This window comes from Chamaea fasciata, unplaced genomic scaffold (genome assembly GCF_029207755.1).
Source record: "Chamaea fasciata isolate MVZ Bird 193981 ecotype frontalis unplaced genomic scaffold, bChaFas1.0.hap1 SCAF_15, whole genome shotgun sequence".
Taxonomy (NCBI): Eukaryota; Metazoa; Chordata; class Aves; order Passeriformes; family Sylviidae; genus Chamaea; species Chamaea fasciata.
The window spans coordinates 13,713,784-13,784,565 of record NW_027094100.1 but is presented as its reverse complement, the minus strand read 5'-3'; the positions used below and the strand labels follow the sequence as shown (position 1 = coordinate 13,784,565).

The 70,782-nt window shown below is 44.7% G+C and overlaps 2 protein-coding genes across 3 annotated transcripts; both read left to right on the top strand.

Annotated features, from left to right (window-relative positions):
- Window positions 1-28,575: 28,575 nt before the first annotated feature.
- Window positions 28,576-29,343, top strand: LOC136297510 (proapoptotic nucleolar protein 1-like). The gene has a single exon (XM_066197453.1). The coding sequence runs from the start codon at window positions 28,576-28,578 to the stop codon at window positions 29,341-29,343; it is 768 nt and encodes a 255-aa protein (XP_066053550.1).
- Window positions 28,852-64,411, top strand: CPEB4 (cytoplasmic polyadenylation element binding protein 4). 2 transcript variants are annotated; one of them, XM_066196974.1, is made up of 9 exons: window positions 28,852-31,650; window positions 39,508-39,589; window positions 54,123-54,146; window positions 55,995-56,168; window positions 57,201-57,290; window positions 57,755-57,873; window positions 58,696-58,810; window positions 58,987-59,168; window positions 61,807-64,411. In XM_066196974.1, exons 1-9 carry the CDS (start codon window positions 30,529-30,531, stop codon window positions 62,032-62,034), a joined length of 2,136 nt encoding a protein of 711 aa, XP_066053071.1. In that variant the 5' UTR covers window positions 28,852-30,528; the 3' UTR covers window positions 62,035-64,411. The 2 variants fall into 2 exon arrangements, with proteins under 2 accessions (XP_066053071.1, XP_066053072.1); XM_066196975.1 differs by lacking the exon at window positions 54,123-54,146.
- The last annotated feature ends 6,371 nt before the right edge of the window (window positions 64,412-70,782 follow it).

Here is a 70,782-nt window from a genome sequence, read left to right as displayed (position 1 = left end):
TCAGGCCAGGTGTTCATCCAGCCCAGTTTCTTCTCCTCAGCAGTTCTTCAAAAGTGGATGTAACATGCAGAGAAAAGTACATGAGCAGGCTGGACATGCAGTGAGACCTCCCTGGTATCTTCCTGTAGCCTCAAGCAAACTGTGGCCTAAGTATAAATCCCCTGCAGTTGGTTTTGGTCTATAAAATTGAGAAAACCAGAGTAAAGCGGAAAGACATCTATCCTTGGAATAGGAGGCTGTTAAATCTTTTATTTATCCTGCAGCATGTGCGGCTTACAACACATGGAACTCAGCAGGAAAGAAGTCAGGGACCCTATCTGGCAAACAAAATACCTTTGGAATAAGGTGGATAACTTGTGGGCTGGATCTGAGACACTGAAGTGATGATTTTTTAGGACTCAGTCTTGCAGTAGGTGGCAGGGAAGGTAATTATTGGGATTGACAAGTAATACCAGAGGAGGTTTCACCTGTTAATTGCAGGATGATGAACTGGGACTGCAGAGCAGAACCCAGGGAGGGTTATCTATTTATTAGCTGTCCATCCATCTATCCATCCATCCATCCATCCATCCATCCATCCATCCATCTCCTGTCCCAGAGAGCCAGGGAAGGAAGGTTTGGCCACACAAGGACAGTCTTGCTCAGGGGTGGGTAAAGGAAAGCACTCACCGAGATGTAGGGAGCTGGCCTGAAGAAATTGACAGTGATAAGGGAACAAGGAGAATGGGGCAGGAGAGGCAGAGACGTTTTCCCTCAGAGTTTTGTGCACAGGGCTCTTCCACCTGCAGCCCTCTCAGTGAGCTGTGAGTGGGAGAAGGGTGGAACTGGAGATGGAGAAAACCCTGCAGCTGTTGGAGCTGGGGTCAAAGGGAGACGTTTTCTGCAGATTCTTGAGATGTGATTTTCTCACTCCAATCCCAAAGCAGAAGCTGATTATTTCCTTGTCTGGATGTGGTCGAAACCTCACAACAACAGCCACTCCTGCAAGATCTGACACATGATTTTGTGGGACTTACAGGAGTGACTGGTGAGATTTCCATCGTTTTTTTGGAAGGATCTGTCAGATCAACTCTTTTGATAATAACAGCACCGAAGATGAACTTGAATTTGAGGCTAGATTTGGTTCCAGATCTTTCAGTCATTCTAAAATTAACTCCCCCCTTTCAGCTCACACATATGCACAGGGAGGAAAGCGGGGGAACAAAAAAAAAAACCTCCTGAAATGTTTGTTAATCAGGGAACGAAGCACCTGTGATCTCCCATGTATTATTTCTATTTTCAAAGGCGAATGCAAAGTCCACTGGGTGGAATTTAAACCGCTGTCACTGAGCTAACTGCAGGAACACGGCGTTACTATGGAAAATTCCTGATTAAAGTCTGCAAAGAATTTCCTATGCAGAGGCTGTTTATTAATAGGTACCTCAGCCTCGCATCTGACATTGACAATTCTGCCCTTTAAACGCATCATTTTGCAAGCAGGGTGATAAAATGCTGCACTCCTTTTTTATTTTTCATTTTTTTAATAGGAAGAGGGAGCCTGTCCCAGCCCTCCCCCTCAGGCCTCTGAGCTACAGTTTGCTTTGCTAAGCACAGGAACAAAAACTGCAACCATGAAATTATTTTAACAAGACCATAAAAAAAGAGGAAAAGAAAAAAAAAAAAAAAAAGAAAAGAAAAGAAAAAAGGACAGCGACGACAACAACAACAATTTGCCCAAGTGATGCTTGGAAAAAAAAATAAATTCCTCTCTCTAAACTAATTAAACTGTACTATGTGTCCTTGTGCAGTTCCTGGCGTTTTTCTGGTTCACTCAGTTTCAATAGATGCACAAGGACCGGAGCCAGAGCTCCTGAGTGACTAGTTCAGAACAAAAGCAGCTCTCCTGAGTATTCCTGAGCAGCCAGCAAATTGAGGGAAAGTTATTTTGGGTTAATCAATGTACTTCAGTTGCAATCACATTTAGCTTCTAACAGAGGAGCCTCCAAACAAGGAATTACTGTTCTGGGCTCAGCTATGGATGGCACTGGAAAGTGTTACTGGCTAGACTGTGCTCTTCTCAATGCCCCCCTTTTTTTTTCTTTCCCTTCCTCCTTTTTTTCTTTTGCGTCCTGAATTTGGTTTGGCAGTTTTACGTGTCCTCTCCATTTGCATTCCTCTCCCCCCCCCCCCCCTTTATTTATTTATTTCCTTATTACTGGCACCGGGAGCCTGGGAAATTATTGGCAGTTGCTTAAAAGGAGAATTCTTGCTTGCAGGGGAGAATTCTTGCCATGTTCTAGGCAGGCCTGCTGTGTGGAGCTGGAGCAGTTGTGCTCAGCTTCCCAGCAGTGAATTCTGCAGGTGGATGGATGGCACTGGGAATCCCTGAGGGCTGGGGAGGCACTGGGAAGGTGCCTCCAGCATCCCCAGGGACAAGCAGGATGGATGAGGTTCCCAGCTGAGCCTAACAGCCCAAGCGGAGGTGTGGGATTATGAGATGGCTTCAAACTGACAGGGAGCAGGTTTAGATGGGATATTGGGAAGGAATTGTTCCTTGTCAGGGTGGGGAGGATCTGGCACAGGGTGCCCAGAGAAGCTGTGGTTGCCCCTGGATCCCTGGAAGTGCCCAAGTTCAGGCTGGACAGGGCTTGGAGCCACCTGGCACAGTGGAAGGTGTCCCTGCCATGGCAGAGAGTGGAATGGGATGAGCTTAAAGGTCCCTTCCAACCCAAACCATGAAAATGATTTTTTTTGACAATCACTTCTCCTCTGGAGTATCCTGAATATTGGAAAATGCATTTCCCTTCCCCCAGGGCCTTTTGCTGATCTGACCATTGGGTGTGAGATGTAAAGAGCTCACGGGGGTGACCTGGGTGAGGGTCCCCACTGTGGCTCTGGGGTGCTCAGTCTCATGTGCCTCCTGCGGCCCTTTTGGGGCAGCAGAGCTGCTGCAGGGGCTGGCCCAGCCCAACTGAAGCTTTCTGGCCCTATGACCAGCAGTTTTTGCAGGTATTTACAGCCCTGAAAGCCATCGTCTGTTAAATGGACTCCTGAATTATTGCTCCTGCTGCAGTGTTTCATTCATGCAGCCACTCCTTGTCACTCAGGGATGTGCTGTTCCACACAAAAATGCCAGCTGTCCGGGCACTCAGGCTGTGCTGGAAGAACCAGTTCAATAGATCTGTATCTACCAGTTCCTGCTCTCCTTGCAATCCCCAAATCCAGCTCCTCCATCCTTCAGGAATCCAGACCTTCCTCCCCCCAAAGAGGGTCCTCTGCCTGTTCACACCCCAGCACTGATGTTTCATCCACCTGTTCAGAACTTGGTTGGTTATTACAAGGTTGAGATGCTCAGAGCTGACTGAATTCATACAGGATTTTGGGGGTTTCCAAACCACAGGTCTGCATGTTTCCTAATCTCCTGCAATTAAATTTTATGGAAAGATAAAAATCCAGGCAGCTTCCCAGAGAAGTTTGGATGTTTCACATCCCATCTGTCCTCCTGGTGAGATACATAACACGGGTTTATATCCCCTGAAAGTTTTCATTTCATGAGGTTGCTCTCCAGGTCAACAGAATCTTGTTGATGGGGAGCACTTTTGAATGAAAAAAAACATGTTTTCTTTCTGCTTTGCACAAGAGCCCCAGAGCACCATTATTGTGCAATAGTGTCCAGAGCCTGGCTGTGCCCCTCTCCCAGCCTGTGCCTCCCCAAACTGGGCTGCACAGCAATGGTCCACCTCTCTCTGAATGGAAGATTTAAATGGTTTAAAGTGTGACTCAATGGTTTAAAGTGTGATTTCAGCCCCAGATACCAATGAATATGGGATGTAAAGCCCTGCTTTGCAGCTTTGCGTGCCAGGATGACTGAAGCTCAGCTGGCAGAGCCCTGGGCAGGGCAGGGCAGGGTTGCTGGTCCTACAGAACACCTTCACCCCGACCCTCAGGCAGGTTGAAGTGACACTCTGTGGCACAGGCACAGGCCTGCCAGCACTCAGCCCAGGTGGCTGAAGCCCCACGTTGGTGTGCTGAGGCTCTCAGCCTCACACAGGTGAGAGAACACGAGCACATCCAGATCCACAAACGCTGCTTTTGTTGTCGCTCGTACTCCAAGGAAGGGTGGAAACTTCAGTGGGTGAGACCTTCTGTTTCAGAGACTTACAGTCCATCTGCTCTGGAATTACATGTGAACATTTTCTAGTTCAGCTCCTTCTGTTAATTCTTGTTTCGAGGGGCTGTTTAAAAATGTCTTTATCTGGGTTTGCTTGTGCCATGCTTGTAGCATTCTTGGGTGGAAGCCACGTCTTGGAATCCCATAACTTTCTCAGGCATGTTTTTCACTGCTTCCCGTGCTCTGCTGCCATTATTTTCTTGGCTTTGAAATAAGCATTTTTATCCTTTTTTTTCCATCCTTGTCCTTTAGCATCAAAAAGCAGCTTTCCTATAGCTCCCTTGATGAAATGTACAGTTGAACATCCTCCTTTTCTGGAGGTTGCAATTGAACCAGGAGTGCGGACCTGAGCGCTGAGCATCAGGCTGAGACAAAACTCTTGCTCTGCCTTTGGCACTCACATTTTCTGAGCCTGTTTTGTTGAGACCACATCAAAATGCGAAACAGAGATCTGGACCCGTAAGTGTGAAAACTTGCTTACTTAATTGCAGGTGGTTTTGAAGGGCTGTTTATAAACACTTGAAAACTGAGTGTTGCAAGAGTCGCCGTGCCAAGGAACAGCTAAAACTTTGAAAAGTCTCAGTGATTGAGAGGAACTAAAGGTTTTGGCATGGAGACCAAGCTTTAGAACCTCTGAGCAATTGTGTAAGACCAAATCAGTTTGGCCTCGAGTTCACCCTCTTGGTTTTGGGGTTTTAGACACTGAAAGACTTGGTCTGCCAGGGCCCTGTCAAGGCTTAAACACTCCAAGCCCTTCCCAGGGTGTTAACCACACCTTTAAGGCAGCAGGAAATGTGCACAACCAACCCCAAATCCTCTACACACAGAGCTGAAAGGAGGAAAACTTGAGTTTAATTTGCACTGGGAGAGGAGAGGATTTGACTTCTGAGTGCTTGTGCTCCCACGCTGCCTCTGAAAGCCAGCACATGTCGGCTGCAGCAAAGAGGTGCCAGGTCAGGAGGGTTCTGCTCCAAGGGTTCCCTCAGTGACCCAAATCACCTCTTTGGGCTGCAGCTTTTCCATCCAAACCATGCTGGCCTGAGCCTCAATCAATGCCAGCAAAGCTCTCCATGGAAAACGCTTCCCGAGCCTGGGGTGTTCCTGCTGCTGTGCACGGCCCCAAAGGCAGGAATGGCAAACAGAGGTGTCTGTCCTGTGACAGAGGTGTCTGTCCTGCCTCTGACCCTGCAGCTTCTCACTTCTGGCTCAGATCCCTCTTTCCCTCTCCCTCACGTCACCCTCACACAGCTGCCTGCGAGTCTCACTACAACCAGCATCCATTTGACTCCAATGAGCAGCTCTAATTAAATTAAGCTGCTTCTATGACCAGCAGGTCAAATTTCTCAACTACAATTGACATTTCCATTCTTATTGTGTCTTCCTTATTGGATTAAGGCTTGATCAAGGAAGATCATTTACTGGGGCAGCATCCAAAGGGACAGAACCATGTCCTGGAGCCTGGTCCCTGCTCGTGTGGTGTGAGAGGCTTCTCAGGCTGGGGGGTCAGACTGTTTTCCACAGCCCTTTGCTGGCCAGTGGTCAACTACAATTTTTCTTGACTGAAAGCTGTTAGCATTCAGGTAGGTTTATTTATAGGCTTGTTTGTGCTGGCTGTGTCATGGATCTTTATGATTTTAGCTCCTCTGCTCTCTCCAAGAATGTCCCATTCCACTGGCAGTGTTCACAAAGGCCAAGGGGAGACCATGTCTCGACAATAAATTCTCTGTCAGAAACCCTTGCAAGGTCAGACCTGAAATATCTGTTATGTAGATTGCATTATGTTTATTTCTGTGTGTGACACAGATATTCTGAATGTTGAAACACCAACACTCAGCTCTGCAGCCCCCAGCTTCTCTTGCAAAAATGAAAACCTTCTGGTTAAAAAATGTCATGAGCTTTAGCTTCTTTTTTTTTTTTTTTTCTTTAATAGGGATGTTTGGGCTGAGTTTTAAAAAGGAAATTATTTAACTTCTGATTTATGAGGCTTAAGGGTCATGTTTTTAAGCTTTTCTTTGCAGCCATGATATCTAGGAAAAAACGAAAGCTAAGACTTTTAGTTAATGAGAAGACTCCAGCAGTTTAGACTTCATGAAAAGTACCAAATTCCACACGGCTTGCAGGAAAATTGCTGGGGCTGTGAACCCCAGCCATCCCCTTGGGAGGGCTCTGAGGAAACACTGGCTGGGCTTCTAGTCCTATGAAGTGAGGATCTTCTAGGGGAACAAAGAGAAAGGGTTTGAACCTCCACGGGGCAGTGGTGCACCCCAAACCTTGGTGTAAAGGAAGCTGAATTATTGATGGAGCCCATCCTAGGGACAGCACAGACTCCCAGCTGCATCACAGGCTGGCAAATCCCCAGGCAAACCTTCAAGGCCAGGCTGGACGGGGCTTGGAGCAGCCTGGGATAGTGGGAGGTGTCCCTGCCCATGCCAGGGGTGGCACTGGATGAACTTTAAGGTCCCTCCCAACACAAACCATTCCATGATCCCAATTCATCGCATCACTTCCCCTCCTCCACCTGCAGCAGATGATTCTGTGATACCAAGGGAGGAATGTAAAGCTCCCAGCCCCACACTGCTCAGGTGTTCAGCTGCTGGATTCCAGCCTCTTCCATCCCCACCTTCCTGAGGGAAAGCTGCTCCAAACCCCGTTTCCTGCACGGCATCCAAGCCAGCGCATCTGCTCCCTCCGCAAAGTTCCCAGGCCGTTATCAGAGTTCAGTCCCAGCTCTCCCAGGTGTCCCAGGAAGCTGCAGGGAGCAGCTGAACCCCTGCACACCCAAAGGCAGCCCAGAGCCCCCGTGGCAGGGATGCTGCTGTGACAAACGAGGTCTGTGCAGGCAGCTCCTCATTTCTATGGTAACGCTCTTCCTCCTCCGGCTCGTGTTCCTCCCTGTGCACGCACCAGGCTGGGCTCTTTATCCCCATCCACACTGACACCATTTCCAGCCCTTCACCAGCTGGGCCAGGATTTAGAAAGGTTCCTTCTCCTAAATTCCTGTAACAAAGAAGAAACAGGAAGGCTCAGGGTATGGGATTTCTCTGAATTATTAATTAACAAAGGTTTTCTGGCCAGGAGTAAGGCAAGCAGAGCGTGGCTTCTCCTTGGGATTTTGCTGGAGGAAAGAGGGTGATGGCTCTGCTACAAATGGACTGGTTTAGCCAGCTTTTGATTGTTTTGGATACACTCAGGGATGCTGCAATGACTCAGACAAAATTGCTGCTTTGTCTGAGAGACACGTTTACGTCTCAGCGTAACGAGTTGATCTCCTCTCTGATTAGTTTTCTCTGCAGTGCTCCTTTACCAGCGGGTGTTGGCAGCCACTGGAGTGGTGGAAGGTTTAACTCAGAGGAGAGAGCAGAGAGGAACCTGCTCTGCAAAGAGATATTAAAAAAAAAAAAAAGAAATAAAAAAGAGTATTAATTGCAGCCTAAGCTGATCATCCATAACAGCCACGTCTTCCTACCTTGGCTCAGCTTCTTCAGCTTGAAGCAGCCTGATCTCTGTCAGCCCCGGAGATCAGCAGGAAGCAGAGGTGATTTACAGCCCTACCAACACTTCCTTCAGCTGGCAGCCTCATGGATCCTAGCAGGGCACTCAGAGGGTGCAGAGAGGCTCATCCCTGTGAAGGTGGGCTGGGGGCTGCCCTGAGCAGGGAAGGAGCTCAGGAACAGGTCAAACTGAAGCACCTCCAGCCCTAAGGAGCTCATCCCAAGCTCCAGCTGCTGGGGAATGTCACTGCTGCGTGTTCATCTTAAATATTATGATTCATTACAGAGCACGGGAGAACTTTGTTTCAGGCAAACATGACATAAGAGTACAGCTGGCTGAATAATAGCGGTGACATTTTCTACAGCAATTAATTAGAGCTGAAATTCCAGTCGGATCTGCCCCTCTTCAAAGGCCTTCTCCAGGCATTCCCACACAGCTATGTAGTCCTTGCATGGGTGGAAATACTGAGCTCACGTAGGCAAAGGGCTTGCAGAGGAACAAACTTTATTTGGGGAGTTTTTCACGAAGGGAAAAACTCCCCAGCAGTTTTATTTCTCACATTACACAGCAGGAACGACTTCCAGCCGATACCTGAATATCAAATAATAATAGTTAGAGGGTGAAAAGTAAACAGCTTGTGAAATGGTTTTGAATAATAGACAAAAGCAAGGGTTGTTTCAAATGGAGGGAGGAAAGGGCTTCTCTTGCCCAGGTCTCTCACAGCCCATGTGTGACAGGCCAGCAGGGTGCTTGGTACTTTCAAGGCTTCCCTCTCCCTTTCCACATTCTTCCTCAAAATCCTCCTCAGCCCAGCAGTGCTCTGAGAACCTCAGCAGTGGTTTGGCAGCTGCCATGTCATCTAGATAGCAAGGCTTGTTTCCATGTGATCTTTGCAGGGAGTGGGATAAGATGCTTTGCCTCCAGCCCAGTTGTTCCTTCTTGCAAGAAAACAAAATTTGGAAGGACAAGATTTTCCAAAACACCATTTTGACTTAACTTTGAAAAAGGCACAGAAATGTCCAGACTATTTCATTTGACATTTCAAACACATCTTTAGGGTTGTTTTTTTTTTTTTTTGTCTGTTTTTTAATCCTTATTTTGATTCAGGCTGACTCTTCACTTAAAAATGTTCTGGAGTTTGGTTACTACGAAGTCCAGCGGGAAACATTTTTTTGCCCAGTGCCAAGCCGCCTCTTTATAACTTCTAAAAACTCAAACAAAATTACTCACTGGTGTTTACAGAATTGTCAGCATCTGAGAACTCCCATGCTGCCCTGCCTGATCTGTCTGTACCCACTCGCTCCTCTCATCCATCCCTGCCACATTTTGGTTGGGAAGTGCTGATGCTCAACGGAGCCCCCTTCATTCCCAAGGCACATTGGGCTCTGTTTGTTACAATAATAATATTCAGGGATTTGATCCACTTCCCTGGGAAGTCAGGAGATGTCCATCATTGTGTCTCTTCCCATTTCAAGCCACACCAATAAAAGTCTGAGGAATTCTCATTTTCCCGCAGCTTTTCCGCACGTGTGCTGCCCTAGAGCTGAGTCCTGGCTGGGCAGAGGCCGAGTGCTGTCCTGTCAGATGGAAATGGTTTCCAATAATTCTCCAGAGGGTTTTTCGGGGAGCAGGCAGTAGTGGTGTGCTCATTTCAGTTTCATTTCTCTCTCTGGTACATTACAGTCCCAAATCCTATTACTGGCTCCTCTGCACCAGCAGAAATTGCCTCTTCAGCATTTCAGAATACACCTGGTGAGTTCTAGCTCTGAAAAAGAAAACAAGAAGTTTGATCGGGGATTTTTTTTGTTGGTTTTCTTTTTGTTTGTTTGTTTGTTTTTTTATTTATCAGAGATGATCCAGTCCTCTCACAAAATGCATCCAAGTCAGGATGTTTCTCCAAACTCATCCTGCTGGGGCTGGCTGTGTGAGCCCAGGATGGGAGAACTGTGCCTTCAGCTCAGGGAATGTTCCTGGTGGTAGGAAAAATGTTTTCCTCCCTCTCCCCCTCTCTCTGCACGTTCTCCCTGTGCCCTGACAAACCAAACACCAGCGAGCTGTGTGTGAGCACAGGGGATGTGTTTGTTCTCCTGCAGGGGAACAAATCAGAAATTAATCAGGCTTCTGCTCCTTTCATTGCCCAAGGAAACCTGCAAACCTTAAATAGCATTTGTGGTCTTGTTCTTTACATTCTGGAGGGGATTTTTACAAATTGCTGAGCGCTCTGCTTTGGTGGGCAGGTTAGTTCATGTTGCAGCATTACTGGCTAGTGCTGGTAGGGCAAAGGATCAATAGCATTTTCCACTGGGAATGTGCCTCCCCTCCTTCTTCTCCAGCCCCCTCCAGCCTTTCTGACTTTGTGGGTTCTGGCTGCAAGGCAAGCAGTTCCCTTTGCTTTGGGAAGCAGCATCTTCTCCCACATAAAAGAAATCAGTTTAGCTTGGGATTTTCAGTGCAGCCTAAGATGTGTAGGAGCCGAAACCCCCAAATTAGATTAATCTAAATCCCAAAGCAGCTCTGGAACCTCTCCGTTGAGGTCCCTTGTATCACTAAGGGACTTAAAAGCAGAATAAGTTGATGATGACTTTGAGTGCCTGGTTTCATGCCTAGAATATGTTAGTTCCTTGGTTTTTTATGGATTTTGGTGGAATGGATGGATGCCTCAGTAGCAAGTGGGTTCAGCCCTTGGTCTGCTAAGACCAGAGCTCAGACCTACTCTGGTGTTGGGGCAACAGTGTGAGAATTTGGGGGCACTGAAGTTGATGTGAAAAAGCAACAAAGCTGGTGTGGAGCAGGCCAAGGGGACCTGCTTCTGTTTGGCACTGCCACGTCCACAGATCACAGAGAGGTGTCAGAAGTGGACACAGAGGTGTCAGAAGTGGACACAGACCCTGGTGGGTCAGACCTTGCCAGGCTGGGGCACAGCAGGGCAGGATGCAGAGGTGCAAAGCAGCAGGAGAGGTTTCAGGCATGGAGGCCACGTGGGCAGGGCCAGAGGCAGGTGGGGGAGAGTGCTGCTTTCCCTGGCAGAAGTGTTTTGACAGCTGTGGGAGCTGGGAACTGGCAGAGCAGGTAGAGCTCAGGGCTGTGCAGGAGCTCGGGGCAGGAGTGGTGCTACCTTGGCAGGGCTGAGCCAGCCCCTGCTGCCAGCAGATCTGTGTTTCACTGCCCAAAGCTTCCTCTGCAACCCCCTCTCCTCACTCTGCATCTTCCACCTGCTTTTCCATCAGCACTGCATGCAAAATGCATGGATGTGAGGGCGTCAGCTGTGGGAGGCTGTGGAGCAACAGCAGGAACGGTGGGGGTGGCTTTGAACAGGTAATTCTGGTGGTGTTGGGGCAGCAAGGAGGGGATTGCTACAGGCAAGGCACGAGGCAGTTTGTGTTTGGGTTGCTCCTGGCAGTGTGGGAATGGAGGAAAGGCTGAAATTGAACATATGGCAGGAGAAATGACGCGGATCCAGCGACAAGGAGGAAGCCGAGGCTCAGGATGGTAGAGAAGGGACATTAGTGCCTTCTGCAAAATAAAAACACACAGGGAGAGAAGGTTTGGGGGGAAGGATTGAGCACACCACCCTTGGACTCTTGGTCTCTGAGGACAGCTGTGACTGTTACCCAGTGAAGGGAGCCCTGGCCTGTCTCAGGGTAGGAGTTACCTGTTTTGAGGTGGGTAAAACCCACCCCTGTCCTAATAAAAGACTGAGAGACAAACCCAGAACCTCCCCACTGAGCACCTCCTAACGCAGTCACTCACAAAACACTGTGTGAACAGCTCAGAAAGTTATTCCCAGAGGCAATATTCCTCAGGGGACTGTCACAACACACTCACTCATGAATTCACTACACGTAACACCAGGTGAGGAACGCACAGAATAAAGCTTTTTCCAAAGACAGCTGAGAAAAGCTGAGTTGTTTCAACGGGGATTTGCAGCTTTTTCTCTCGAATCAGCAAAGCCAAGGACAGGGCCTGAATCAGGACCATCCTGTTTGGAAAGCTGGGCCCTGGGAACAGGAACAGGTACATAACCAAAGTGGAAATCATTACGCTACAGGCTTGCATGTGCATGGTTTAAAGAAGGCATTCAGGTCAGTCTCCACCCAGCAGGGATCCAAGCACACTCTGTACTGGGAAGGGAAAAGTCTGAGCCAACTATGTAATCATTCTCCACCTTATCATTGCCCCAACATGACTAATGAGCCAGGGACAGACTGCAGGGAATGAGGAACATGGAAGCAGCAGCAAAAACAAAGTAGGTGTTTGCAACCCTTCTTGCTCTGAACAAGTGCATTGAAATGGTTGCCATGCAGCAATCCTTCCTGCAAAGCAGGGGAAACGACCTTAAATCGGGTGTTTGGGTGATTTTTTAAACTCGTCCCCCAAATTAGCAGTTGGGTTTTTTCCCATTGTGAGCAGTGTGAGGTGAGAATGGAGGAGCTGTTATTCTATACTTCCACTTTTATCTGAGCATCCTGTCTGGAGCCTTCATTTCAAACCCTTGCAGCAGACCCCAGAAGTGGAAATGAGATCAGTTTGACAACAGGAGCTGCTGGTTCTGTGCATCAGGTGCTCCCCACATCCACGTGGCCCTGCTGCTCGCTGCTTTGAAGCCAGGTCTGAGGCAGGCAGGGCTGTGAGACCCTGCAGGGCAGGGCTGTGCTGTGCCTGCCAGGGCTGCTCATCTTTCTTTTCAAGTGCTGGATCCCACAGGTCAGGGGGGGAGATCCTCATCTCCAGTTATTTACAAAGTGTCTTTTGACAAGAGCTGTGAGTGAGGGAGGACTTGGCTGTACTGTCAGTGACCAGAGGTATAAAAAAAGCCCTGGCTTTCAGGAACACTAAATTAACTGCGAAATAAATAAATAAAATGAAGAGCTCGCTCTCGTTATTGTGCTGCAGGCATCATTTATTAGATGCTGCTGTGCTGTGGAGTCCTTATCTCTCCCTCCAGATAGTGTAAATCAGAACTCCTGTTGCTGACACCCCGAGAGCATTCTCATCTGTCAGAGATTTAGCTGCCCTTTTCTCGTGTGTTTTCCTGGAGAGTGATTTTTTATTTTTACTTTAACCCTCGGTGCTCTCATCATTCATGGCTTACACTCTCAGCAAATAAAGGGCTGGGGAGGGATGCTCCAAGGTCTTTTGTTGCTGTTGATGAACGTTTCTCTCTGTCCTCAGTGAGAGCATCTCTGTCACAGGCAGATGCTTCAGCCACACTAAAAATGTTCTGCTTTATGCAGGGGAACCCACAGGTTTCTCCCTCTCTCCCCAGCCCAGCTGCAGCCATCGAGTTTCCCTCCTCGCTGCACTGTGCCTTTCAATATCATTCCTTTAATAGGCTTAATGATTTTTCCACTCCTGAAACATGGATCAAATATACAAATTACTCTTGAAGGTACTCGGGAAAAGCCGTGGTTTCATTGAACTCTCAGTGAGAATCAGCGGCACCTCAGCCAGAGGCAGGAGGAGCAGATCCCATGTGAGGAGTGATCCATCTCACCCAGGCAGCAGATTTGGTGATTCATCACTGTTTACCACGTTTAAACACATTTTCCATTCATCCTGATGATTTACTGTGCCAATGGGGCTAAAAAAAATCTGCTTTAAATGAGTGGCCCTCAGACTAGCTGGACTCTAGGATAAAGATGTCAACCTCTAAGGGACTTTGTGCAAAGTTAGAGAGCATGGGCTCTATGAGATGACTCTGCTTTGGGTGATATTATTTAAATTCTTGTGTGTGTGCATATTTTAATGGTCTTTCTCGTGTCTCTTGCCTGTGGGTGTCTTGGCTTTATTAAAATTTCTGCCTTTCTCCAAAGTCAATTTCATCTTCCCTCCTTTTGCCACCATGCTCATAACATTCATAACTTAACTGTAAAAGCTGTCAATAAGGAAACAATTGAGTTTAAAGGGAAAAAAGGGCAGGGCCTTCTTTCCCATTAGACTGTATAGAAACTATTTGGGTAAAAGCTCCCACATTTGGACTGCAGCAAAGAAAAGTTTCCTTTCAGCAAAGGTCCTGTGCAAACCAGTTTGCTGGATCTATTTTCACCCATTTTTAACTTGTGTGTGAAACAGAGATGTCCTCAGGTTCTACTGTCCAGCCAGAAGGACAGAAAGGGACTTTCTGAGGAACTCAAATGAGAAATTAGGGTAATGTGATGACAAACAATCTGAGTTGTGATGGAGACATTCAAAAGTGTAAATTTTGTGTGTTTTTGGTGAGCAGGGATTACGGAGGATTAGGTTGTGCCTGGCTCTCTCAGGAGTGTTCTGACAGCTAAACCACACACCTGAATGTAAAACCAGGTTTGTTTGTCTACTCTGTAAACACATTTATATACACCCGTGGCTTTAATGATGATAGAAGTGTACTCTGTGTGTGTGTGCTCCATGCGTTCTGGACTGAGATACTCTGCTCCACTCTCAGTGCAAATGAATAGTGCCAAACCCCTTGGTTTTCATGCTTGAATCTTTCAGAGACAGATTCAAATAGTTGTTTTGTGCCCAGAAAATACTACTCTCAGGAAATGGAGGGTCACCAAATCCAATTCCCTTTCATGGTGATTTTGATCCAGCTATATTTAGCTCCCAAAATTGCTCAAAAATCCAAACAAAGCACCCATGGTTGGAGGAGAACTTAAGAAAGCAGCCCTGAAGCCTCCCAGCAACAACTGCTCCGTGCTCTGCAGGTTGGTGTTCCTGTTTTCAGCACGGGTAACACAATCCACCACCAATCCCAACACCCAGGGCTGCAATTCCCAGCACAGTTGCTGGGGCTCGGCAGGGTTTGACTGTTGCAACACATTTTGCACAAAGAGCAAGAGTTTGGCTCGAAGATCTCCAGAGCCTTGGATGAATTTCAGCCCACAGCCTAGAGCAGTAGGACAGGCCTCAGGAAAGCTGCCAGAATTCAGGCAAGGTTGCACAAGAAGCGGGTTTTTGCTGGCCCAGCAGGTCAAGTGTAACACCTCTACTGTCCTGAAGAACCATTCATTAGGATCCCAAACCCTCAGTTTGTTACTTTGGGTGTCGGCAGATGACCTGGGGATACTTGAATTACTTTGCTCCAGATTGACTGGGTGAACTGTGTCCAAGTCAATTGGGTCAAGGTAGTAAAAGATGTTTAGAGGCTTGAATACAATTGATACCAAGACAGATTAAATTCCCAGTTCCTGTTTAGGTGCTCACCTAATCTCCCTTCACTCCAGCCTGTCAGATGTGTCCTGCTTCATTTCCTTGCTCGTTTGTCATTGGGTGCCAGGGATAAAAGCCCGAGAGGCACCTGCTGCAGGGATAAACAGCCATTGAGAAGATGTGTGTACAAAAGTAGGTCTGAGAGGTTGAAATTGATACAGCAGGAGATGATAAAACCCCAGGGCAAATTGGGCTGGCCTGTAACAGATTGGGATGTGGCTACTTTTCCTTACTAGTGTTGTAACGTAAAATATGCTTGGGTTGTTTTTTTTTTTAAATTTCTTTTAGGCTGATGCTTTTAATGCTGTGATTAAAAGATTATTGTCAGAATGAAAATTAATTACATGCAGTGCACTTGGCCCAGGTATGGTGAGAACTTGGAAAACATCTCAGAGACATGCCTTTGGAATAGAGAGCGCCCAAAAAGCACCAGGACACCAACCCCAAGGATGATGCAAGTGCCCTTCAAGAGAGGACCTGCCTCCAAAATATAAAATTGTGTTGACACTGAAGCTTAGAAAAGGTATTTGCAAACCTGTCAGCATGGTCTGGCTCATAGGATTAACTGCCAGTCAGGGTTTCCTGCTGCCACCTTGTTAAATTTACTGATAATTGTTGATTTCCATCTGTCTTGAAATTAGCTGTATTCTGGAAAGGTGGATAAAAGTGAGGAATGAATCAGATGCAAGAAGACAGCAGAGTCAGCTTTGGTAACATAACCTGGAAACACAATACAGCTCAGAAATGGCCCCAAGGATATAGATAGCAGCTTTTATCTCGCTCAGATATAGGCCAGAGCAGCAAAGTTCAGATCTAGTTTTGGATCACTGAACTAGTTCAATGACATCCAGCAGGAACCTGACCCCAGCAAATTCTGTGTCTGTGCTGGGAGCTTTTTGGATCTGCTTCCCTTGCACCTCCGTCAGACCACGTTTCACCCATAGCAAGTGTAAAACTGGGTCCAGGCCTCCCATCCACAGAACAGGAAAACCACAGAGAACATCTTCTGCCTTTTCAGGAGGTGCAGTTTAGTCTGCAGCAAGGGGAAACTCACTTCTGCTGCTGAGACATTTAATTATTGCATTTCTGCTTATTGCTAGAGGCTTTGGGGACATCAATATGTTGTGGGTTATGTACAAATACAGGGGAAGGAATGGTCTGGAGAAAGCAGAGGGGGGAAAATGAGGGGTTAGAATGAGCTGAAAGGTCCTCCAAGGTAGAGAAGGTATGTAGGATGATTTGTGTAAGGCAGCAATGCATGAAGCTGTGGCAGAGGACACTTGAAATTCCAAACTAGGACTGCAGATATTGGACATTTCATGTTCCTGATGGTTGGGTGTTGGTTTTTTTGCTGTTGGCTTTTTTTCTTTGTTGTTTTTTTTGGGTTTGGTGGTTTTTTTTTGTTTTTTGTTTTTTTTTTTTTTTTTTTTTTTTTTTTTTTTTTTTTGGTCCTCTCCCTTTGCATGGCACACCATCCATTTATTTTTCAGAATTCCAATTGTAGAGCTTCTAATTTTTCCCCTCGCCCTGCCTTTCTCTTATTTACATCCCAGAGATCCTGTGCCTCTCTGAGGGCTGACATGCCCTGGCTTAAACTGGAGCTGCCCTGAGGATGATTTTATATTTAGTAGCTCCTTATGAGCTGCTCTCATTTGAAGCAGCCCAGACTGCCTGATACAATATTTTCTACAGAAATCTCTCTTGCCTCTCCTGATTGCAGTCTAATGATAAGGCTGAGCTTGAGAAGGGACCAGGGCCTTACCCAAAGTGTGCCAGGGTGGCAGAGCCTTGCAGGGCACAGTTCCTACCCCCTTTGTGCCTTCAGAGTAACCCACAATATCCATGGTAAGGGATGAAATTCTGTCCCACAAAAGCTGCTGCCAGGAGAGCACAGCTCTCAGCTTCTATCATTCAGATTGTACACGTAGGAGAGGCCTAACCGAGTGCAACCTCTGACATTTTCCTCTCATATGCTGATATTTTTCTGCATTTATTACAGGTTGGCCGTTTTTAGACTGGCATATTGATTTAAAGGGTTTAAAAGAAAGATGTCTTCTGCAGCAGTGGTACAAACACAAAGTCACCTGGCTTCTCCTATTCTTGGGGAGCCAGGTTTATCAGGGAGCTTTCAGGAATCTGTGCCTCAGTTTTATACAAAGCTCCTGGTTGAAGTATCCAGCTCTGATCTGACTCTTGCCAAATCCTGGTGACAGTGATGGGGTGAAGCTTGGACCTGCAGCTTTCCTCTTTCCAATGGAAAAGTCACCACTGCAGGTTCACAGGACTGTGCAAGACCCTCAGCTCTTGCTCCAAAGATCCCCCTGGGCTCCAGGCTGCTGCAGACAGCCCAGTCCCTTCTAAAATAGTCCCAATTTAGAGCCTGAGATGCTTTTAAGCCTGCAAGCGTGTGTGGGGGGGAGGCGATGCATCACATGGAGCACTGCCTCAGCTCTGACATGCCGAGCCTCTGGAATAAAGGAACAGCACAGCATTGCCTCTGTGGAGAGCTCCCTTCCTGGAACAGCTGACTGGAGCAGCGAGGTGCTAGCACAGCCTGCTCTCTCCTGATTGTGTTCCTGGAAAAGCTGTTCCATTATCCATAAAGTCTGCACCGACAGCACCAAAAGCCAACAAGGCTCTTGCTGGCCTTTAATAATTTCTTACTCGGCGGATCTTTCACTTGCAGCTCAGCAGAGTGGGCACTGCAGGCACATCAGCTGAAATACAATCTCCATGCTGGAAAGACAGACTGCCAGGCTGTTTCATTTGCAGACTAGGAAGGAATAGAGAGCTGGCAGCCCGGGCACTGTGCTCTGCCATCGTGCTCTTGGCACTGCCAGCTTCTCTTTCCTGCTGAGAACGTTTGGTCCTTGTTCATTGTTCACAGCTGCTCTTGGCTTCCTCCTCCCCCACTTACCACATCTGCTGGAAAGGAGGATTTCCCAATAAAGGTGAAGAGAAGGGACTGGTACTCATGTTCCAGATCTAAATCAATTTAACCAGCACTGCTCCAGCTAGGAAATCTGCTGCTGTTTTGTGCGTGGTATAGTGCTGACAGACAATGCAGGGAGGAGCATTAACCCCCTCTGTCCCTTGCAGGAGGTTTAGTATTCCAGAAGATCTTTTTCATTAAAGAGAAAGCTTTAAGTCTAAAAGTTTCTTTGAGATCCCAAACTGTCTTGGGTTTGTCCCTGTGAATGTGCCCTACAGACTCAGCATCAAGTGGGAAGCAGAGTGAAGTTTTGGAGCACCCTCGATTTTGGGCCAGAAGTTAAACTGTCCCCTGAAATAAAGGCAAATGAAGAGTTCCTTTTTTAACCTGTATTGTTTATAGACATTTCTGAGTGTCCTGGTGGCTGCCATACACCTAATTAATGGGATCACTGCCTGCCTGTGACATAAGGAGGCTAATGATTGAGGCTCATTAGAAAGTGGGAGAGACTCTTGCATCGGCAGATCTGAATGTCAGGCAGGGCTTCCCATCACTTTCAAAACGTGAGACCTGAAACTTCCCCGAAATTCCAGGTGGTGCTGCAAAACCCAAGCAGCACACCAGGGTCACGCCTGGGGAAAGATCCGTGGGCTTTCACTTCAGCATTTCCATTTTGTCTGAGGTCACTGCAGCCTCGGGAGCTGCAGGCACTCAAACCCCCTGGCGTGGTGGTGGTGGCTGCTTTCCCATTTCCCCTCTGGTCTGACAGCCAGGGGTCCCTGGGTGTTCCAGGAGCCTGTTTGGGGTGCACAGGTGAAGGGTCAGGTCCCAGCTCCGCAGTTGCTTCTCTGTTGGAGGTAGATGCAAACATTGGGTTGCCAGCGCTGCCGCGTCACTGATGCAAACAATTTTCATCAGGGCAAAAGCCCGGATGAAACCACCATGGCAACCAATTTTAAATAGAAACAATAGCCCAGCTCCTTTGCTGAAATAAAGGCACAGGACCCAGGGATCTGGTTCCATATTCCTACAGCACACAATGCCATTTTTTCAGCATTCATTTCCTCTGGGTTTTTATTGCATCTTGCAGAGCATCTCAACGAGCTGTTTGCAAATTATATGCAATAAATACTGATGGAATGAAGCCATCTCTGTGGGGCCAGCAGCAGTCAGAGAGCAGCATGGTGGATAAAGCAAGTTCTTGCCAACTCCTTTATCTTTCCCATTCCAGGATCTCTAAGTCCCACACAGAGAAACAGTCTGGTTTTTCCCTTGAAGATCTGCAACAAATAAACAACAAATCATTAATACTGAAAAGATGAAATGCTGAATCAGGCCTTCCACTCTTTAGAACCTGTGTTCTGCTGAGTCTAATTATTTCACACTCCCTACCTAAAACTTTGAGCAGTGTCTCCCAAGAATATTCATGATGAGGGTTGGAAAAGAAAAAGTTCTGATGAACAGTCTAACATGGGGACAATAGTTCTGGTCCAACTCCCTGGAAATTAATGTTGTCCTATCTCAGAAGAATGGGATTTTATTTGGCCCAAACAACCTCAAGCAAACTTGAGATTGCAGTGAGGGCAGTACAGTCAATGTGCAGCTCAATGAGCAAGGAGAAACTGCCAGGAAATGTTGAACATATTTTTAAGCATTTAAACCAATGTCTTTTGAGTATCTGAAATGAGGTGAAAATACATTAGAATCCAACCAGATCCCTCTCTCTCTCTTGTTGCAGCCAAAACACCCTGAAGAGAGTCAGTGGGTGTAGAAATAGGAAACTACATTTTGCTTTTGCTTAGGTAATGGGAGGTAGTAAATTTTTACTATTTAAAAAATCAAAATAAAAAATGCCCGACCTACAGCACATTCTGGAAGGGCACATATCGAGTATCCTCAGCTCTTAATCTAAGGAGGAACTTCAGCGCTCTGGCATTGTTTTCCCCTGTGCCATTCTTATCTGACACGTAGTATCAGTTGCCAGAAACGCTGTGGGTTTATTCTGTACTTTGTATTCTAATATAAATGGAGCTGAATAGTTGTCATAGTCCTCTGGGCAGGGCTCCTTGCTGCTGCAGAGTTTAATATTGAGGTTGGCAGCACGAGGGTGGCTGATGTAATCCCTTCCATTACCGATATTTACGGCACACCACGTTACAATACAAAGGTTTGGAGACTGGGAAGATGTGACAAGCCAAAAGGGCCAAGTCATTCAAAACTGAGGCTGGCTCTGCAGGGGTCGATTCCCCTCACTGGACGTTCACTGAAATGTCTCTGAATGCCTTCAGGAGCATTTGTGATGCAAAATTCAGTCATAAAGCTCTGGTCCCCATTGCACACCCCACATCTGACTGCAGGTCTGACTTTAGCATGAGCCAGTGACTCAGGATCACCAGCAAGTGGTGTCCAAAGTCACTCCTGGGTTTCACCATTCCTTGGCCAAACATCACAAGCCTTGGTGTATTGTAACACAGGGGGAAGGGGCAGCACAGAGGAGGGTTTGTTCCCCTTTCCAGCAAACTGCTTCTACTCCTGCAGCAGCCCAGGAGCTGATACAGTGATCTGTGAGTTATTGTGAGTCAGAATACGACGTGCTGCTTATTTGTGCTTTCAAAGTCCAGGATATTTCCTTCAATTTCTTATCTACCTCCAAGTTTCATCAAACCTGCAACTTCTTCCTGAGGGGTCAGAGCAGGGGCAGCTCTGATCTCTGCTCCCTGTGACTGGGACAGGACCCAGGGAAGGGCTGGAGCTGTGCCAGGGGAGATTTAGGTTGGGTTTTGGGAAAGGTTCTTCCCCCAGAGGGTGCTGGCACTGCCCAGGCTCCCCAGGGAATGGGCACGGCCCCGAGGCTGCCAGAGCTCCAGGAGAGCTTGGACAGCGCTCCAGGGATGCCCAGGGTGGGACTTTGGGGGGTCTGTGCAGGGATAGGAGCTGGACTGGATGATCCTTGTGAATCCCTTCCAGCTCAGGATATTCTGTGCTTCCACAAAACCTCCTCAAGCAGCTCTTTCAGGTTTGAAGTGGGAGCTGAGTGACTCTCCACGTGTTTAAGAGCCCATTTCTGTCCTACAGCTTTTGGAGGATCTGCAGCATCTCTTTTGCAGAATCAGCACTTTTGTTGGTCTTAATGGAGCTCTTCTTGTGGAAGACACTGGAAAGGCTTCACGAGGAACTGAGTAATTTCTATTCCAGGCCACGGAGGAGAGAATACAGCCCACCCTGCCTGGTGCTTGTGATCTGATGTGAAAATAACTCTGCTGCTGTGGTGTGAATGCAGTGTGGTGTTTCCCACACAGATGGGCCCAACCCAAGGGCTTTTTTTCCCCAAATTTCTTCAAGTTCAAAGGAGGTTGGAACCAAAATGCTTCCCTGAACAGTCTAATTTTGTGTTTTAGTTGCCATGGAAGTGGCAAAATTGACTTTATCAAACAAATGCTCCTTGCCATACCATTCAATCAGTTTCTTGCCTTTTGCACTGGCTTCCTTGTGCTGTTGGTAAAAATAATGTTGCTTTTCCAGTATGTCATGTAAAGTGATTTCAGCTGTGTTTTTTCCACTCCTGACCTCTGCAATGCTTGTATTTCAGACAGGTTTATACATTTATTGATTATATGAGGTACTGTTCCAATTTCTAGAAAGTAAGAACATAGCCCTTAAATCATCCAGACTCTGAAATGTTTTAATTTCCTCAAGTAAATAGAGCATATTTTGCCAGGAATCTTAAATGTATGATACATGGATCTGATTCCACTTTCACACAGGTCTTGTATAACTCCCTTCACTTCAGTGAAAATATTCCTGATTAGCATTGAGAAACAGGTCCAGAATATGGGGAGGGGAGTGGGTTAATGCCATTTTTTCTGACACTGAGTGCTCTAAAAGCACTCCGAGACTGTAAACCATTACCATTTCTCAGTAAGTGCCCTCTGAGAGGACTGGGGAGGATTGAGGAGTTTTTAACCACTAAGTCACCTCAGTTCTTTCACAAAAGAGCCGAGATTTAGCCTTTTCCACCTCATGGCTGTCTGGTGATTACGTGGAGTTGGAAAACTGATGGTCTCAGTGTCATCTGCTGAGACCACAACTGCTGCCATTGGCTTAATTCCCTTCCTGGTCCTCTTCCCAGGCCTTGCAAGTTTTCCTGTCAACCAGGAAGGGAAGAGTTTTAGCAAAGTGCTCTACAGAGGTGTATTATTTGCCTCCCGCAGGCTCATCGTGCCTCAGCGCCTCAACACGAAGGTTGTTATTCTCCAGCAACGCCGTCAAACTCCCACACCTCGATGACTGCTCAAAGCTAGGAGCACTCCCAAAATAGGGCTGGATTTTCACAGTGATAATTGAGAGCCATAACTTTCCATCAGAGAGGCTCTGTAGGTGGGAGCAGCGGCACAGACAGCAGTATCAACAGAGTCGAGGCATTTTATCAGGATGTTATCTAATTTTATTGCAGTATTTATCCCATAGGCTTGTCAAGGTTAAAGGTCCCTTTCTTCAAGGGACGTCTCCTGTGCACAGTTCTGGACCCATCTTTGGCCTATGTGAGAAAAACCCTATGGGGAGCTAAAAAAAACCAAGACTTTATGATGGCCCTAAGCCTTGGCTCAGGAAAATGTTCATATTCAAGAAGGGGTTTAAGCTTTATGAACATTGTTGAATAGTGCTGGCTTCAGTGAACTGATGACTAGAAAAAAATGTTCATGCAGAGTTTTGTTTTCCTTCAAAAGAACTTCCACTGCTCAGGAAATCCACTCATTAGCTCACTTCTGATGCAAATATCAGAATATTTAAATGCACATTAATAGCAGAGCGATATTCTGAGTCACTGGAAAAAATAATTGTTCTTCTTTTGGGGCTAGGTGGCCAGAAAGGCTGAATCAAAGAACATTTATGGGTCACATTCTTATCTGGTGCTCTGCCACCTCCATCAAATAACACCAGAGTAGCTCTGCAGCAGTTGTTGCTGAGATCAGAATCTGCATATAGATATTGTGTCTCTCAAGTTCTAAAAGTACTGCTACATTTGAAGTCAAAGAGGAAAGAGAGAACAAATAACACAATTTACTGCTGCAGATTATTTTTATGCCTGTGTGCTCCACTTAAGAGAATACTCTGTAAATGACTTATTATCAAGAAAAGTTATTTGTTTGCACTAATCAAGCCTTAAACTTGGAGGCATAATACGGAACTAATTATTTTTAACTAACTAATCAACATGTTTCATTCATAAGTTGGGATTTATCAATATAGCACATGAAAGGAGAGAACATATTATTATTTCAATTTAGATAATATGCAAAAAGCAGTGTGTTTGTAATGACCTGCTTTCACTGAATATAATCAAGCTCCAAAGCTCTATTACAGGCTGGAAATAGCAGCAGCTTACTTTAATGAGATTTCTGGCTCTGGGCCCCAGCTGTTCTACGCAAGGCTCTCCCTTTGCTCTATGACCTACCAATATGTGCTGTCACCAGTAATGAGACAGGACCTATTTCCTAACATGGGGAAAAATTGGAAAGCACGAGTTCATTCTATTCTGAGGAAACACACCCTGTTCCCCCTGCAAGCCATGAGGAGGGGACACACCGAATATGCAACATCCCCCCCTTCCCTCGCCAGCAGAAATGTGACATGAAACCCATCAGGTAAGGAATTCCTACGGAAAACTGGAAGTCTCTCCTGAACTGGTTCCCTCAGCACACAGAAACCCAATATTCATTAAACTCATCCAGAATATCTTTGTCCCCTTCAAGGACCCCAGCAAAGGACTTCCCATTACCTGCAAGGCACGGGAAGGGGGAACAGTGGCAGTCGTGGGCTCGGAATCTTACGGATTTTGTGGAATTATGCTCATCTCAGGGCCGCGTTGGGAATGTGCCAGGAGCCAAAGAGCTGCACTTAATTTGCCTAAAATGGAGCAGATTACCACTGCTCTCCTGTTTAATAGTGGAGATGCAGCCTGGAGACTACAGATTCCAGCAAGCAATGCTCCAAAAGGAGCCAGGAGATCTAGGGGATGGAGATATTGTAGCTCCCAGGTGGAAAACAAGGCCAACCTCATTTCAGTCTCTCTGAATTGGACTCCTAACATTGTTCTTTTTGCTTTCTTTTTATTATGATATCCCAGACTAGTCAGAAATTCTGTTCTAGAAAATGTTTGATTAGCTACCGTTTGGGGGGGAAGGGAGGGTTATGCTATTTTTATTCCTAAGCTGCCACTTGGGTTCATTAACACTTTGCACGTGAATCTGGGTTTTTTAGGACAAGAAGCCTGTGGTTTTTTTTCCCCTGAATTACATTGTTAAGTATTTCAGGAATCTGAAATCCACAAACTATTTCTGTGCCCTGAATATAAACCTCTTTGGAAAAAGCCAACGAACATTTTAGTCAGAAAATTGGAAGGCGTGTGCTTAATGCACTTTGAAATTAAATGATTTGATGCTTTTCAATTTGTCTTTTTGCCCTTCCCAAATACCCAAAGGCACTAGCCCACTTTGTAAATGAGCAGGCTATGAGATCTTACTTTGAGAAATGAAGGTGTCACCGAGATGCAGTAAAAATTATACTCAGCACCAGCGTACTTTGCAAGCCCTGACTAATCGGCCCCTGACACAGCCCCACATTCCTCCTTTATTAAGAGGAATTAAATAAGCAGTTATTTATTTGAGAAGTGGGGGAAAAAACTTGCAAACTCCAAGAAATTGAGAAGCTTAGTCTCCATGGGATAAACAGCTTCTTTCCCATGGAATTCACTGGATGGCCATCGCTTTCCAGGTGGCTCTGGTGGTGTCCCTGGACACGCTGTGCTGGCTCATCCCCTGGGTGCTTCTTTCCTTCTGCAGTTTCAGAAATAAGATTACAAAGTGAGTTTTCATATTTAAAACTCTATGCCTGTGTGGATTTTTTTTTGGTCCAGCTCAAGGAAGTGTTATCCTTAAATGAAAGAAGAAAAGTGCATTTGCAAAGGTCACATCAACGGATTTTGAAGTGCAGTGGTAAGAACACCACAGCCTTTGCAACACTACCTATTTCCTCTTCTCAATTATTTATGTATTTATTGTATTTTACATGAGCCATGGAAGCTAGAGGCATTTTTGCAGTGTCAGGTCATTCTAAAGTACATGCCATACAAAGAATAGGGCTAGAAAATAGTTGTATGTAATAATGTTCATTAATATTACATAATTACTGCACACAAAATAGTTCTCTGGGCAGTGATAAGGATTTTTTTTTCATAAAGACTAAAGACTCGAAGGCAATGTATTCCATTAAAGGGTTGCTTAACATATGAGGGTATATCAATATATAGTACCTTCACCCAGCTGCAGCAAAATCACGAAGCCGGCTTAGTCAAATGAAGCCATTAGCATGTATAATGTGCTTTACACAGAGTTAAAAGGTTTATAAAATCATACGTTGATATTGCAATGACCAAGCTGAGATAGGATCTAGCAAACAGCAGTTGCAGCTGCATCAGCACAAAAAAAAATGAACTGTTGGGTTTTCTCTGCAGTCTAGAGAACATTTTCTGCAGTCTTTGGAAATTGCTCTGGAATTAAAAAAATTTTCTGTATGTGTAGGCTAATATTAGCTACTGACAGCTTGCCTGGGGTTTTTAGCTCAGCCTTCCTGGAGCAATTGTTTAGGATAAAATGTTGATGCAGCTTTTCAGGTCTGTTGGCTGCTTTTATTACCATTGAATGTGAGCAAGTCCTGTGTCTTCTATGATACACCAGACCTAAAGGAATGTGGAGGAACATCTGAGTGACTAACAACCCCATAAATGGTCCCTTTGAATTTTAATATATCCCACTGCACCCTTCCTAAAATCCCTGTGCTGTAAGTATAGTGTTCATTTTGACTTTAATTTGATTTACAAAACCGTGTTAATATGCTGTTGGGTGGACAAGACACAGCAACAATGTTTAGTATAAAACTGGAGACCTGAACATCCTAATAGGTCTTTTGACATTCAAGAAAACATCAGGTACAGTTTTTTGAGACATAAGAAACAGCTGAGAATTTTGCCCTTAGAAAAGAGACTCCTATCCTCTTTTTGCTCCTTTTCTTCCAAGACAGAAGATGACTTAAATGAGACTTGAATTCTCTGTTTCCCCACCAACAGTGTGAAATAGATGCAGCAATTTGATGTTTCTGCAGCGTGAGCAGTGTCAGTGTTTGACGTTCGGGTGTTGAGTCACCGAGGGCTCACCTTTCCCTCCGGATGACACCGTGACAGCTGCAACCGGCAGATGCCTGAGACCTGCCAGTGCTTTGATTTAAAAAAGAGAGGGGTTGCTGGCAAGGCATTTTCACAAGGAGTTCCTTCTCAGCTCTGCAAGTCCTTTCACTTCTTCGCTCAATGGGACCTTGATTTGATAACGCTGGGAGCGTATCACAAATGGCACATCTGCTCTGCCAGGATGAGCCGTGTGACTGAGCTGGAGAGCTGCTTCCCGGGAATGCCACTTGCTTTCAGGTTCAGTTTATCTGTCAGCTTATCCTGCTAAATTATCATTAGAAATTCCAGCTCTTGCGAGGCACGCAGCCTTTTGAGCACACCTGACAAAACTGAAGATGTTCCCCTTTGCTGTGTTAAACTGGATGTGGGGCACTGAAAGGCTGAGCAAACCACAGACCTCAGGGCTGTTTCTAACTGAGCAGAAGCAAGCACATGGATTTCTCTACACCAGTTCAGCCACGCTCAGCTTTTCCTGTGACCTGAGTCACGGTCAAGCACTTATTATGTGACATTCACAGCGAGACTGGCAGAATAAAAGCAGGCTAAGAAATCTAATCCCCAGAGGAGAGCAATATGTTCCCACTTGTGGTTTAGTCTCGCAGCGAAGAGGTTGTTAAGGGGTTTGTGATCCTGGGGATTGATGCTGGGGGGAGCCTGGGTAGAGCACAGAGCCACTGGCAGTTGTCAGCTAAAGCAGCCTAATGATGGCAGCTGGAGTGGCCAAAGGAATCCTCTCCTCCAAGGAACCCAGAAGAGTCAAAGTGCTTCCAGAAATGAATCCATTAGATGCTGATGGTGATTAGGAAAAGGTACCGTGATGACTTAAAGTACTTCAAGTGTCATTCAGACTGAAACCTCCTTCAGGTGAAAAGTGTTGGATACATCAGGACTGAGCTGCAGGGACCGATTCGGTGGATGTGGCAGCAAATCTGGGCAAGAATCTCACCACTGTGTGCGAGCAAATGCTACTGAGAGAACTCTCCCCCTTCCTTCCCCTTTCAAAAGTCTTGAATATTTATTGTTGTGGTGAAGGTTTTCTAATTATCTGAATCTTCTGTTTCAAATTTCCTCCAAAAGTTAGGTCATGGCATAAGCTACAGCAAAATCACTGTGCTAAAGGGGTTAATTGGACTCTACAGGGATTTTAGCTTCTGGCTTGAGTGATTTAAAAAACTGGAGCAACCTGGACCAGTGAAAGGTGTCCCTGCCTTGGTAGGGGTTGGAACTGGATGATCTTTAAGGTCTCTTCCAACACAAACCATCTGTGATTCTGTGACACTGTTGTCCTTTGTATTCTTTGAGACTCGTTTTACATCATCCGGCCACTGAAGCGAGAACTTCCTCACAGGTGGTTAAATCCACTTATTTATAGACAATCCTGACTTTCTTCAGTAATTTATTCTTCTCGGTAACTAGACCCTGCATACTGGTCAGGCATTTTTTCTCAAAGAGGTTGAGTACATAGCCACAAATCCTGCTGGGCAGCTGAACCATCCCAGCACCGGCCATTGAGGAACCTCCCACGGTTTCAGCAAACAGCGTTTGTCAGGAAAAGTCAGATTTTAGAAATTCTGCTCGTATCACTCCAGTCCATCTGCATCTGCCCTAATGCACTGCAAGGGTGTGCCTGAAATGAAATTAAGGCCATCTACTCAGTCCTTCCCAAACTATTCATGCAACAGCAATCTGCTGCTGGAGCCAGGTCCGTGGCGTCGGGACAGAAGTGCCTGTTAACCCTGACCCGTATGATGATGACGATAACAACATCATGGCTAGAAAAATACAGAGGAAAACAATGCTCAGTATCAGATGGGCTCACAGAAATTTCAAACAGTAAACAAAAGGGGGAATTATAACCCAGGAATTACCGTTTTCACAATGTTGTTTTCACCGTATGCAAACAAGGCCACTTTCACACATACAAACAGGGTGTCTGTGATTGCGAAGAAAAAAGTTTGTTTATTTAACAAATTTGTTGGGAAATACCAGTTTGGTAAAAGTATCATCCAAATTACAGTCATGTGTCTGAGAAGGAGTCCTGGAGCAAGTTGAAGACAGCCCTCTACTAAGAGAAAACTTTTGAGGAAATGTCTCTGCATGTTTCCTTTTAAACTTGATTTTTCTAATGGTGTACCTACATATAGTTATTTTAATGTCACTATATTTTGATTGTAATTTTTGAAGTATTATTTTCATTTGCATCTCGTGATCTGTCGGTGGGCAAGAAACAGCATCCATCCCCAAAATGAAGTAGCATGTAAACCAGATCTGTAGTAGACAGACTTTTTGATGGACTTGGAGTACTCAGGTTGCATGTATGGAAAAAATTCTTTGCTGTGAGGGCGCTGAGGCCCTGGCACAGGTTGCCCAGAGAAGCTGTGGCTGCCCCATCCCTGGAGGCGTCCGAAGCCAGGTTGGACGGGGTTTGGAGCAAGCTGGGATAGCGGAAGGTGTCCCTGCCGACGGCAGGGGTGGAATGCGAATCTCTTTAACGTCTCTGCCGAGCGCGGCCGCTGCCTGTGACACCGGGCACTGACACTGACAGGTGACGCCCTGCCCTGCACAAACATGGCGGGCGCCGCGCTCCTCACTCCAAGATGGCGGCGCCGCCGGCATCCGCCTGACCTCCCGCCCACACCCAAGATGGCGGCGGCGCCGCGGGCGGTGCGCGCCCAGCCCCGGGGTGGCCGCCCCGGCCGGGGAGTCCCTGCCCGCACCAAAGATGGCGGCGCGGCGCCGGGCGGAGCCGGAGCCGGGGCCGGGGGCGGGCCCGGGGGCGCGGCCGCCGCCGCCCCGGAAGCGCCGCGCGGCCCCCGCCAGCTGGTTGTCATTTGGTGCGGCCGCTCGGTCCGGGCGGCACGGGCTGGGCAGCGGCCGCGCGGGGACCAGCGAGGCACCGGCTGCGGCGGCCGCCGGGGGGGTGGGGGGCGGGGAAGGCGGCAGAGAAAAAAAACCACACGGAAAAAGACGCGAAACGAGGCGGCGGCAGCGGGGGGCTGCGCGCCGGGGACACGTCGCCGGCTGACCGAAAGCTGTCCATCGCCTCGTCCTTCGAGCTCCCCGCAGCATCGAGCCCGCGGAGAAACCCCCCCCCCCCCCCCGGTGCGGCCGGTCCATGAGGGGCACGGCCCGGCCGCAGCCCAGCCGAGCCGCCGCGGGGCAGGGAGCGCCCCGAGCCGCCGCCGGAGCCCCGAGCGCTGCGCCCCGAGACACAGCCTGCCCCGACCCCGCCGGGCGACCCGCGAGAGCCGCGTAAACACCTTCCATGGGGGAGAGAGGAGCCCGGCCGGCCGCGCCTTCCCCTCCCTGCCGGAGGCTGCTGCGCTGCTGAGGTAAAACCCCTCCTGCCTTGCCCGGCTCGAGCGAGGGCGGGGGACGCGCGGGGCACCCACAGCCCGGCCCCGCTGGATGCCCAGTGCCTGAGGAGGGAGCGCGGTCCGGGGGCTCGCTGGGCTGCGGGAGCCGCGATTCCCGGGGGAAGGAGGCGAGCCCCGCACCACAAAACACCCTCCCGGCAGCGGAGAGAGCGAGAGAAAAAAAACCTCCTTCCCCTTCCTCCTGCACAACTCGCTGTCCCCTCCCTTCCCTTTCCCGAACGGTGAACGCTGATTTCTGAGATGAAAACCTTCCTCCTCGGACAGCCAGGACTCATATGAAGGACACGCAAATATTGGATCATAAATAAGCGAGTCTGGCGAGCTCAGAAACCCAGCCCAGAAGGAGCAGCATCACGAATCCACCCTTCTCCTGCACAACTCACTCCCCACCCAACACACAGAGAATACTGATTTCCTGAGATAAGATCTTACCCCTTTAAACAACCGCACACGCACACACACGGTGTATATTATTGCTAAATATAATAGGTTAAACCCAGCAGCACGGGATAAAGCCTCTTCTGCAACTCACTCCCCCACTTCACCCTTCTGAATGCTGAGATCCTGAGGTAAATTTTTTCCCTTGTCCACAGCAAAGACTCTTTTTGAACAGGACACAAATATATATTAGATTATAGAGATGTATTAAATTATTCCAGATTAAAATCTATTTTTTGCTGCCAAGGGGTTGAGGGACCAGACGTCATTGTATTTTTTTTTTCTTCCCTCTTAACTCATTTATGGGCGAGTCAAGGCTGCTGAGGAGGAAAAAAACAGGATAGTTAGAATCTCTTTATCCTTATTTCCCAGAAGCTTATTCTCTCATTGCTGTGCATTTCCTTTAGAAAAAGGAAACCTCTTATTTTGTGAACCAAAGATTTATTTTTCCCTTCCTCCTGGCCAAAGGAAGGAAACGGACACAAATTGACACATTGAAACAGTTGAAGAGATCTATCTTTTGCAAAAACAAACAAACAAAAAAGCAAACGTCTTTACCCAAATCTGAAATAAATAGCGTGGAGGGAGACACTGGAATATCTAGCGAAAATCAGGATACTTGCTAATCTTGCCTCACAAGAGGACAAGCTAAACACTAAACATCAACTTGTTCTTACAGGGAGGATTCTAACCCTAAACATAATAAATGGGGGATTACGGGTTTGGAGTGTTAGTGCAAAACAACACTGGAAATAAGTCAGCTTTTCCAGTCAGATTTCATCCACATCTGCAGCCTCCACACCATCATCAAAATGCAACCCCCAGCCCTGCTGCTTTTATAAATAATAACACAGCTGCCAATGGCAGTAGTGCTGGGTCAGCTTGGCTCTTTCCTGCTCCAGCTGCCCATAATATTCAGGATGAGATTCTGGGGTCAGAAAAATCTAAAGCTCAGCAACAGGAAAAGCAAGAGTCCCTAGAAAAACAGCAGCTTTCCCCTGGTCAAAGCCAGGAAGCAGGCATGCTCTCTGAACCCGAGAAAGCTAAAACTGAAGAAAACCAGGGCGATAATTCTTCAGAGAATGGCAATGGGAAGGAGAAAATAAGAATAGAATCGCCGGTTTTAACAGGATTTGATTACCAGGAGGCTTCGGGGCTCGGTACTTCGACACAGCCCTTGACATCCACCGCATCTTCTCTGACTGGTTTCAGTAACTGGTCTGCAGCTATCGCTCCTTCTTCTTCTACAATAATCAATGAAGATGCAAGTTTTTTCCACCAGGGAGGGGTCCCTACTGCCTCAGCTAACAATGGTGCTCTGCTGTTCCAGAATTTCCCCCATCACGTCAGCCCTGGCTTTGGCGGTAGCTTTTCCCCCCAGATCGGACCCCTCTCTCAGCACCACCCTCATCACCCCCATTTCCAGCATCACCACAATCAGCATCAGCAACAGAGGAGGTCTCCTGCGAGCCCTCACCCGCCTCCCTTCACACACAGAAACGCTGCTTTCAATCAGCTGCCTCATTTGGCCAACAACCTGAACAAGCCACCCTCTCCGTGGAGCAGCTACCAAAGCCCGTCGCCCACGCCGTCCTCGTGGAGCCCCGGCGGCGGCGGCTACGGCGGCTGGGGCGGCTCCCAGGGCCGGGACCACCGCCGGGGCCTCAACGGGGGCATCACCCCCTTGAACTCCATCTCGCCCTTGAAGAAGAATTTTGCGAGTAATCATATCCAGCTGCAGAAGTATGCACGACCCAGCTCGGCCTTCGCTCCCAAATCCTGGATGGATGACAGCTTGAACAGAGCTGACAACATTTTTCCTTTTCAGGTGAGCGCGCTCTGTTGTATCCGTAAGAAAAAAACCCCAAAATCTCCCCAAAGAGCATTAAAATGCCCTGGTTGTGGGATTTCTGGGCTTGCAACTGAAAAAAACACATATGGCTAACTCGAAATGTCATAGTGGGAATGATCCTCCAAGCTGTGATTCATGGGTGGTTTTTTTTTTTAACAGTGATGGTCATAAATATCTATTGCCCACCAGCCATCTGTATTGGCCACTTTGCTTCAGCTTGATACTTAACACACAGAGATAGCCTATGAAGAAATTCACTGACAAGTATTTCAACAAAGAGGAAAAAGGAAAAAAAAGTGCTTGGTGGAGTATGAGAGATCTGAGGCCTTTTAAAGTATTCAGCAATGTACCACATCAGAGAGAAAGTATGGAGTGATTGTATTTGGTTTTACAGTGTCACATGGGCTTGCAGTGCAACCTCATTTTTGTAGCATTTCTGGGGGAAAGTTTCCTTTTGACAAATCGTGGTAATCAGGGCAGTTTGCTCTCCTCAGGAATGGCAGCAACTTTTGGTTACAGGCCATTAAATCAGCACTAAAAATAGATGTGGATGAGATCAGTTGGTGGTCTCCTATATTTTGCTGTGGCCTTCTCCTGGCAGGAGGGAGGTTGTCTGGCAGCTCAGCCTCTCCTTCTGGGCTGACTTGTTATGAATTTGAAAAGGACTGTATAATGTTGAACCTAATTTGCAGTAGGAATTAAACCAGAAGTCCCCTCCTTTTCATCTGACCACCAGTTCAACCCAGCTTTTATGTGTGTGTGTGCGCCTTTTGTAAACTCCTTTAGGGTGAATTAAAAGCCCCAAGAGTTCTTTTACGTTTCCAGGGTTGTTTTTCAAGCTCTTCAAACGAGGGCAAAAGTAAAATTCTCAACGTGATTGCAGTATTTCTTGCCATGCTGCAAGAACCGGGGTGACCTACTTAAACACAATTTCAAAGGTACAAACTGTGCAGTGTGCCTCGTGATGTAAAGAAACAGAAATACATTTAACAGGGGCTTTGTGGATTTGGGGATAGTTGCAAACTGCAGGTTTTTGGTGGTGTGCAGGCCCTGCTGACAGCACAGCAGCTGCTGGCAATAACTTTCCTTTCGAGCCCTTTTTTTTTCCACTGCGGTGCTACTGACTGGTTCAGTATCAGGTAGAGCCCTTCCAAGTAATAATTGATTTTAATGTCAGGATTTGCAGTGAGCATAATGAAGCTGTGTCCAGCATGCCCAATTCATCCAGTGAAACCATTAGGACAAGGAACCCAGCTGGAGCTGGTCTTTTTTTCAGCCTCACTGCAGCCTTGGCTCACGGTTTGATTCACTCTGTACCCTGACACGTAGCTGATGTTGAGAGTGACAGAATGAGATCAAGTGTGTCCTTGCTGCTGTGTGTAAGCCCCAAATATACACACACAGGCAGAGCGATGGGCTTGGATTGGCATCAAGGAAATTTCAGGAAACTGGCAAAGTCAACCTTGACTCCTGGATGGTGTTCCAGACACAAGAATAGCAGACACACGTAGTTTGATCATGGTAAAGAAATCACTTTGGTGTAGCATGTTGGTGTCTGTTTACATAAACACTCTGATGGAGCTGTACATGTCAAGACCGAGTCTGACACTCCTTCATGCCAAGAAAAGGAAAGTGTGGAGTGAAGTGCTTTCCAGTCTGGTACTATCACTTCTGTGAGGAAAAGGGCAGGGCAGCAGAGCAGGACTTCAGCACTGCAGCCCTAGAAAGATGCTGATTAATTTTGAAGCCATCTTGGACAACTGCTCATTACAACTTTCTTTTTCTTCTGTATAAAATCTTTAGCTCCTTTGGTCACTTGAGCTGAGTGTTGAAAGCATGGTGAATTTTTGAATCGCTGGAAACAAATGATGTAAAATTTTACCTTTGATGTGTTTTTATTTTTTTCTTGACTCTATTCCTGACTCAAAGCACAATTTTGCTTATTACATATTTGTGTTCATGCATCTCTCTCTCTTTCTCTCTCTGTGTGCCCCTGAAGTATCCTTGCTGATGCAATCATGTACTGGACAAAGCTATTTTGTTACTGGAATCTTCTTAAATTCCTGTTTAGGAAATAATTGAAAGCTGTCTTTGCTGCAGCAACATAATGGAGTAATTTGATACAACAATCCCTTTCATTTAATATTTATGTTTTGCTGCTTAAATCATTAACAAGTGGTGCTGCAATCTAGTGAAAATGAGTTTCTTTAGAAGGCAAAATGTAAACCAGCAATTGCAAATATTTGGGGATCACTTCTTTTTCTTTTCCTCAAAGGTTGTGTCTAATCCAGAGCTTGGTGACACACAGGATTCTGTCTGTGTTTGGATGGAAATCTTGGGGTGAGCAGCAGTAAGAGCTCTTTTCCTCTTTGGAGAGGTTGGCGTTGCATAATTTCCCTTTTTACTGATGGGAACTCCTGCTCCCTTCAAACCTCCCTGCCCATGGGATGGAATGGGTGCTCCTAACGGTGCAGATGAAAGGAAAATACTGTGGTGATCAGTCTGATAACCTTGCAATTTGATGATGCCTTGCCTTGGCACTGAGAGCTGCACGCAGGCCCTGTGCTCTCTGCTCCAAGTGTTTTCCATTTGGAATCCTGTCTCCTGCAATTCCCAAGAGTCTGGAGGAACCTCTTGCAGGGATGGAACTGGCAGCACGGCCAGAGAAGACTTAACCAGATCTGTTAATGAAATTAAGTTTTGATGTTGTGCTTTAGCCACTGGGCAGGCACCCCCCTTCAAAGATCTTTTGAAAAGAGAAAAGCCATTGTTCTTTGTGTGTTCGTTTGAAAAGGAAATGGTCTCCAAATGAAAAAATGGTTCCTGAATTAAAATTAAAAAGCAAAAAAAAAAAACCAAAACAAAAAAACAACCCAACAAAACGGAGTCTTTTGACTCTCACAGCCTTCCCTGAGAATTAATAGATGAAAATGATTTGACTGTGACTGTGGCACCTTACCAAGTCAGTGATTTTTAAGAATAATCCCTTGTCCTTCTCTCCCAGCAGCACTGACAAACTCGGTGCTCAGTAACTGCAGCGCTGCCTTCGAGATTGTTTTGGCTTTCCTTGGGCTGTGTACTTGCACTTCCTCATGAGTGGAACATCCTGCCTGTTATGCAATGCATAAATCTTGCTTTGATAGGCACTTCCAGCTTTCCACATCTCATCTTCAGTGCGTGATGATGGTTTTTTTTTTTTAAATGGCTCTCTGAAGGCACAAGCAAGTGAAGCAACAGTGCTCAGCTTTTCTGTAAAAATGCTTTAAAAGAATTTGTGTTTCTTCCTGGAATCGGGCTCCAAAATAACTGCCCATTTCAAAGAATTTTTGTACATGAGAGCAACTCATTGTATCCACTTGTTCAAAATGTTTTTTCCTTTCTTCCCCCAGTGGCTGGTTTCCAGGTATATAACCCCTTCCAAATCCAGGCAGGGCCCGTGCCAGGGAGACTTGCTCTTCCCCCAGGCAGATATGGAATGTTTGAGAAAACACATTCGTGATTACAAAACGTGTTTGAATTCCGACCTCGACGTCAGCATTTGTTTGCCCATAGGAATGGCCTGATCTAAGAAGTGCATTAAACAAATTCACAGGGAGCTGGAATTAAAAAAAAAAAAAAAAAAAACCCACCAACCTCTTGAATGCGTTTGCCAAACTTTTCCTCTTGAAGGGATCTTGCGAATAAATTTTTTTTTCCCGTTCCTCTTTATTTTAATATTTGGGTTTGAGGAACCTTTTCATAACTCACGATGGCTGGCTGCACAGAAAAAGCTCGTTTGTTTGGAAGAATTTAATTTTTTTTTTTTTAATTCTAGCACCAGCAATTATTCCCAATCATTTCAAGGCATCATGTGAAAACAGAGCAAATCCTTGAAGTTGGGTTTTTAAACCTGTTCCCCCGTTTTTCTGTGAGTCCATCAGCTGTGCAGTAATTAGTGTTTTGTGTGCTGTTCCCCACAGCTACTGATCTGTGGGATTAGCAGCCCTCTAATGTGGGATGACATGCACAAGTTAAGTGCTGTGGAAGTTTAACACTGTTCTTGTTTTATAAACTTGCTCCTGACGTTAATACTTGGGCTTTGGCCCTCCCGTGTGTTTTTGACCTCAGGGGTTTCTGTTTAAAGAGAGCTTTTGTTAAGGAGCTATTTGAATTATGTTTGTCTTTTTCTCCTAAGATTAAAAGGAGTACTCTTTATTAAGCATTTTCCTTTGAAAGTTGGATACTTAGCAGCCCAGCAAAGAGTGAGAAGGCAAGATATTGTGGAAAAATCGTTTCTGGAAGATACATGATAAACTTAATGTGCAGCTAAAATAGAATCACACGTGTTGCAAACCTTTCCAGTAAAGGTTTGTCATTTCTAGCACTTAAAAAGTCCAAGCTGAACTAAACTGTGTTTTGTGCCACTTCACTTTTTCAGCTCTTCCTTGCTGTTCTCCGGTGAAGCTGTAAAAGATGATCTGGGCAGAACACAGCAACATCCTTTCAGGAAAAACCTGTTTATTCCAAGCCTTTAATTCACTGCGTACTGGCCTGGGAGCTGAAATAAAGCATTTGCAGGGTGCTGGGAAGGGGGAGAAACTTCCCCAGAAGCATAACCCAGTCCAAAATTGTGTTGCAATTGAAGGAGGAGTGTGGAACTTTTATTTATAATGATAACTACGGTGATGTTGCCTCTCCTCTGTGCAGGTGACTCTGGAATGGTGGGAAATGGTAAGAAAGTTTCAGAAAGTTTCAGGCTTCTCCTGCTCTAATTAAGGCACAAATGGAGCTGTGAGGTTTTTGATTTGCACAAATGTTCTGCTTTGACAAAGATTTAAATGTCTAAAACAAGCCTCACTTTTACAACTACACCCACTCCATAAATACTGAGCAATAAATTGCTTAATGCCATGACATTCTTTTGCATTATTATTGATGCCTTGGACTTCACATAATCTTATTTTAAGAGATCAGGCCCAGCCTTGGCTACCAGCAAGTGTTCATACCTTGATTTTTTTTATTTTTTTTTTTCGGTGCAATTTGGCACTTACCACTGGGAGGCCCATCCTGGGAAGTGCTCTCAGGTTCTGGCATCTGAATTATTCAGGTGATGGTAATGCTGGGGGTGCAGATGAAATATCATGAATCAACAGTTAAATTAAATGTGCGTTTTTCTGATGTACAGGAGAATTAATGTCTGGGATTTTTAAATTCAAAGGATGATCTTCGTGTGCAGGAAAAATTCATGTGGAATTTCTTTTGCGTGAGAGGATGACCCAGTGTCCATCGTACACGTTTTGCACCAAGTGACTTTCTTTTGGGGATGAAATGTCTTTGGGCCAGCCTTTATTTTTTCTTTAGGTGCATAATAAATGAATATATTTCAGATGTGGTTTTGGTAAAATGTCTTGGAAGATAAGACTGATGAAATCTGTGCTGCTCTTTTCAAAGGAGTCCCACTATAAAAAGGACTTTAATTTCTATAAAAATCCTGCAATTTCAAATTCTCAACTGGTGATTTTCTCTAGCAGTGTACAACCTGTCAGGGCAAATAATCAACTAAACTAATGGATTTTATTTTTTAATAATAATCAGTGTGCAAACCTGTGACCCAGCTGAGCTTGGCATCTTGTCTGCTCTTTATTTAGGACTGACATCTTTTCACTGAGTGGATGTACAGAGTTTTCCTGATAAATCCCAAGTTTTAGCCATCCCTCCTTTTTCTGGGCTTGCTGGTAGCTGCAGGTGGGGCTATCACCAGTTAATCTTTGGGATCACTCTGCAGGGTTGTGATTTCAAGTGTTTGCACTGTGATTTGCAGCTTTATGGACCTCCCCCTAAAAAAGGGACAGCTTGTGGTTCACTTGAAAAGCAAAATAAATCCCTCAGCACCAAGAGCTTCCATTGGAGAGTGTGCTTCCCTGTGAGCCAACCTGTTCAATTCCATTTTTTCCCCTTCAAATGTTTTAGATTCTCTGTTCTGAATATTAAAAATTAGCATTGCAGCAAACCCTTTGTTAGTACAGCTCAAGCCAACATAAAACAGATATTTTAGAGAGAAGAGATTTTGCTTCAGGTGCTCAGCACAATAAACTGGGAATTTCTTGGCCTGGGTCACTTCCTTTGTGTCTCTCAGACAACTGAAATGTGAAGTGCCACAATTCCACAAAGGTTTGGAATTACTGAGGTTCTGCACTTTGTAAAATTAGAGTTTTGTAGCTGTTCGCGGGCTGGGCTTGGGGTTAACACAAGAATTCAGGAAGGAGAAGCTGCTGAGGGACATCAGGTTTCCAGTAAATGCTCCCACCTGTGTTTTAGGCTATTTTTGTCATTTTGTGAGGACTGCTGGAAATGCAGAGGTTCCTCTTTAATATCCATTCCTGAGTTAACTCAACTTGGATCCTAATGGATCCAAAACCTGAGGGCTTGTACTCATTCCTGCTAAGGGATTCTAATGTAAATAGAGTTTGAAATAGGTAAGATTAAACCAAACCAATAAATTAAACCTGCTAGGAAAAGGCAGAAAACTCTAGGGAATCTGTGAAAGAAAAGCACAAAATTTAAGAACTTGAATGCTCCTGATATTCTCTCCAAGGTGCCTCAATTATCTTGTAATAGAAATGACCACGGAAATCAATCCTGTGGGGAGACAGGGCAGTGCTGGGCTTTTTATAGCAAATTTGATATTTGCTAGACTTAATAAAGGAACTGGTTCCAAACTCTGGCCTTTTTAATGCTATTTGAGACACGGCACATCCGGGTTGGAAGACGTGGCCTGTTCTGTCTCAGTAATAAACTGTTCTGAGGAGAGGAAAAATACCAGGAAATTCGATTGAAAAATGGTTACTTTTTAGTGATCAGAATGTAATTTACAACTTGGAAATGGCTCAGGAGCTGGTGAGTTCCTGCTCTTGGAATAGTCTGAGGTGTTTAAAGTCCAGAGTGAGGGATCAGAGGAATCAGGAGCGGCCCTTGCAACACACAATCACTGAAATAAAGCACTTTATAACTCACCACTGCCTTTAAAAAGATTCCAAGCTGGATCTGTGTGCTTTGGAGAAATTTCAGCTTCACAGCCAGCGTTAGGGACAAAAAACACACTCAGTGCTGGAATAACAAGAGTTGTGGAGAAGGAGTCCAGAGCAAAAATGTCCTGAATTGCTCATGTTTCTCTCTCTTGTTTGCACAGAGACTTCTCAGTGCTCGAGCTCAGTTCAGAGGGGATTCCTTAGAACAGGAATGAAATAAAATCTTTAGACCTGATGGTTGAGAGCTTCTTGGACAGAAAACAATCAAAATCAGGGTGGATTAATGTAATTGTATCAAATTCTGTCCAAGTCCAAATGTGTAAATACACAGAAAGCATGGATATGTGAATAATATTGGGAATTGGAGTGATTTTTGCCTCCTTTTGGGACCTTTTATGATACTGTAAAGATTTCAGAGATTACAAGAATTGTCAGTTATTCTGAATTTGCCAGTTAAATTAAAGCAGTGCCAGGGTGTTTTACATTGTGTTTTGCTTCTATGACATGAGATTTGTATGATGTGGAATTTATTGTTTGCTTGAGAAAGCCTGACCTGTGCATGTGTTAAATGATGGCTTTGGTGAATAGGAAGGCGAAATAGTTGGTATTACACTCCATTGGTTATGATTAGATTATTATTGATCAGATTCATATTTAATAATATTGTCATCTTTAATATTTCCTCTGTCAGAGGAAATTTTTAATACTCCTCCATCCTTTGGTATGTGATTTTTTGCTTAATTCGGCTGTGGTTACGCAGCAGAAAATGGGAGTTTTTGTGTGTTTTCAGGTGTTTAACCCTGGCTCTGTTTGTGTTTGCCTGCAGGATCGCACGAGGACTTTTGACATGCACTCACTGGAGAACTCCCTAATTGACATAATGAGGGCTGAAAATGATTCACTGAAAGGTAAATTTAGACAGAGACTATTTCCTGCAGTAAATATCTGGGGAGAGGGGCTCACTGGAAATAAGAGACTCCAGTTTGGGATGGGAAAAGCGAATTTACCTCGTGCACCTGATGGCTTTTTTCAGTTGTGTGGATGGAGCTGTCAGAGCACAGGAGCACTGGAGGGTGTCTGTCCCTGTGCAGAGCAGTGCAGAACACAGGCTGACCTGGTGTGTGATTTGCCAGGGATTTTGATCAACTTCTTGTGCAGCTCAACAAGTTACATTCTGTCATGGGAAAGAATAAGGTTTATCCATTTTTCTTTTGAGAAAAACAGAATATTTCATTTGTTTCATCTTTTTGGAACCATTAGGAAAAAAGAGAGGTTGAAGTGACTTGCATTTGGGATTTATCTTATTTTTTTTTCTTTTCTTTTTTTTTTTTGGCAAAGGTAATCTTGCTTTGGAAACACCTCACCTTACAAAGTATTCAAAGTATTGTCTGCACATAATTTTGTCTGAATAGAAACTGCTTATGGTCAACAACTCAGAGCTGTAGTTTCATGTCCTGTAGGATGAGTAATCCATTTCAGTTCAGTGGTTCCATGGATGAGTGGAGTAGTCAAATTCTCACACACGCTTCTTATCTAACCACTCAACTTTTGTTACCAGTCATGAGACCACTAAAAAAAAAAACAAACCTGCACTTGTGGTTTCTGCAAGTAAATTCCTTTTGATATCAAGGCTTGTGGTGGTAATGAAATCTGACTTGTTTTAATAGTGATTCTTGCTCAGGAGACCAAGCCTTGATAAACTGGCAAGAACTTGTGTTTGTTGCCTTCTCTGTGGTCTGGAAATGCAGCTCGAGTTTCCCGTCCCCCAGCGCCGGGCAGAAATTCAGTGTGCTGAGAAACACCATGAAACATTTCCCTGTTGAAATGGCAGGGAGAGCCTGATGTGGATGAAAGTGATGCCAAATGAATTCAAGCCCCAAAATACCTCCCCTCCTTATGCAGTGGGGACCAAGCTTTTATTAATGACAAGTTTTAATAGCTTTTATTTGGTTTATGTTCTGCCTGGCATCATCCCATGCCCCCAGAATTGCGTATAAAACTAAGAATGAGGTGCTCTTCCTTGACTGAGCACCTGGGATTTGCCCCAAAACCTTCTGTCCAAGTGCCAGGCACTCCCAAACCAGGTTCCAGCCATGAGACAAATAAAATGTCCCTTTAAATCTGAATTTAACAAAGTCAGCTTCATACGTATTTATGGTCAGCTGCTAAGCAAGGGTACTTCTGAAAGTAGCTTGATGTTTAGTTTAAATGCTTTGAAAAGGTTCTTTGCAGTTGAAATATTTCTTTTGGAGTGCTTAGCATGTTTTAAGAGTGATGGAATAAGTATGTCAGCAACGAATACAAATAGTTCCGACACGCATTAATTCCTGCTTTTAGCCTGAGTGTTAATCCCCTCTGCAGAGTCATCTGTGGCTTCTCTGGAGTTGTGTCCCTTGTCTCACACTGATTGAAACACAGGGATGTCAGTCAGGTACTGGCCTGGGAATTATTGCTTAGATTCCTTGTGAATTTTTCTGTTTCACAGTTAACAGTTATATAACTGTACAGGAAAAAAAAGTCTCAAACTGAGACATTTAAATGACCCTACATGAAACACTTTGTTTTGAAGCCTCATTTTTCAGGGATCTCCTGAGCAGGAACATGAACTTTGCTCCCAGTGGAGTGTGCAGTGCCTGAGTTTGGCTGTGCTGCCCTGGCACAGCTCTCGGTGACTGAGTTCCTGTGCTGTATTTAAGGACTGGCTCTTTATTCAGCCCCGCATCCGCCGTGCCGAGATCATCCCTGAGCAGGGTGGGGTCTGCAAGGAGAGGAAATACCTTCAGTTCAATCGACTGATACAGCTGGAAAAAAACTGTAAACTGCTGGGACAAAACATTCCCCATCAGGCCTGGAGTGGGGCTGCTGATCACGAGCCCTTTGTGTTTATTTTCCATCTGCTAACACAGATCCTGTCTCGTGTTTTTTTTCTCTCTTTTCTTGCCCCGTCTTTATTTAAACCTCGGATATAGAAATCTTTAAATAGGACAAATTATGGCTGTCAGCTCAAATCTTGTTTGCTGTTTCAAACACCTGCATTTAAATCAGCAGCTCCATAAGAAGTTGGGTTTTTTTTTTTTTCGGTTTGCATTTTAAATGGGTTAATCAGTGCAGGCAGTGCTTTGAACTAAAGTTGGATACTCTCAGAAAGGAAAAGCTTCTGGGTTTGAGGCTTTAAAAATAGCCTGGGCAAGACAGTAATAAAACATACTGTGGAGAGCAAGCTCAGAATGGCATGGAAATTATTCAGATGATCTAATAGGTCTCGCTGCTATCTTGTGAGAGGTTTAATCCTGCCTCAGCATGAGTTCAGTGTGTAACATTAACAGCACCCCCTTCATAGTGTCATGGACTGCCAGAGAAAGAGGTACTGGGTAAAATATCCCTTCAAAACAGCTGAGAGTGTGGGCATGATAATAGACATCAGGCACAGTGTGGAACCTGCTGGCTCTGGGACATCATTTCCATCTTTAAATGCAATGTTCAGAGCAGCAGGCTGGGAGTTCTGTAATAAAATCAGGAGGAGGAATCCTTCCAAATGTAACAAAATCCATTCACAGTGAGTTCTTCGTGTCTGAGGTGATTAAGGCTGTGCCAGCCTTGGATTTGTTTAGGTCAGTAATAATTATGTTCTTAGGTTGTCCTGCTATATGAAATAAATAGTATTTTCTGCACGAGGTTAAAAGGTGAATCTTCCAGTGATTCAGTACACTCACTATTACCTTTTAATGCTTTCAATAGGCATTTCACCATTTTCTCCCCTTCTTTTAAGGTATATTTTTATCCCTGCTCAAATCCTCTTCCTTTGCTGAGCAGCTGCCATTTCAATATGTTATTTTTATCCAGCCCAGTGAGTGTGCTGCGTGCTGCACAGCCAATGTCAGCCTGCAGAAGCCTTTCCCTGGAGACTTAATTGCATCTTCTTTACAATGTGCTCGGCCTCCCTGAGCTCAGCCTGGGATCCAGAGCCTGATTCTTAAATCTGGGTCTTCCAGATGGCAATTGGAGCATTACTGTAATGGTAGTAGATTGACTAAATATTTCCTTGTTAAGTGACACTGAAATGTCTTTTAAATGCTTTATGGCTGGTTTGCCACTGAAATATCCAGTGTTTCAGTTTAGAAGATCAGGTCATTGCCTGGAAATGATGCAAGGTGGGGTGGATGAGAGCAGCTTGGAGGACATCTGCTTCCAGCACTGCAAAGCACTCCTGGAAAATCTGGGTGTGAAGAGCTCAGTGTCTGCAGGAATCCTGTGACACTGAAAAACCAAACACACTTCTGCACAAAAGGCAAGGCTTTAGGAGTGGAGCAAGGTCAGACACTGGGAGGGTTGAACAGAAGCCCTAAATTTGAATTTTGAAAAGCCAGAATGCTGAAACGTTGCACCAGTCAGGATTTCTCTGAGCAAGCAGAGAGACCAAGCTGTGTTTTTAAAGCAATCATCAGCTCCTTAATATTAACCTGAAAAACCATGGCAAAACTGAAGAAAATATGTGAACCTTATAAAATATTCTTTGATGAAAGGGATCCAAATAGTTTTGAGAGCTTTTTTGAATATTGGATAAGAATCTGAACTGGTGGTTTCTTTTTGAGCTGTGTGGATTATGCAGCATTTTCGTATTCATGGAGTAGAATGGGACATTTGGGGTTCTGCATGGTCCAGAATATTGATGGGAACCTGCTGAGAATCAGTCCCAGTTCTCTTTAGCAAAGTTTAGGGTTCTTTATATATGCACAGGACAAAACCTGACCTCTTTTAAAATGTAAAATAATAAATTTTCAGGTTTTTCACAGCTGCTGTGGTGGTTGCACCTCAGACTTTGGGGTTGATCTCCTTGGCCAGAACCTAAGGGTTAATCATTTGCAATTTTTTAATGTATCCAGCCTCAAATAAATTGAACAAACCTTTCCTTTCAGGCTGCAGATAGTTCAGGTTTGCCCTTCATTTTCTTTGGAAACTGTTGATGAGTTACTGTGTGAATGTTTCATTCTCAGCATCTTCCTGAATTTTACCTCCTATGCCAGGAAAGGCTAATGGGATTTGCAGACCTGAGTGCCTGTTAATTAAGAGGAAAATCAATTGTTTTACTGTGTTTAAATATTGCAGAACTGGGTCTAGTTGAACAGAACTACAGCCCATTCTGGGGGAGCTGGGATGGGGGAAAATTCTGTGGGAATTTTATTTGAAATCAGCTGTTCCCATTCCTGTTGCAATCCACTGATTTCTGGTGGGTTAAAGTAGAATATTACAATTTCGCTCATTAATATTCTAAAATATTAGCAAGCAAGGGCCCACTTTCTTTCCAAATGCAGCTAATCTTCAAAATTTGGTGGCAGTACTCAATATTTTAACTTTTTAATTGAACTGTATGTTGAGTTATCCCTTCCTTTCCAATATCTGGGATTTATTTTAAGCTTTTGTTTAGAAACAGCCAACGATCTTGTAAGAGAATGAAATCACCTGGGCAACAGGAAGGGACTAAAATCTTCTATTAATAAACACTGAGATCAGATTCACAGATTGGATTTGAAGCTGCCACAGAAGTAATGGATACAAACCATACATAACCTATGATTTTTACACTCATTATAGTTATTACCTCATAAACTTCCAGTCATTGAAATGGACATTTGGGTTTGTGGCTTCAACAGAAATTGTTCAGAAGAGATGCTGGATTTGGTGAGGATTAGAAAGGTGAAAGTGGATTGGGAAGAAACAAATCATGTCTGAAACTTGCAAAAAAACCCAAGAAACAAAAAGGCAAAAAGGGGAATTTGCCTTAGGTATCACACAGGGAGGAAAGATCTCCAGTGAGGAGAGACTCCAGGAGCTGGGCCTGGTCAGTCTGGAGAAGGGAAGACTGAGAGAGGATCCCATCAATCCCTATAAAAATCTCCAGGGGCTGGCAGGGGATGGGGCCAGACAAGAATTACTGAGCAGTTGAACCTTTCTGATAACACCTGTCTGTCACAGAAATGCTGGGTTTGACACGGCACATATCAAACAACTCTGCTTTTCCTTCCCGCCTGCAGGATTTTGAGGTGGGGAGCCTTGATTTGTGCTCTGTCCAAAACGGAGCCATGCAGCACTGAGGCACAGGGTATTGATGTAACCACCCTTGGAGACCAGGAAATTCCTTTCTCTGCCACCTCTGAGCAGTACAAAAATCCCAGGGTTTGGTGATCTTAATCCAATTTGGGAATCAGTGTCAGGATTCCTGTGCAATTCACTGGAGCAGCCCTGTGTTTTTCTGCCCAGGCCCCTTGCCATGCTGTCCCATCTCCAGAGCCTGCGTGGAAAATTAAATGCCTCTCATACTTCTCAGACAAGAGATTTCCTCGGAATGTATGTGCTGGAAATGATGTGGTAGGCAGAGCTCTTTAAAACACAGCAAAACATTGAAACAGTGCTGAATGTTTTCATGTCTAACTCGGTGATTTGGTCTTCAGAAGTGGGTACAGCCAACAAAATCGTTCTGAATGCCGTGACGACAGCCTTGCTAATCTGATTAAAACCTTTCTAAGGTTTCCTTGCTTGCTTTTTTTTTATATTTGTGGTTTCTTGAAATTAATTCCATCCTTTTTTTTTTTTTTTTTTGAGAAGTGTGTTTAATCTTCTGCTTTGTTTAATGTCACTGTCCACCAAGTGGATTTTGGTTTGGTTTTGGTCTTTTTTTATTGTTTGTTTTTTTTTTCCTTTTCTGAATTCTTGCTTTGATAATCTCTGACCATTCTGGATCATCTTCAAAGCTGCCTTTAATTTGGAGCTGTATTTCATGAGTGGTGTCTGTTCCTTGTTTCAGAAGACACTGAACTCTCCTGCCTCCCTTCCCAAACTACCTGTCTTTTTGCTTTTTGCTCACTTTGTTCACTTTTTGCCTTGATGTTGGATCGTTTGAGTCTTTTGTTCACCACATTTTGCATGATCTCTGCTGTCGTGTTTGTGAGCCTTGAAATGGCATGAAAGAAAGGCGGAAAGAAAAGCCTGAAGTGCTTCTCTTAAAACTGGAGTTAAAAAAGGAATGGGTGTAATGAGAAAGGGGATGAGTTCTGAGAAAAAATAAGGAGGTGAATGCTGAGGTGTGAGTGTAAAAGGGAAAAATTTGGTCCTAAGAAAATCATAACTTCTTTAGTCGTGGGCAGTCATTGCTTATATCCAAGAGTGACTAAAATCTGAATTTTGCATCGCTAATTTAAGATATTTCAAGAAAGAATCCCAATGCATACAGAATTTCTGTATTGATTATCCACTGATTTTAATCCAGCATTAGCTGGAATGATAACAACTGTTGCTGAGGTGAATTTGAAAACACATTTTAGAGTAGATTTATCCATCCTTGCCTTAATGCCTCGTGTGTTGGAATGCAGCTCGGTCAGCTGTGAGCACAGGTTTTTTTCCACTCCAGTGTTGCTGGTTGAGCTGTCAGGTGAGTGCAGCAGGGACGTGCTGCCCCCAGAGAGGCACGTGTCAAACGAGGTGCAGGGAGGGGTATTTCCGCTTTACTCAGAAATCCCATTAGCAGGAATCCCAGCTCAGCACTCAGGTGGGGTGTGAGAAAAGGATAAATGCTGGACATGGAATGTGGGGATACTTAGATAAATATGTACTTACATAAATCCTGCTGGTTCCTGGGTCTGTGCAGCAATTTTGAATCCAGACAGGGGGAACTGGGGATTCTTTTAAAACAATGTTTTCATTTTCTCTTCCCATTTGGATTGGGTGTGGGGAAGTGTGTAGTACAGTTTGATCACATTACTGGGGAAATGAGTGACTTACCTGTGCTCCTCACTGGAAAAATGGGGAAATGTTCCACTGCAGAGCCTTGAGCGTGCTCCATCACAGAACCACGGCATGGGTTGGGTTGGGAGGGACCTTAAAGCCCATCCAGTGCCACTCCTGCCTTGGTGACCCCTCCCACTGTCCCAGGGTGCTCCAAGCCCTGTCCAGCCTGGCCTTAGACATTCCAGGGATCCAGGGGTAGCCACAGCTTCTCTGGGCATCCTGTGCCAGGGCCTCCCCACCCTCACAGGAAAGAATTTCTTCCCAATATCCCATCTGACCCTCCCCTCTGGCAGTGGGAAGCCATTCCCCCTCGTCCTGGCACTCCATCCCTTGGAAATTGTCCCTCTCCACGTTTCTTGTTGGCTCCTTCAGGCACAGTTGGGTCACCCCAAATCCTTTCCCTTCTCCAGGCTGAACAATCCCACTTTTCTCAGCCTTTCCTCATGGGTTGCTGTTGACTTGCTTGTGTTGCTGTTCCCTTCTTGTTTGGGAGTGAATTCAGAGGATGGTTAAAAAAGGAACCAAGGCCTCGTGTTGCATTCCAGGCTGTCTTGTGATCATTCCTTCCATGGACAAAAATAAGTTGCTTTGAACCTATTATTGTACTTAAGGAACTGCAGGTTTAGATCTTGCAGTGCAAATCCAGCTCTTGCAAGATCACAGGCAGGTGATCCAGGAAAAAGCCTGGAAAGAATTCCTGGTGCAGGGATTAGTGATGGGGTGGACAGATACCAGAGCTGCAGATAAAGAGTCCAGGAGCACAGTGATCCAAACCATGATAGCAAACATTTGGGAAGGTTTTACACCTTTTCATAAGTTGTTCAATAAATTCTCTACGAGGTTCAATAAATTGTTCTTGTCACAAAATAAATTTTATCTTGCAATTTTTAGTGACATCCCATTCCTCCTGTCAGAAAGTGTGTCATTAATGAAGTCACCACGTTTGAAGCAGTTTCGTGGCTGAGAAGCTGATTCCTGTAATGCTTTTCCTTCTCCCAGCTGCAAACTCTGCCTTTCATTTCTTACTTTTCAAGTGAACACAGCAATACTTGAAGTGTTCAAAAGATAAATGCTGCCAATTATTCCATATCATAAACTAGAAGATGTATTGAGGCAAAAGATGAGATGTTTTTATAACTTGGTGTCTATTCTCCAGCAGTCATACATGAATATAAAATAAAGCTCAGCGCCACGAGCAGCAGGGTGCCTGCTTTCCTGAAATACAGGATAATTCCCACTAACATCCAGCCTCCAGCTGATGGTTGTGCTCCATGATTTGCTCCTCTGCTTTTTGGTTTCTTATCTCACACCCTGTGGGGGATCCTGGAGAAGAGTTGTAATCAAATACATACAATATTTAAAGCTCCCACTTAAATTGATTTGCAGTATCCCACTGGAATATAATTGGAATTGAGGAACAAATATTGATCCCTGGTAGACAAAGCTGTAGCTGTGTCTTGCATTTGTAGCAGGTTGGTTTAGGAGAAGATTTCTCTGTGTTCTGCTGTTTGGTAGCAAAGAAACTTCAAAGTTACCTTTGAAGCTCCTGTGTTTTTGAGATGAAGGAGACTGAACTGGGTTTGTCACATTTCAGGAGGAGTTAAGTGGTTGTGGAAATGAAGGAAAATCCTGTCTGGAGGTTCCTTCAGTCCAGTTGGTCTGACAGAGCATCAGCAGCAAAGCCTTGACACTGCTGCTGGGTTTGAAAGGCCTCCCACAAACTGAACTCAAGGTTTCCAGAATTCACCTTTTTTATCCCATTTCCCCTTCACACTGAGGCTTGAACTGTGGAGTGCCCATCCCTGGAGGTGTCCAGGGAAGGCCTGGACGTGGCACTCAGTGCTCTGGGCTGGGTGACAAAATTGGCATCAGTCACAGCTTGGATTCAATGGCCGTTGAGGGTTTTTCCAACCTAAATGATTGTGGGATTCAGTCATTTCTGGAAACATGTCCAGGCCTTTCTGGCTCAGTTGCCCAAAATCCAGGAGTTACCTGGAGCTCCTGACAGAGGTGGCTTTGAAGCTGGGCTGGAGTGGCAGAGGTGGAAGCAGGATGTTCCTTCCTGTCCCTGCCTGCCTGGGAATCAGGGAATCCCAGAAGGGCTGGGCTTGGAAGGGACCCCTGGACATCACCCAGTCCAACCAGTGCCAAGGCAGGGTCCCCTGGAGCAGGTGACGCAGGGACACATCCAGGTGGGTTTGGAAAGTCCCCGGAGGGGGAGAAGAGTGTGGGGGGCTTCTTCCCAAGGATAATTCTTTGCTGGCTGTGAGTGCCCCATCTCTGCAGTGAGGCAGATTTTCTTCAGGCAGATTAAAGCACTAAAAACCTGCAGCTCATTGCACAAGCCCTGGAAACAGTAAATCTCCCTCTCAGTGTTCTCAGCCTCTCCTCCAGCCCTGGTTATTTGATGTCTAAAGTTGTCACCACTCCCTGTTCGCAGTTTTTGTGCTGAGAATCTGCTTCCTGCCACTCACTCAGGTTCTACCTTTCTACCATGTGAACCCAATTAATCCGAGATAATCACAGGTAAAACAGTGTTACTTACCAAAGGATTTTGCAGGAGGATTCTCCACAGGGTTTTTTGATGGAAAAAAAACCCGTTTGGTTTTTGTCTGTCAGTTGTTCTGTGACAGTGACCTGGAATTGAAAATTAAAGATTCTAGTCAGACCTGTACTTGAGTGCTGTGGAATAACAGAAACTTCATTTTGTTCCTGTTCTTGACAGAAGGAATGGTAAATACTTGTCTTCAGGCATCTGGCTTCACTTGAAATAAAGCATAATATTTGCACCAACAATAATACTCCTGTTTTTCAGCATTTGTTTGGACATTTTGGACATAAGGTAGAGCTGTATTTCTTAACGACTTGTTTTTCTTAAATCTGTTTTTACATTGTATTTCTTTGAAAGTAAATTAGAAGGAAAAATACAAGTTTGGGCAACTCTGCTGTTTAATTTTGCAGAATCAGTAATTCCAAAGGTGCTAATCCTTGGTTTTACTGTGCAGAGAAATTTAGGCTTCTTTGCTGGTTTCATGCTGACTTTGACATTGCTGAAAGTGTGTCAAATATAACATTCTTCAGATGTACACTTAGAGCTGCTTAATTTTTGTAAGGCTGTTTTACGATGAATAAAATATTATTGGAATAGTTTTCACTCTTTGAAGTTTGGGAGCGTTTGAAATCCACCAAACAGGGAATCTCTCGCATTCCCTTTCAGTGGCTTGGTTTGGAAAACGATTTTTAGGACAGGGATCAGTGTCAGAGATGGTTGGGACTGTAAAATGCAAAGTTCTGCCATGGAATACATTCACGGTCAGTGCAGATTTGTTACCACTTGGTTCAGTTTAGTCTGCCTTGACAGAATTTCTCCTGGATCAGGTGTCCTGGGCTGGTGCCACTCTGCCATGTATGGGCTGTTGTTCCACACTCAGCATGGAATAATTCCACATCATGCGCTTGGAATAATTTGCCTGGAATGGGATGAAGTGCCTGAACTGGGCAGCGTTTGTGCACACATGCAAATGTCTCATGCCACCACTCATGGAACTGCTGACTGATCCTTTTGTGTTTTAGAGCTGAAATCAAGGAGTGCATTAAAAAGAGCACTCTTTTTTTTTTCCTGCCTTAGAACCACAGAGTCACAGAGTGGTTGGGTTGGAAAAAGATTTAAAGATAATTCAGTTTCATCCCCCTGCCCTGTGCAGGGACACTTTCCACTGTCCCAGGGTGCTCCAAGCCCTGTCCAGCCTGGACTTGGACAATTCCAGAGATCCAGGGGCAGCCACAGCTCCTTTGTGCCAGGGCCTCCCCACCCTCACAGGGAAGAATTTCTTCCCAAAATCTAATCTAAACCTTCTTTCTGTCAGTTTGAATCCATTCTCCCCTTGTCCCATCACTCCAGTTGAAGACACACACAACTTTTCCTGCCATTATCTGCTTTCATGCTGAAAATGTCATCTAAAAATTAAATTGTAAGGCTCTATTAAATGGAAAGAAATACTTACGTGTGTAATACATGCAGGTAGATAAGAATTTCTGTGTTCTAATTTAATGAAATATATAGAGCTCTCTGCAAAATCCGTCCTTGGGTCTCTAAATGTAACAGAGATCATTTAACCAAATGTACATTATATTGAGATGTTCTTTAGAATTTTCACTTTTCTTCCCTTGGTTTGGTTAAGGAGATGTTGAATTTGTTCCCTGGTGAAACAGAGCTTGAGGTGACCTTACAGAACCTCTTGTGAAATGTCCTCTTACCTGTGGCAGAAACATGTGATCCGTGCCTGACATGTGAAAAGCCTTGTGAAATACGAAGTGATGATAAAATCTCACTCTGGGGTTAGAACCAGCCCCGCCTGCCCTCAGGGATTAATGGGGGGAAAAGGGAGTAAAATATTCGAGTTCATGTTTTTAATGGCCTCGTGCACAGCGTTGTCAGTCTTGATGTGATTGCAAACTACAGTTGAGGGTGAAAAAAGGTAGGAATAAATCTCTGCTGGTGTAATGGCTAAAGCAGATTGTGCCTCAGTTATTTTTTTATCATTTAAAAGGAAAATTCAGGCAAGTCAAAGTGTTTTCTCTGGTAGATTCCAGGATATCCAGCTCACTTTTAGAAATAATCCTGTGGAACTTTGGTACTTCTGTTTCTGTACAAGTCCTAAGGGAAACAAAAGACAGCCTGGCCCCAAATCACTTTCCCAGTTTCAGTGAAAGCCTGAAACTCTCTGATATTGCTCATATTTACTTTTCAACATAAACAACTGCTCACCAATCTTAGTGACAATGGAAAAAACCTTAATATACCTCTTAAAAAAAAAAAAAAAACCAAAAGAAAATCTGGCCTCTGACACTTCACCATTTATGTAATATTTAAGAAACAGCTGCTGATGGTATAAATACAAAAATACACCTGGAACCAGCAAGAACCACGTGCTCAACCTGGGCACACTTTGTGCAGCATTAACTTGGAGCAGGTTTGGGGTTTGAGTGGTTTAGGATCCCTGCAGCATTTTCCAGGGTTTCTCAGCAGAATGTGTTTGTGGGTTATACCCTGACAGGCTTTGAGGTGCCTCCTATAGAGGGAAGAGAGTTCAGCACATTTTATTGGAGGTGAAGACACAAAATATGTGAATTCTGAAATGGAAAGGAAAAATGAAAGGGGCTAGGAGCCCATTAAGTGTCTCAAATGAGGAGAAGACAAAAAAAAATGAGTGGCTTGCTTATTCCTGATGTTGTTTAAAATGAAAGTAAAAGCAGCAGATTTTTCAAAAAGATCATTTACTTTCTCTTTGGCTTTATTTCAGACAGAGAAATAACAGGAGGGCTGAGGGGACAAAATAATTGAAGCAGCTGCTAATAGCATTTTAAATTTCAGGCTGATTTAATTGGAAGAACATCTCTGCATTGGTTATTAATGAGCACTTGAACCAGTTGCATGAACACTGTGTTTTTGAGGTTTTGTAGCAAGATTCTTGCTCAGGTATCTCACGAGATAAATAATTCTTAGGCCCTTCATGCAATTATCTGAACCACTGAAGAAACGGGGAAGGGAAGAACAGCTTGGAGGAATCCAAACCAAGGCTGCAGTTGTCTCATTTCTCAGCAAAGGATGGGCAAGTGCTGTGATCTCCAAATTAAACTTTTTTCCCTGTGGTTGGTGGCAGTTTAAGGCTTGATTTGTGCAGCAGCTTAGCCGGGTGCTCCTGTAGCAAAGCCCTTCTCTTAATCTGAAATTCTGAAAACCAGAAAGGGGGGACTCAGCTGCCTTCCTGGCCTGCCAAGAGAGCATTCCTTGCCTCAATGCTGTTTGTATTTCACAGGGTTTCACATTGTGTGAAATTAATGGCGTGTGATGAACTCTGCATTCAGGGAGCAGAGAAAGTTTGTATCTGTGCTGTGCCGGGCTGGTTTATAAACTGTGGCTCCCGAGAAATGTTTTGAAATGTCAGATGTTGGTATTTTGCGGCTTAGATGTGAAGCAAAAGCTGAAAACAGGAGGCAAATTAAGAAGAGGAAGAGGGGAAAAAAATTGTAGCGTTCGGTTCTCCAAACCTAGTGTTTGGCACTGGGAATAATTCCCAGCTGGTGGGTGATCCTTTTTTGGGGTGTTTTTTGTGCTCGTAAAGGAGAAAAGGCCTCTTGTGTTGAGTGCCTCAGGTGGGGAAGCTGTGAGGAGTCCCCTGGCCTGACCTGTGGTCTCACATCCACGGTGGAATCGTGCGTGTGTGTTGTTGCCAGCAGTGAGTGTTCAGAGAGAAGGAGGCTGTGTGGTTTTGTCAGTAATTCAGAAACCACAAGCAGGATTTTTATGGCTTTAGAGGCAGAGCTGGCTTTGGGAGTGCTTGATGTGCTCCCAAAAACGTGCAAAGGCTGCTGGGCTCAGTCAGGGACACAGCAAGACTGCTGATGCTTTGTGATTTCCTTCCATGCCTCCTTTGAGGACTGTATCAGCCTCCTGCACTTCTAAATTCCAAATGACCATGGAGAAACTATAATTGTAAAAGCCCTCAGCCCTTAAGATTCTCCCATAAAACCTTTGCCTCAAGAATATGCTGCAGTCTGAAGAGCAGAGTTTTGTTATTTTGTGTTCTTGCTGTTAATTGTGAGTCTCTAGCAGAGGAGCGAAATGATCTTATGGATGTTAAATAATCATGAAGTGAATTGGATTGATACAGTTTTTATTTGGAAAGAGGAAATGACTCCTGTATTGTTGTGGTTTACAAATATTTAAATGCTTCAACTAATTGCCGGCCTCAATTTTGAATGGGGAAGCAAAATCAAACACATGATGTGCTCAGAGTTTCTCACAGCACTTGCCAGGAAGAATCCAAGTTTTGAAAGCAGTTGGCCTGCTTTCAGAAAGAGATTTTAATGAGATTAAAAGAGAAAGAATGTGCAAGTTTGATTAGAAAGTTTGGCCGTGCTCTGACAATGGGTTCTTGCAAGCCAGCCCAGAAAATGCTGTTGTTTTTAGGGGTAGAACTGATTTGGTCTGAAACATGAAAATCAGGAATGAGTGGGTAACTTGAATTATTCCAGCACAGTGTCCTGGGTGAGTGTGAGAGAATCCATCCTGTCGGACACGTTGCTGAGTCTAGAAGGCAACTTTAGTGGCCCAGTTTTCTCCTGGACTTTTCAGTTTTTTCAGCAGGTTATTTGCCAGTCAGAACTGAACCAAGGATTTTGTGGGTTGTGCAAAAGCAACCTGATTTCAAAACAGAAACTGTCACACTGATCTTTGACTTTCCTTGTGTCAGGGCTTCTCCTCCAGCTGGGTTGGAGAGCAGTGTTGGAATATTCTGGAGCTTGGCAAGGCAGACAGAGCCTGGTGCATGAGGAAAGATCCATTTGCTTACAGGCACACCCCCAGGAATAGCTCAAATAAATAAACAAAGGTGCAAATTCGGGGCTACAATTGCTTCCCAAAGTCTCTTGGATTATCCAAATGCCTCCTGTCACCGTGGGTTATCAGTAAGTAACAGAACTGGGCTGAGGAGGCCAGGGCGGGTGGGGAGGGGCAGCTCGTGAACACTTCTCTGAAATGACCTGGATCTGCAAAGGCTTGAGAATCACTGAGTCAGTATAAAGGCAATAAAACGAGGTCTTCTGGTCCTTATAACCATGATTGAAAGGCTGTTTTCTTTCTCATTTAACATGCAGCAAGGACATATGGGAGAAGGCGAGGTAACAATATTCCTCTTTAATTTTCTAATGTTGACAATGTCTCATGGGAGAAATAACATGAAGTTTTTTACTAGAGGGCAAAGTCCAGACTTTTAAGCTTATAAGGGAGCACTTTCCCATAGGTTTACCTAGTCTGCATGCCATAAATCAGCATTTGAACTGGATTAGGGAGTACCTGAGGCTGAGATGATCACAGTGGACATCGCCTGGATGGTTTGTGACCCTGGGGGGCTGTGTTGCTGTGTTTGTGTGTGTGTGTGTTATGAATGCCAATGCTGGAGGAGTTTATCTGGGGAATTTTGGGTGCTGATGGAGCATAAATACAGTGAGTGTCTGCCCTGCTGGGTTCCATGTGTGTGTGGAGTTCTCCAAGAGCAGCTGAGGAGCCTGGAAAGGGGGTTTGGTTTGGGAATTGCTCCCTCCCAACAATACCTGCAGGATTGGGGTCTTAACAAACCAAACAAATCACACGTGCACCAGTTCCTTAGGGAAAAACAAGGTTGAAGTCAATATTACAATACTTTTATCATAGTGGGAATGAGAGGAGGTCTGATCATACTTGACTGTTATTTTTATTAAAGGTGTGTAGAAGATTCTTGGATTTTCAAGTAAGGCAATCTGACCAAGCCTTCCAGTTTTTATTCATATAAATTCTATGGGCTGTGGATTTTATTACTTTTTTTTTTTTTTTCCTTTCAGCTTCTTAGCTGTTCGATTTTTTTTCACAGAAAATGTCTATATCTTGGTCAGATTTTCCATTTTCAAGATGTTTTCTTTTTTAAAATCAGTTTCTTTCAAGGGGAGGAAGCAAAACCAGGATAAATTAACCTCACCAGGACATTTTTGTGGTAGATTGGGGTGAATCCTGAAAAAGCAGACACAGTGTATCACATCATAGACAAAAGGAAATGTATCCTAAAACTTCTAGCATGTCTCATTACTTACTCTCCCTATACATATTTATTCCTAAAATGCTCCTTAAATGAGTAGAAGTCTCAGTTTGTTGTGTAGCTATTGAATATTGGAAGTAGAGAGGGAACTCATGGCAGTGAACAGCTCCTGTGCTCTACTTAATGATATTATACAGTGGCATTTATAACAAAGAACCTTATTTAAAAGAAATATTATTAAGGAACTCTATGATCAAGGATTATCATAGAAAGATGCTGGACTGTGAGGGGAACATTTCTCATTTTACAACATTTTCTCTTAGAGTGAGGCCATTAACAAAACTCTGTTGTAACACTGAAGTGGGGGGGGGGGCAAAATTTTCAGTCTTTGCAGTAAATGACGGTGGGTTTTCCTCTTTTCCTCAGGTTATTTTTTGTTATTTATTAGTGGGTGGTTTATGATATGCTTTGATATCAGGTAACTTAAATGTGTAATATATTTAACTGGTAGAATTCTTGTTTTCCCATTTTTCACCTTGAAATTGTATCTATTCCCTGGAAGAAGCTGTTCACTGGAAAATGGAATATATGATATTGTAAAAGGCCCAGAAACCAAATTGGCTGTTCCCTTCCCTTTTGGATACTTTTTAAAAGAACCACAAAATATTATGGGAAGCAGTCAGCTCCAGCACCCGTTAGAAATCCTGATTTGTTACGAGGAGGAACCTTTCCTCTGAAATGAGGCATTGGAGCTGCTGGACGATAGAGAAAACTCAAAGGGTGCAATGAAATCGAGAACATAACTGCTCATTCACAGGGCAAATCACTCCCCGTTCTGCTGATGCAGCAACTGCTGCATTTTCCCCAATTATTCCAACAGTGTGCGCTTTGTTCTGTTAGTATGGTTTTTTTCCCCCTGTTTTTTCTTTTTTTTTTTTTTTTCCAACCCCCTCTTCAGGTCAGTCCTCGCTGTTCCCGATGGAGGATGGGTTCCTGGACGACGGGCGCGGGGATCAGAGCCTGCACAGCGGCTTGGGGTCTCCCCACTGCTTCTCCCACCAGAACGGGGAGCGCGTGGAACGCTATTCCCGCAAAGTCTTCGTCGGGGGGCTGCCTCCGGACATCGACGAAGGTACAAAAACCTCACCCAGGGCAGCTGCAGGGCCTGGGGAAACCTTTTTGTCTGCCAGCTCAGGGATGATGGGTGTTTTCCGAGCTTTGATACGGAAATTTTCACGTGTCAGGTAATTCAAGTGAGTTCAGGCTGTGATGATGTAAGAACAAAATGACGTTGCCACGCATCGAACTGACTTCAGCAGGATAAAAAGCACAAAAGTGCAAAATTAAACTCATGGAAACTCATAAATCCATTGCAATCATTTTCCAGGCCCCAGAAGTCAGTAGCAGGACAAGCTGCTCGTAGTTTTGTAAGGTCTGTGTGGGGTATCAAGTCCTAAGTCTGGTTGCTCCTGTGTAGTTGAGGTTGTTTCCAGCAATGATTTTTGTCCTGCGGTAGCTTCTGACCTGTGCTTGATGAGAACCCAGAGAGGAATGAATCTGTGCAGGGCATCCTGAGGCACCAGGGGTTTGTGGTGGTCCATCACACAAATACAGGTGGCAGAATTCTGCAGTTGTAATTAAAACATAATTAAGAAGTTGGGTACAGGTGTTGTGAAGCTTCATTTCACCAGAGCTCTGTGTGCATGAGCCTGCTGGGATAGTGGTTAGAAGAAATGCAACAATAAACCTGAAAAGTTTTTTTCTTAATCACAGAATTGTTTTAATCCCCACTTTTTTCTGTCAGAGCTTGTAATGCTGTGACATGGCAACCTGAATTTCATGTCACCCATGAGAGTAGTTGAAGCTGGATTATGAGAACTATATAGATGCAGTGGCTCAGTTCCTGCGAATTAGTGGGTTGTGAGCTTTTATTTATAATTATCAGCAGAAAGAAAAGTTTGAGCTCTGACCTGTGTTGTTTTATAAGAGTGTTCTGCCTCACAAAGGTTCCCCATCAGCTGCTGAGCACTGCTGTCAGCTGCTGAACCTGGAGGGTCACAGAATGTTTGTTTATAGGATGAAACTACCTGAAATCAGTGTCTTTCAAATTCCTGAAGCTCAATTTATTTTAAGTCCGTGCCTTTTCCCCTCTCTCTTGTTCCAGATGAGATCACTGCAAGTTTTCGGCGCTTTGGACCTTTGATTGTAGACTGGCCACACAAGGCAGAGAGCAAATCTTATTTTCCTCCTAAAGGTAAATACCTGCAAACCAATAAGATCAGCATTTCAGAATAATTTATTGTGTTAAAACGCAAGATTGGTCTGACAGAGACAGAATGTTTAGGGGGAAAAAAGGATTTAATCCTTGGGATTGTGCTAAACTGGTGAAGTTTGGAATATGGCTTTGCAGTTATTATTCACTAAAAGAATTCTTCCTTAACTTCCTGGTTTTACTTCATTCCATTTTCCCTCTTTCCCCCTGTTGTTGTACATGTAATAGCTTTTTAAAGGCACTAAATACCTTCCACAGCAGCTGGGAAGGATTTGTCCCTTAGATGAACAACCAGAGCACTTGTGGGTTGGAAATGTGTGCCGAGAGCACCTTAAATCTTCTCCCTTCCTGTGTGGCAGCATGATGTCAAACCTAATTCTGAGTTCAATTCTGATCCTAGAGACAAACAGACAGCAGCAGTGATGTTTGTGTTTTCCCTTGGCCAGGATATGCATTTTTGCTGTTCCAAGATGAAAGCTCTGTGCAGGCACTGATTGATGCATGCATTGAAGAAGATGGAAAGCTCTATCTCTGTGTTTCCAGCCCCACTATCAAAGACAAACCGGTAGGTGGAATTGTCAGGGCCTGCACAATTCCTGGGTGATAATCACAAATTGGGCTCTTCACATGCATTTCTTCTGCCTTCAGAACAATAATGTTAAAATTGCTTTAAGGTGTCAAATTAAGAAGAGAAAAGAAAAACTTCCTACTTTTGAACTAGACATATAAGAAAGTTGTTTAGTCTAGTTACAACGCCTATTTTTATTAGGAAAAGATGTATTTCCAGACAGGTATTTTATGCTTGCTAATGATGAACATGTAGAATTCAAATTGTCTGAATGTTGTATGTAACAGATAAATCCTAAAAAAACATACCATGGCATTGAACTGTAAATTATTAATATACAAGTGGTTGGGGGGCTGATGCAAGTCTGTCCATAGTTGGGAAGAATTCTGCTCTAGTCCTGTGCTTCAAATTTTGGCCAGCTTTAAGCAAATACAAAGCAGCACAGTAACTAAACAGGCAACTCTGGAGCCTGCTGCACTGAGATAAGGCTGGGACAAGAGGAGCAGTGCAGATCTGTGTGACCAGGGGCGTTGTACAGCACAGCTCAGTCATGATTACGTAAATGTGTCAGCACAGGGTGAGGGTGTTTTTACCCAGAAATTTGGGTTACAAGGAAGTGATGAAATTTAGCATCCTCAAAAGGTCTGTCTTCAGAGAGCTCCTTACCATTTCATTTGGAGAAATGATTGCTGAACAAGTAGAGTTTAGAATGCACAGCTGTTTAAGAAGTTTTCTTCTCTGTAGCACACTGTTGTAAGTTATATTACTGAAACACCTTGAATTGTGAATGGTTAAAAAAACCAGGCTTTTTGTCCGTAGGTTCAGATCCGGCCTTGGAACCTTAGTGATAGTGATTTTGTTATGGATGGTTCCCAGCCTCTTGACCCAAGAAAAACCATTTTTGTTGGTGGTGTTCCTCGGCCTTTACGAGCAGGTACACACTGCAGCCCCGGGCGTGTCGGATGTGCAGCCTGGTTTGGGGAGCACTGGGGGAAAGCCAGCCTGGCAGCGAGGGAATCTCGAGCGTGGGGGACATGAGCTGTCCTGAGGTGGTGCTCGGAGAGCAAAGAGCCGGCCTAGAGCTGTGTTTGGTTTTGCTTTGTGCTGCAGTGGAGCTGGCGATGATCATGGACCGGCTCTACGGAGGGGTTTGCTACGCCGGCATCGACACCGACCCCGAGCTCAAGTACCCCAAGGGGGCCGGGCGGGTGGCCTTCTCCAACCAACAGAGCTACATTGCTGCTATCAGCGCCCGCTTCGTGCAGCTGCAGCACGGGGAGATTGATAAACGGGTAAGGACGGGCCCCTCTGCTCCTCTGCAAACGCCCTCTCTGCCTCACAGGGCTCCTTGGCAGTGGTACACAGGGTTAATCCCGTCTTTAGTGCCTCTGAGATGCAGCACGGAGTAAAACTGGAGTGGTGGGGAGCTGCTGGTGGTGCTGGCACGTGGGAGGTGACTGTGAAAAAGGCTTTCTCGAGTTGCTGGGTGTAGTGGGAAGTGTGGCAGCTGCCTTGGCCTTTTCCAAGAATACTGAGCTCCTCAGATGCTCCCACTGCAAGGATTTGTAGGGTTTGTGAGATGCAGGGAGGGAGGTGCCTGCCAAGGATGGGGCAGCTCTTACTCCTGCTCTGCATCCTTTGGGAGAACAGGCAGAACCACCCCAATGCGTGCTGGGTGTTCAAGAGCATCCTTGTTAAACTTGTTACTGTGCCCTGCAGCCTCACAGTCACCCTGCACAGCCTGTGCTTGGTTATTTCATTCCTTTATTATTGTCTTCCTTATTATTTTAAATTGGAGGAATATGCCAAATGGATCAGCACTTTGCTTTCTGCCCTCTTCATCTCTCTAAAATGTAACTGCCAGTTACAGTGATCTTCAGACCACAGTTTTGGGAAACTCACATCTCCTCTTGTAATTCATCCTTTGTCTCTGGATTTTTCCTACGTGACTGTCACTGCTCATCTTAATTTTATAGTTAATACAGTGGAAAACCTCCAAACTTGGCTGATTAGCCCATTATCATTTCACTTCTGCTTTGGCTATAAAGCAGAAGAATTGTAACAACAATCTGACTGTGGGCCTGTGAATTGGAATGTCTTTGTTCTAATCTTGGCTCTGAAATAAGTTCTGTACAGCTTGGAACAAATAATTTGGGCTGCCCTTGTGCAACTTGTGCTTGCATAAACAGACACTTGGGTGAATAGGTCCATAGAAGCTGGTGGGACTACAAATTTAAGTAAGTGCTTGTAAATTCTGAAAAAAAAAATTTTGCAATCTGTTTCCCCTTCCTTCTCCCCTCCCACTCCTTATTTCCTCATTTTTTGGTGTAGTTTTTGTGTGGGGAGATAATGCTCAAAGAGGATTCATTATAGGAGAGATCGGGTGCATGAGGGAGGTGAAAATACAGCAACACTAGTTTTTATTGAGGTTCTGTTTATTAACAGTTTTCCAATAGTGTTATTCTGTAAAAATAAAAATAAAATTAGTTAAAAATAACGAATAAGAAGGGATTTCCTGTAAAATTAGGCAAGGAGGTGCTGCTAAAGGGTGTGCCCTGAGATAATGCATAGGAAGGGTTCAGTGGCTGAGGCTCCCACCCTCAGTGGGCCTGATGGAGCTGCTGTAACTGAGGCTTTCTCTGGGGCTGGGAAATCCTCCGTGCCCAGCTCAGGGAGCAGTTAGAGCCGTGTCACACTCAGAATAAATGTGACAAGGACACCTGAGCTGCAGTTTGGCTCTGAAGGTGGCTGGGCAGAGGGAACGGAGCAGAATCACCCCACGAAGGAGGCCTCTCTGTCCTTTTAGCACTTGGAGAAGGCAGCAGTCCTCAAAAAACCCCCAACCTCCCACTGCACAGCAGATGAAGGGATGGGGAAGATGGTGTTAGGAATATTTGCCTGCCTCTGCTCTTCTACAAATTGACTGAGTTGGCAGGGCGGGGTTTTGGGAAATGCAACTCGAGCGCTGAAAGAGGAGAAAAACAGGTCATTAAAAAGGCTGCTGTGCTGTGTCTGAGCAGTTTCTGTGTCCTGTAAGCAAAAATGACATCAAACTACTGCAGGGCCATCTGGGCTGTGATAAAATTGGGTGGGTTTAAAAACTCCAGCACCTCGTGAATGTCCCCATTTGCCTGAGGTGTGTCCGAGCCCTGTGAGGTGCAGAGAGGAGCAGTCCCAGGCCCGATGCAGAGATAACAGCAGAGATACCAGTCACAGCCTGGGTGTTTGAAAAATGTTGGTGAAAACATCACGTTAAATGAGCTTCGGAGAAGGTTCACAAACCCTTCTAGAGCAGGAACTTGCACCTATATTTATTTCTGCTATTCTGAATTCCTGCCCATCACCTGGCCCTTAATGCCAGCAGCGTAGGAGGGCATCAGTCCCGTGTTAAGCCTCTCATTTGATCCCAACAGGATCAGGTGGATTTCCTTTTGCTGAGAGGACTAAGCCATGGGAAAAAAAATACAGAAATGAAGTGTTTATTTAGGGAATAAATGAATTGTCTTAACGTTGGAAATTCAGACAGTGAAATTTGCAGGCCATGTGCATATTTAATCAGCAGTTACAGTGTTGTATGAACAGCTTCCATTCCTGCCTGAAAGGGACGGAGCTTAATTGGGCATCAAAAATACCTCCCATAATTACCCAAGATTTTGGTGTCAATCAATAGGTGGTTTGAGCCTTTCTGTAAATCAGTGACAGCAGGTGTGAAACTGATGGTCAGCACTGATCTCTGGGGGTTTTTCTTAAGGATCAAGGAAGGGGCGGAAGTGTTGAAGTGCCTGGAATTTTGGGTGTTGGAAATGAGGGGGGAAATCCCGCGTGTAGCATTCCCTACTGCATAACTGCTGGCTGCCCTGCTAGAATACTGGTGTAGAAGTAAGAATTTGCACTGGAGAATGACCAACTTGTCTTGTTCTGTGGCCGCAGGTGGAAGTTAAGCCATATGTCCTGGACGATCAGCTGTGTGACGAGTGTCAGGGCGCCCGCTGCGGCGGCAAGTTCGCCCCGTTCTTCTGTGCTAACGTGACGTGTCTGCAGTATTACTGTGAATATTGCTGGGCTGCTATCCATTCCCGGGCCGGCAGGGAATTCCACAAGCCCCTGGTGAAGGAGGGAGGGGACCGCCCCAGACATATTTCATTCCGCTGGAACTAAAGGATCGCTCATTCGCAAGGCCTCCGATTGAAGTGCACTCTTCTGTTCTCCCGACTGCCCTCCCCGCCCCGCCCCTCACTCACAGCATGTCCTTTTGTAGTAGTCTGTAATTTAACAATAGTCTAAAAGGAAAGAATGACCTATAAATGGGTATTTTATAGAATCTTGTCATTGAAAACTGTATTGGGAACTCCTTTTCGTATCGATAACATGTTGCAAGCGAGTTGCATTCTCTTGTCTTTACTACCGAGAGAACACTTAATTTCCTGCAACGTTTTCTTAGAGGAGAGAAAAAAATATTAAGAGAATTGAAACAATAGAGTATTTTGGTTTTTTAATTAAATTATTGTTAATAAAGAACATAATAATACTTTTATTAAATAACCGTGTAACAATAACACTATCAGTCTGTTCTGACACTTTTCCCCCAGGGAAGCCTGTTTTTGCCTCTCTTTTTTTAAAATCTTTTTTTTTTTTGTTTGGATTTTTCCAGCAACAGATGAAGTTAGCATTTACCTACCAACAGGAAAGAGCATGTTTAAAGCAACAGAAATGCATGAGCAAAGTTGAAGCAGCACTATAATAACGATCTTTTTTTGTTTGTTGTTTTTGGTTTTTGTTGTTTGTTTTTTTTTTTAACTCTTTTAAGGGTTTTGAGGCTGAAATTTTAGCTCGGTGTGTATCTGACCGTGCCTCTGGCTACCACCCACATCCAAATTACTAACGAGATAGGCAGAGCTTACTATATTTTCATCAAAATGATTACATTTTAAGAATTCCTGAATGTAAAAGTTGAGTAAAGTTACTACTGAGGGGGGAGTGCACTTTTTTTTGTTTTTCTTTAAGAGAACTCAATTGTCTGGTTACAGCCCTAGATATCCTACCAAAGCTAGAGTAATGACAACTAGTGAACTGGCATTTCCTCTCCTGAAGGATAAATATATAGATTTTATTTTTGATGGCTATATATAACTCTATATCCTAATATACTAACATGCATCAGGGGCCAGCCTTTGCTCTCCATTTTGACGTGAAAAAGTAGAAAACCTAAAGATACCTCAAGGATATCACTGATTTTTACTGGAGTTTTGATATTCCGTTGTGGCACACAAACTCAAATTGGCTGCTTATTGGTTTCCCATCTTGGCTGTAAAAGTCAGTTTTCAGTGCCCTCAAATTTAGCTGTAACAGAAGGCACGAACCCACGGAGTTTCCAAATCCCGCCTGGCACCGTTGGCCGAATTCTGTGCGCGCAATGGTGCAGGTGTGCCGATGCCTTCCTTACTCTTCCTGTAGAAAGAACCCCAGCTCAGATCCCAGCTCTTCAGAACTAATTGTGGGGAGATAAAGACAAGCAGGTGGAAGTGCCAACAGCGCTAATTAACGGCGGCTTTATCGGAACTCAGTCCTACCTTGAGAAGCATCAGCCTGGGACACGCGAACCGAACGCTGACGAGTGGGTGCAGAGGGTTTAGTTTGAAACAGATGAATGAAGGAGTTGTTCTGAAAATTTATTTTTTAGTGCTTTTGAACTAAATGCCCTGGCCAACTTTTCTCCACCAAGGATGTAGCAGTGTGCAAACAAAGTGATTCTGTGGCAATCTCTGCCCGGCCCCAGGGGCCTGGGACCACCCGAGAGTCTCCCAAACCAAAGATTTGCCCTGGCACTGCTTGGAAAACATCTGTTCCCTTCAAAGCCCCCCTCATCCCTTTCCCCCGGCCCCCCTTATCTTTATGAGAAGCAGTTTTTCTGTTCAATACAGGCTTTAATGAACTGATACCTTACCAAGTTCCAAAGGTCAAAATGGAGACATTTGCTGTCTATTAGTCAAGTATAGCAAGGGAGCTGCTTTTACTGAAATCCCTGAAAATATTGACAACAGTAATGCAAATGCAGAGTGCTCTTGTGTAGATTGTCAGGGACTTTTTTTTCTCTGAAGTACATAATTCTAGTTGGAATGTTCCTTTCATTTTTTTAATGCTTGTAGGTGGCTTGGGGTGTGCTATTGTGCCGATCCTACCCAGCAAACAGGTGAGGTGGGTTTCCATTACAAGAAAATAACACTGTTTGAGAACTAGCTTTGAATAATAATTTTTTCCCTTTGTACATGACCTGCTGAATTTCGGTACAGTGTTTTTGTAGCTAACTTATTTTGTCATGCACATAATGTATATTTGTTATGCACTACTTTTGTATATCTTGTTTTTCCAACAGTGAGCATTTTTAGGCACACTTTTCACTGACGGGATATCTCTTTATGCAATACCTCAATTTTTCATATTGCAAAGAGTAGCTTTTTGTACTTTTATTACTGAGAGATCTTCATATACTTCATTTTTTAATATAAATAATTTTAATAAATTTTATTTTCTTATATTCTGCTTTTTATACATTTCAGTGCTCTGCATACATTTTGAATTATGGATGTTGTGCACTGGCAATGCTATTTTAGAATCTGCAGAGAAAAGAAAGCATGTTGCTTAAACATCTTAGCCCAGCACCAGGTATTTGGTGTACATATAATTTAAGAAATAGTATATGTAAAGTTGAGAATTAAAGAAGAAAAAAGCATGAAAGTGACAAATGACACTTGTCTTTAGACCCATGAAAATTAAATGCATAAATATAGTGTAGAAATTTAAAAGTCAAGAACCATCAAAATTGTCTACCGCTTCTTACTGAGTTTTTAAAAATTATACACAAATGCAGACGTTTTTGGTGAATGTTTAGCCATTTTTATTATTAATAAAGAATCGATGTTAGGTGTTTGATGCAGAACCGTGTCTGCTCTTTTAAATTATATTTAAAGAATAAAAGAGAGCCTGCTAGGTGGGCAGGCATGTAATGTTAGTATGCATGACTAATGTAAGAAATCGTTATTCTACTAATATTCACTTGTGATTGTGTGACAAGCGTGTTTACAGATCCTTTGGTTACACTTCGATTTACAGGGCATAAAACAATTCTCTCCATTACTCTGTGCTTCAACAGTGCTGGCCCAGCCTCTGGTTGCACGGGGCTCGCCGGGGTTACCGTGTAGCCCCCGGCTCATTAACGTGCAATTAGCTACCGGGGGGGTGGGGGGCGGGGGGGGTGTCATTAATGAGCAGCAGCGGCGGCGGCGTTCCCGGGGGGAGTGACAGAGTAATTCCATGGTTATTTTTGCAATGTAAAATAAAGTGTTTTCTGATTATTTTATATGTAAAGGAACCCCACTGCCCCGTGCTTTTTTGGTATAGTCTCTACTTCTCCATACACAGACCTCTGCAGAATGCAAATTTTCAACCTTGCAGTGACTGAATTTAGCGTTTTATAAGGATGCTGTTGGAAAGACTTGATAATTCACCCCTTGTGTTTTTTGAAGAGTTCAAACCTTCTGTTCAAAGGTGATTTAAAACTTGAATGTGATGAATTGTGGCAAGTTAACTTCAAGTTATGTGCAATACCTATTTCAGACTTCTGGAAGATCTTTGCAGTGTAATTCTTTGTTTTTAATTGCAGACATTTAAAAATGTCATTTTCTACTGTTCTAGTAAATCCTCTTTCTTGCTGGTGTTTCTAAAGAAAAGAATCAGAAATCAATCTTTCTACTAATGTAAATTTGAGATTATTTTTAAAAAAAATGGAATAAAACGTTTTGGTCATTTGCTTTATTTTATTATCTTATTTTAAAGCTACTGTGATAGCATTGTAAGAATTGGGACAATATTGTATTCAACTGTTTTATTTTTTATATTTTTAAATTTTAAAGTATAATTAGTTTTTATAATTTTCATCAGATTTTTTTGTTATATTTTTTGGAAGTGAAACTTTTAGCAAGTGGGTGTCTAGTTTTTACTAATCCCTAATATGTTTTTCCCCCAATGTATTGCTCATATTATCAGAAGGAAAAGTTATTTAAGTATGTCAGTTAATTGTACTACTTGGCTGAATTTCCATATAGTTTTTACTGTGTATGGGGAGGTTGTAGTATTTATTATAGCATTTTAAATAAGGGTAATTCATTTTTTATTAAAGTCATTTTCACGTTTAAGTTCATATTTTTGTATGTTCTACTCTAAGTTATATAACACAAGTTACTTTTTTTAAAGAGTTCATTTGTTGAAGTGCTAGTGAAAATTAATGTTATTAAATAGTTTGCAAATGACTATTTATACCAGTATGCATATAATTTTTAAATATTTGTAATGTGAGATGTTGAATGAATAAAACTTTTAACTCAATGTTGCTCCTTAACCTTTTTATTTTGAGCTTCCTGCAGGAACCCCTCCCTTTGTGGCCGCAGCTCGTGGGGCTTGGGGAGGGGATTTTGTTGGGCTGTGTGGGGTGAAAAGGGTTTTAGGGAAAGTTCCGCTGCCCTATTGTGGTCACAAACACAGCAAAGGTTCCTTGGAGAGGTGAAGATGCAGCAGGTGAGGTGAGAACCACTGAGGCACAGGTAAACCCAGAGCACTTAGGGCTGGTAAGGACCTTGAAAACCATCCAGTGCCACCCCTGCCGTGGGCAGGGACACCTTCCACCATCCCAGGCTGCTCCAAGCCCTGTGCAACCTGGCCTTGGACACCGCCAGGGATCCAGGGACAGCCACAGCTTCTCCGGGCACCCCGCTGGGTGGAATTCCAGCATTCCCACCCTGTGTGAATCCCAGCTTTTCCCTTCCAGCAGGAGCTGCTCCCATGACAGTCCCCGGGAGCTCTCTCAGTGCCACTTGCCCTGAACGAGCTGCCGCATCCCAGGCCGGTGCAGGAGGTGGATGGAACCAATCTGCCCCTGATTTAGAGGCTGAGCTGATCTCCAGGACGGGCTCTGAGCTGTCAGGTTGTTGTGGGACATTTTCTGCTCAGCCCTGACTCTCCCAAAGCGCTCCGCGCTGCTCCAGGGAATCTGGGACGAGTCACAGCCTCGGAAAGGGGAGATGAGGAGAAACGCTGCCATCCCTTCCTGTGTGTGAAATAAGCTGATTCAGTTTGTCAGAGTGAAAAACAGCCTGTGGGATAAGAATATCCTCACAGCTGTCTGTGCACTCAGAGGAACTGAAGGGGGTGAATCAGTGCTCTGAATACATCACTGAAAATCTTCCTGCATCCCCCTGCTCTGATTGATGCCATCAGATATCACCTGTTTTCATGGCACAGGAACTATAATTTCCTGGCTTCTTGTAGGGCTTGTCAGAGAGACAATTTGATATTAAATGCTGATTTATTTGAATGCATCTCTCCCTAAGGGAAGCTGCCTCAGTCACTTTGTTCATGAAGCGTGGGAGATCGTGTTCTTGTTAAGGTTCCTCCACGAAATTTGCTGGTCCAAAGTTCTCAGTCCTCCTGGTATACATAAAATATAAAGATGTATTAAGTCAGTGTTTGATTGCATTTTTCCTCCCGAAATTTAGTTTTGGTGAGTCATGAAAGCTGAGATTAAATCCTCTGAGCACAGCATAGGTCGAGGATGATAGTGAGGATACGTTTTGGGGTTTGTATTATTCTTAATGTTTAAAATGGACATAGTTTTATTGCTCTCAGCTGTGGGGTATTTTTTAATCCCAAAACTATGAGTTGCTTTGCTTTTCATGGGCATGAAGAGCATTAGTTTTAAATGGCAGAGTGATGGGGTAGATGCAGTGGACACACACTGTGTCCTCAGTAACTCAGACCAGATCTGAAATCCGTAAAAGGAGAGCAATGTATTAAAAAAAAAAAAAAATCTCTGCCAGCCTTCTCCAGCCCAAGGCTTGAAAAAAATGTTTGCCCAGTGTAAATCACCATCTGACATCGCTGCTGACTCATGGACCAGGATCAGTTTGCTCAGGGATTGTTCAGGCCTTGCTGTGCATTAAGTTGTCAGTTTGGCCAAGTGTCACTTTGCAAGGCAGCGCTTGTGGCTTTAAGCTGATGCCCAGTGCTGGGCTAGGTTGGGAGCACGTTCATGCCAAGTGTTTCTGAGTTTAAATGGGATTCCTTGGGTTTCTGAGGCATTCTCCTGGAAGCAGCAGTAGCCCCCAGCTCTGCTGCAGTGGGCCAGCTGTGCACGGACAGATGTTGCTCTGTACACACAAAATCAGCGCAGCTCTTCAGTCACTGGAAAGGGAATTTGCTCAAGCGTTGCTTTTACAGGGGGTGTCTGTGGAGGAATGTGAGAGCAGAACAAAGCAGAGACTGCTTCCATTTTCTCTGCAGAGGGAGCAATCCTTGGAGACAGAGGCCTGCTCTGCTCCTCTCCTGGCAGCACCCTGATGTCTCCGGGGGAGAGAGGGAGGGAGGAGGGAATGCTCAGAGCCATTATAGGATGGCCTTGCTGCTGAGAATCCAAAGCCTTTGGGGTCGGAAAAGACCTCAGAGTCCATCAAGTCAAAGCTATGCCCCATCCCCACCTTGTCCCCAGCCCAGAGCACTGAGTGCCACCTCCAGGGACGGGCACTCCTGCAGCCAGGTGTGTTGGTGGTCACACTTTGGCCTGGCATCCTGTTGGATCTCAGAGGAGAAGTAAGAAATCGTGAGTTTTCTGTGCCTGGTCTTGGGTTACCTACACGAGTGCTGAATCTGGGGATGATTTAGTGGTTTTTGCATTTTACATCCTGCATGAACCAGGATTCTTTCAGCACCTGGAGGGTAATGGCAGGTAGGGCTGAACTTCCTCAGCTGTGTGTTCTCTCAGGATCTAACTGCACATTCTCCTGAACAGGAGACTTTTAATCTTTAATATCATAGTCTCTGCAGCCTGAAACCTGGTAAAGTTTCTCTGTCTCTGATTTGGAAACAAATACCAATAACTTGCACTTTCAGTTCATTTTGAAGTCAGAGCAAGTGAAGTCCTCACCTACCTTCTGCTTCATCCACTTGACTACCAGCCTTTCCTGGAAATCAGGCTGTGTCATTCTGCTGTAATGTCAGGGCTCATTTTGTCTCCTTGAGTTTTCCCCATAGTTTTATTTCCAATTGGCAATCTGTTGAAAAGCTGTAACACAAAGTTCTGCTAAGCCAGAGGGTTTGATCTCCTTGACATGGGTTTTGTTGTAAAGCCCATGGATCTTCCAGGTGATTTGGAAATCTCTCCAGGGGAGGGCTCAGGCTTTTATGTAACACAGTTTATGGTCTGCTAAATATTTTTATGCACAGCATGAAGAGATGGGAGAACTGGCTTCTCCTTCTGAGTGGTGTGGAGGAAAGGATTCCCATGTGTGTGGTTTGTAAAGCGGTGGGAGCTGTGCAGGTTCACTGCTGTGAAATGCAGGTGCTGTTCCACTTTCTCTCTCTGCTGCCCCATTACTGCTCACACAATAAACTGAGAGACAGGCTAAATGATGAAATCTTACAAGTAAGAAGAAGCTGAAGGCAAATTCATTGCTTTGACTTAGCAGAAGTCGTGACTTTTGTTTTTATAATGATTCCTGGTTACATTAATAAATGGTCCCCAGTGTCTTTTGTGCAGTAACCACATACTAATGAAATCCCTCATTCCAGTGACTTATTAAATATTCTGTGAAAATGAAGGTGATAGAATAATTGTTTGTGCTACTGCTGAGGGTATAATTAACAAGGTTTGAGTGTAGCTGTTGTCAGAATGAGCACGTTTCTCCTGTTCAGTGTCAGAGCCCTACTTCAGATGTATTCACCCTTTGCAGTTGATCAAGATAATGTTACAGTTAATGAGCAATGGCCTTGCCTGAGTTATGTTGAATTTAGGGTAAGTTTAGGTGAGATGTATGGAAGAAATTTCTCCCTGTGAGGGTGGGGAGGCCGTGGCACGGGGAGGCCCTGGCATAGGGTGCCCAGAGAAGCTGTGGCTGCCCCTGGATCCCTGGAAGTGCCCAAGGCCAGGCTGGACAGGGCTTGGAGCAGCCTGGGATGGTGGAAGGTGTCCCTGCCCATGGCAGGGGGTGGGCACTGGATGATCTTTAAAGGTCCCACCCAACCCATTCTGTGATTCCATGAATTCTGTGGAATCATGTGAGTACTTTCCACTGCAAAGAATGCTCAGGGAACCCCGAATCTCCACCAGCAGCAGAAGGGTGGGATTTTCAGGGAATCACTGACCATGCGTGCAGCAATGCCCCAATGGCTCCTTCCTTCCTTCCTTCCTTCTCCTTGGCACCAGCTGTAGGCACCTTCTGGTGCCTCATTTTAAAAGGACTGCCAGGGCTCGGGGATGATGGCACATCCTTGACCAAAGCAAAACCGAAACAACAGAATTCAGGACCTGACACAAATGGTGAGATGAAGGAGCTACTACTGGAGCACAAAGCAAACGATGAGGTGCAGGCTGAAAGCTGCAATCTGGGCTATTTTTAACCAGAAAGTTGCAGCTCTGGTGAAAAGCTGAGATGTTTGCTCAGAGTGATTAATACAGAGATAGTGGCCAGCTGGTAGTCAGCTCACACATGTGGAAAGGTGGGTGAAAAGCAGTGTGCAGCTAAAATAGCTGAACTAGACAGATCTGCAGAGAGATTTTGGGTGGCATTGATTTTCCTGAGTAGCAGCAGATCCTAAAACGGATCTGAGCTGAATTTGCATTTGAGATCAAAGTGCTGGCAACGCGCTGTTGGGAAAAGTGGACAAAATGTGCCCCACGAGGTCTGCGTGTTTGCATTAGCAGGGTGGAAGCATTTCTGTGAGTACAGGTGCTGAGAAACCACTGCCTTGGCAGCCGTGGTGCCCTGAGGAGGCCGGAGGAAGGAAGCAGCTGCCAGCTGGCACAGGCAGCTCCTGCCCTGGCAGATACAGCAGCGAGTGTTCCTGCACAATGCAGAGACA

Coding starts and splice junctions, on each gene's coding strand:
- LOC136297510 (XM_066197453.1), top strand. CDS start 28,576: ATGGCGGGCGCCGCGCTCCTCACTCCAAGATGGCGGCGCCGCCGGCAT.
- CPEB4 (XM_066196974.1), top strand. CDS start 30,529: ATGGGGGATTACGGGTTTGGAGTGTTAGTGCAAAACAACACTGGAAAT. Junction 56,169..57,200: donor GCCTCCGGACATCGACGAAG/GTACAAAAACCT, acceptor CTCTTGTTCCAG/ATGAGATCACTGCAAGTTTT. Junction 58,811..58,986: donor TCCTCGGCCTTTACGAGCAG/GTACACACTGCA, acceptor TTTGTGCTGCAG/TGGAGCTGGCGATGATCATG.